Source organism: Hordeum vulgare, chromosome 5H, assembly GCF_904849725.1.
Source record: "Hordeum vulgare subsp. vulgare chromosome 5H, MorexV3_pseudomolecules_assembly, whole genome shotgun sequence".
NCBI lineage: Eukaryota > Viridiplantae > Streptophyta > Magnoliopsida > Poales > Poaceae > Hordeum > Hordeum vulgare.
In genome coordinates, this window is record NC_058522.1 from 465,079,586 (window position 1) to 465,151,674 (window position 72,089).

Sequence of the window (72,089 nt, forward strand, 5' to 3'; positions counted from 1 at the left end):
GGCTCTCAATCATGAAGAACATGGTGCTTTTATGAAGCACAAGTGTGAAAAAGATAGTAGCATTATCCCTTCTCTCTTTTTCTCTCTCTTTTTTTGTTTGGGCTCTTTGGGCTCTTTTCATTTTTTTGGTGGGCATCTTTGGCCTCTCTTTTTTCCTCACATGGGACAATGCTCTAATAATGATGATCATCACACTTTTATTTACTCACAGCTCAATACTTAGAGCAATGATGACTCTATATGAAATGCTTTCGGCAGTACGGTCATGCAATGGCTATATGAGAGTGATGGCACAAGTCATGAGACGGAACAGTGGGAGTTGCATGGCAATATATCTCGGAATGGCTATGAAAATGCCATAGTAGGTAGGTATGGTAGCTATTTTGAGGAAGGCATATGGTGGGTTTGTGCACCGGCAAAAATTGCACGGTACTAGAGAGGCTAGCAATGGTGGAAGGTGAAAGTGCATCTATACCATGGACTCACATTAGTCATGAAGAACTCACATACTTGTTGCGAAAGTTTTTATTAGTAATCGAAACAAAGTGATGAACGCATACTCCTAGGGGAAGGGTTGGTAGGTGTTAACCATCGCGCGATCCCGACCGCAGCACAAAGGATGACAATCAATAGATCAATTATGCTCCGACTTCCTAACATAGTGGTTCACCATACGTGCATGTTACGGGAATCACTAACCTCAACTCAAGTATTTCTAGATTCACAACACCCTATACTAACATAACTCTTAATATTACCAAATGCACGTCTCAAAACTAATTGAGAGGAATCAAACTTCTCTTTCTACTCAATGCACATGAAGATGGAGGTTTTTGTATCCTCTTTGGGTACCTATCACCTTTGGGACTACTTTCATAGCACAAGCCAACTACCAAGTTACACACCGCCGTGCTCTAAAAGATCTAAGTGAAGCACATAGAGCAAAATTATCTAGCTCAAAAGATATAAGGGAAGCACAATGAGCATTCTAGCAAATTCATGATGATTGCATGTCTCTCTCAAAAGGTGTGCAGCAAGGATGATTGTGACACAAAAAAAGACTCCTACGATACAAGACGCTCCAAGCAAAACACATATCATGTGGTGAATAAAAATATGGCTCCAAGTAATGTTACCGATGGATTGAAGACGAAAGAGGGGATGCCTTCCCGGGGCATCCCCAAGCTTAGGCTTTTTGGTGTCCTTGAATTTGGCTTGGGATGCCTTGGGCATCCCCAAGCTTGAGCTCTTTCCACTCTTTATCCATTTGTCCATGAGAACATCACCCAAAACTTGAAAACTTCACAACACAAAACTTAAACAGAAACTCGTGATATCATTAGCACAAGAAAACAAACTACCACCTCTTTAGGTACTGTAGTAATCTTGATTTCTATTTATATTGGTGTTATATTATTGTATTCTCACTTTTCCATGGCTAGTACCCCCGATACTATCCATAGTTTCATCAAAGCAAGCAATCAACTCAATAAAAACAGAATCTGTCAAAAACAGACCAGTCTGTAGAAATCTCTATACTTCGTATACTTCTGGTACCTGGGCAAAAGTCATATCAACCAGCAGCAAGAAGAATCAACTCAAAATCTCTTTCTGAATAAAAATGAAAAATAATCTCGTGAGTGAAAAGTTTATGTCTTCTTCCAGCAGGATCAAACAACCATCACCAAGACTAGTCATAAAGGTTTTGCTTGGCTCAAACAATAAAAGAAACAAAAAAGACAAAATCATAACAGAATTATGATGGTGTGGACGCAACAAAACAGAAATAAAAAGATAAATTCATAGGGTTTCCTCCCAACAAGCGCTATTGTTTAACGCCCTTAGCTAGGCATTGATAATTCAATGATGCTCACACAAAAGACAAGAATTGAAGCACAACGAGAGCATCATAAAGCATGTGAAAATCACATCTAAGTCTAACATACTTCCTATGCATAGGCATTTTATAGGAAAATAGATTGTCAAGACAACCAATAGTTACCATATGCAATTAAGAAGAAAGAGACAATATCAATCTCAACATAACGAGAGGTGATTTGGTAACATGAAAGTTTCTACCACAATATTTTCCTCTCTCATAGCAATTACATGTGGTATCATAATCAAATCCAACAATATAGCTATCACAAAGGATATTCTTTTCAGGATCCACATGCATGCAAAGTTGACGCTCTTCAAAAATACTGGGATTGTCATCAACTAAAGTCATGACTTCTCCAATCCCACTTTCAATATTATTGCAAATATCATAATCATCATGAGGCTTAAACAAATTTTTTCACCCCAATCACGATCATTGCAACAAGTAGTGGACATAGCAAAACTCGCATCCCCAAGCTTAGGGTTTTGCATATTTTTAGCATGATTGTCATTAATAGAATTTATAATGAAATCATTGCAATCATGCTTTTCATTCAAGGAGCCCTCGTGAATCACTTCATAAATTTCTTTATCACGATTTTCAGATTCACGCATCTCAAGAAAAACTCCATAGAGAAAGTCTAGTGCACTCAACTCACTAGCAATTGGATCAACATAATTGGATCTCTTAAAGAGATTAGAAAGTGGATGAGGATCCATATCACTAGGTTTTTAGCAAGCGAAGATGCAAGCATATTGAAGGCACATAGCACACAAGCAAAGGAAAGGCGAACGAAAAAGGCAAAAAAAAATTGTAATTTTTTGTTTTTCAGAAGTGGGAGAGAGGAAAACGAGAGGCAAAAAAAGTAAATGCAAGAGATGAGTTTGTGACACTTACTTGGATGAGTTCTTGACTTGATCCTCCCCGGCAACGGAGCCAGAAATTCTTCTGCTACGGCAACAAACAACAGCGCCAGAAATTGGCACGTTGACGAAGACTTGGCTTGCGCTGGTTTTTCCCTTGAAGAGGAAAGGGTGAAGCAGCACACGAGCAGTAAGTATTTCCCTCAGTTTGAGAACCAAGGTATCAATCCAGTAGGAGAATCGCGTCATGTCCAGAGTACCTACGCAAACACAAAAGAGCTTGCACCCAACGCTATAAAGGGGTTGTCAATCCCTTCAAGATTGATTGCAAACTGAGATCTGAAGGCGGAAAGTGTAACGAAGTAAAACTGTAAGGCTGAAAATATAATGTGAAGTAGACCCGGGGGCCATAGTGTTCACTAGAGGCTTCTCTCAAAATAGCAAAAATTACGATGGGTGAACAAAGTACTGTCGAGCAATTGATAGAACCGCGCAAAGTCATGACGTTATCTAAGGCAATGATCATACATATAGGCATCACGTCCGAGACAAGTAGACCTATACTTTCTGCATCTACTACTATTACTCCACACATCGACCGCTATCCAGCATGCATCACTACAGGAATCCCGGACGGCAAAGAGAATACCACAGACGGCAAAGAATCTCACGGCCGGCAAAATTTCTGCGTCAGCCTACGACGGCATACGACCTTCTTTGCCGTCTGTCCCCCCAAAGCGGACGGCAATGCTCTTTGTCGTCAGCTTTCCATAGGAGCAGTCGGCAAAGTGCTCGAGACGGCAGCCGACAGGCGTTGCCTCCGTTAGGGGTTAACGGAGGCTTTGCCATTTGCCTCCCCCTTATTCTTTGTCGTCTGCCTCCCCCTTATTCTTTGACGTCTGCCTCCCCTTATTCTTTGTCGTCTGCCTCCTCCTCCTCCCCCCCTCCACTCTTTGCCGTCTGCCTCCTCCTCCCCCCTCCTCTGTGCCCTCTTCTTTGTCGTCTTCCCACCCTGGAGGCAGACGGTAAAGAGCCTATATAGACACCCCAGGATGCACAGTTGGGTGCCATGTGGCACCTTTGCCATCAGCTAGCGGATGGCACAGGTCTTTGCCATCAGCTGGCAGACAGCAAAAAGCCCATATAGTACCTGTTTTTTTTATATATTATTTCACCGCATATAAATATATATATATATATATATATATATTTGACAGCACATTTATATAATTCACCACACATATATGATATATAGTTCACCACACATATACTTGCCAACACATATATATATAATTCACCACACATATATGATATACATATAAATCAATGTACATCCCCATATATCGAAAGAACCAACATACAAAGTATTGCACTGTTTATCCATATATACATATACATATAGTTCGACATTGTTCATCAACTCAAATGAAAACTAGACGATATACATATTAAGTTCATCCATCGACATTGTTCAACTCCATGAATGCCAGCTTCCATGCATGTAGCATATCCAATGTGCAAAAATGTGAATAAGAAAGTCGGAAGAAGAACAAAATATTATCTTTTTGAGCTAATTATGTCATTTTTAGCGGAAAACAAGCTAAGAATATAATATTCATGAGCTAACCAAGGTTCTTATGCCATTTTTTAGATTATTATGGCATTTTGGAGCTAAATGGGTTAATTATGTCATTGTTGGGGAAATTAAAGCAAGGATAATATGAAAGAGGAGAATAAAGAGGAGGAGGAGGAGAAGAAGAAGAAATCAAGAAGAAGGAGTAGAAGGAGGAGGAGAAGGACTAGAAGGTCCTTGGCGTTCTCCTCCTCCTCCTTCTCCTTCTTCTCCTTCTTCTCTTCTTCTTCTTCTTCTTCTTCTTTCTTTCTTTTCATTTTGCCTATTTCTTCTCCTCTTCTCCTCTTGTTAGAGCTAAATTACCTAACTATGTCTTTTTGGAGCTAAATGGGTTAATTATCCCATTTTAGAGTAAAACAAGCTAAGTATATAATATTCATGAGCTAACCAAGGTTCTTATGCCATTTTGAGCTTATTATGGTATTTTGGAGCTAAATGGGCTAATTATGTCATTGTTGGGGAAATTAAAGCAAGGATAATATGAAAGAGGAGAAGAAAGAGGAGGAGGAGAAGAATAAGAAATCAAGAAGAAGGAGGAGAAGGAGGAGAAGGAGGAGGAGGAGAAGGACTAGAAGGTCCTTGGCCTTCTCCTTCTCCTCCTCCTCCTCCTCCTTCTCCTTCTTCTTTTCTTCTTCTTCTTGTTGTTCTTCTTTCTTTTCATTTTTCCTATTTCTTCTCCTCTTCTCCTCTTGTTGGAGCTAAATTACCTAATTATGTCTTTTTGGAGCTAAATGGGCTAATTATCCCATTTTAGAGGAAAACAAGCTAAGTATATAATATTCATGAGCTAACCAAGGTTCTTATGCCATTTTGAGCTTATTATGGCATTTTGGAGCTAAATGAGCTAATTATGTCATTGTTGGGGAAATTAAAGCAAGGATAATATGAAAGAGGAGAAGAAAGAGGAGGAGGAGGATAAGAAGAATAAATAAAGAAGAAGGAGGAGAAGGAGGAGGAGGAGGAGGAGGAGAAGGACTAGAAGGTCCTTGGCCTTCTCCTCCTCCTCCTCCTCCTTCTCCTTCTTCTCTTCTTCTTCTTCTTCTTCTTTCTTTTCATTTTTCCTATTTCTTCTCCTCTTCTCCTTTTCTTGGAGCTAAATTACCTAATTACTTATTTTTGGAGCTAAATGGGCTAATTATCCCATTTTAGAGGAAAACAAGCTAAGTATATAATATTCATGAGCTAACCAAGGGTCTAATGCCATTTTGAGCTTATTATGGCATTTTGGAGCTAAATGGGCTAATTATGTCATTGTTGGGGAAATTAAACCAAGGATAATATGAAAGAGGATAAGAAAGAGGAGGAGGATGAAAAGAATAAGAAATCAAGAAGAAGGAGGAGAAGGAGGATAAGGATGAGGAGGAGAAGGAGGATAAGGATGAGGAGGAGAAGGACTAGAAGGTCCTTGGCCTTCTCCTCCTTCTCCTCCTCCTCCTCCTCCTTCTCCTTGTTCTCTTCTTCTTCTTCTTCATCTTTCTTTTCATTTTTCCTATTTCTTCTCCTCTTGTTGGAGCTAAATTACCTAATTATGTCTTTTTGGAGCTAAATGGGCTAATTATCCCATTTTAGAGGAAAACAAGCTAAGTATATAATATTCATGATCTAACCAAGGTTCTTATGCCATTTTGAGCTTATTACGGCATTTTGGAGCTAAATGGGCTAATTATGTCATTGTTGGGGAAATTAAATCAAGGATAATATGAAAGAGGAGAAGAAAGAGAAGGAGGAGGAGGAGAAGAAGAAGAAATCAAGAAGAAGGAGGAGCAGGAGGAGGAGGAGGACTAGAAGGTCCTTGGCCTTCTCCTCCTTCTCCTCCTCCTCCTCCTCCTCCTCCTTCTCCTTCTTCTCTTCTTCTTCTTATTATTTCTTTTCATTTTTCCTATTTCTTCTGCTCTTATTGGAGCTAAATTACCTAATTATGTCTTTTTGGAGCTAAATGGGCTAATTATCCCATTTTAGAGGAAAACAAGCTAAGTATATAATATTCATGAGCTAACCAAGGTTCTTATGCCATTTTGAAGTTATTATGGCATTTTGGAGCTAAATGGGCTAATTATGTCATTTTTGGGGAAATTAAAGCAAGGATAATATGAAAGAGGAGAAGAAAGAGGAGGAGGAGGATAAGAAGAAATCAAGAAGAAGGACGAGAAGGAGGAGAAGGAGGAGGAGGAGAAGGACTAGAAGGTCATTGGCCTTCTCCTCCTTCTCCTCCTCCTCCTCCTCCTCCTCCTCCTTCTCCTTCTTATCTTCTTCTTCTTCTTCTTTCTTTTCATTTTTCCTATTTCTTCTCCTCTTCTTGGAGCTAAATTACCTAATTATGTCTTTTTGGAGCTAAATGGGCTAATTATCTCATTTTAGAGCAAAACAAGCTAAGTATATAATATTCATGAGCTAACCAAGGTTCTTATGCTATTTTGAGGTTATTATGGCATTTTGGAGCTAAATAGGCTAATTATGTCTTTTTGGGGAAATTGAAGCAAGGATAATATGAAAGAGGAGAACAAATAGGAGGAGGTGGAGAAGAAGAAGAAATCAAGAAGAAGGAGGAGAAGGAGGAGGAGGAGGAGGAGGAGAAGGGCTAGAAGGTCCTTGGCCTTCTCCTCCTTCTCCTCCTCCTCCTTCTCCTTCTTCTCTTCTTCTTCTTCTTCTTTATTTTCATTTTTCCTATTTATTCTCCTCTTATTGGAACTAAATTATCTAACTATGTCTTTTTGGAGCTAAATGGGCTAATTATGTCATTTTAGAGGAAAACAAGCTAAGTATATAATATTCATGAGCTAACCAAGGTTCTTATGCCATTTTGGGGTTATTATGGCATTTTGGAGCTAAATGGGCTAATTATGTCTTTTTGGGGAAATTAAAGCAAGGATAATATGAAAGAGGAGAAGAAAGAGGAGGAGGAGGAGGAGAAGAATAAATCAAGAAGAAGGAGGAGAAGGAGGAGGAGGAGAAGGACTTGAAGGTCCTTGGCCTTCTCCTCCTTCTCCACCTCCTCCTCCTCCTCCTTCTCCTTCTTCTCTTCTTCTTCTTCTTTCTTTTCATTTTTCCTATTTCTTCTCCTCTTCTAGGAGCTAAATTAGCTAACTATGTCTTTTTGGAACTAAATGGGCTAATTATCTCATTTTAGAGGAAAACAAGGTAAGTATATAATATTCATGAGCTAACCAAGCTTCTTACGCCATTTTGAGGTTATTATGGCATTTTGGAGCTAAATGGGCTAATTATGTCTTTTTGGGGAAATTAATGCAAGGATAATATGAAAGAGGAGAAGAAAGAGGAGGAGGATAAGAAGAAGAAGAAATCAAGAAGAAGGAGGAGAAGGAGGAGAAGGAGGAGGAGGAGAAGGACTAGAAGGTCCTTGGCCTTCTCCTCCTTCTCCTCTTTCTCCTTCTTCTCTTCTTCTTCTTCTTCTTTCTTTTCAGTTTTCCTATTTATTCTCCTCTTCTCCTCTTCTCCTCTTCTTGGAGCTAAATTAGCTAACTATGTCTTTTTGGAGCTAAATGGGCTAATTATCTCATTTTAGAGGAAAACAAGCTAAGTATATAATATTCATGAGCTAACCAAGGTTCTTATGCCATTTTGAGCTTATTATGGCATTTTGGAGCTAAATGAGCTAATTATGTCATTGTTGGGGAAATTAAAGCAAGGATAATATGAAAGAGGAGAAGAAAGAGGAGGAGGAGGATAAGAAGAATAAATCAAGAAGAAGAAGGAGAAGGAGGAGAAGGAGGAGGAGGAGAAGGACTAGAAGGTCCTTGGCCTTCTCCTCCTCCTCCTCCTCCTTCTCCTTCTTCTCTTCTTCTTCTTCTTCTTCTTCTTTCTTTTCATTTTTCCTATTTCTTCTCCTCTTCTCCTTTTCTTGGAGCTAAATTACCTAATTACTTATTTTTGGAGCTAAATGGGCTAATTATCCCATTTTAGAGGAAAACAAGCTAAGTATATAATATTCATGAGCTAACCAAGGGTCTAATGCCATTTTGAGCTTATTATGGCATTTTGGAGCTAAATGGGCTAATTATGTTATTGTTGGGGAAATTAAACCAAGGATAATATGAAAGAGGATAAGAAAGAGGAGGAGGATGAAAAGAATAAGAAATCAAGAAGAAGGAGGAGAAGGAGGATAAGGATGAGGAGGACAAGGAGGATAAGGATGAGGAGGAGAAGGACTAGAAGGTCCTTGGCCTTCTCCTCCTTCTCCTCCTCCTCCCCCTCCTTCTCCTTGTTCTCTTCTTCTTCTTCTTCTTCTTCTTTCTTTTCATTTTTCCTATTTCTTCTCCTCTTGTTGGAGCTAAATTACCTAATTATGTCTTTTTGGAGCTAAATGGGCTAATTATCCCATTTTAGAGGAAAACAAGCTAAGTATATAATATTCATGATCTAACCAAGGTTCTTATGCCATTTTGAGCTTATTACGGCATTTTGGAGCTAAATGGGCTAATTATGTCATTGTTGGGGAAATTAAATCAAGGATAATATGAAAGAGGAGAAGAAAGAGAAGGAGGAGGAGGAGAAGAAGAAGAAATCAAGAAGAAGGAGGAGCAGGAGGAGGAGGAGGACTAGAAGGTCCTTGGCCTTCTCCTCCTTCTCCTCCTCCACCTCCTCCTCCTCCTTCTCCTTCTTCTCTTCTTCTTCTTCTTATTTCTTTTCATTTTTCCTATTTCTTCTGCTCTTATTGGAGCTAAATTACCTAATTATGTCTTTTTGGAGCTAAATGGGCTAATTATCCCATTTTAGAGGAAAACAAGCTAAGTATATAATACTCATGAGCTAACCAAGGTTCTTATGCCATTTTGAAGTTATTATGGCATTTTGGAGCTAAATGGGCTAATTATGTCATTGTTGGGGAAATTAAAGCAAGGATAATATGAAAGAGGAGAAGAAAGAGGAGGAGGAGGATAAGAAGAAATCAAGAAGAAGGAGGAGAAGGAGGAGAAGGAGGAGGAGGAGAAGGACTAGAAGGTCATTGGCCTTCTCCTCCTTCTCCTCCTCCTCCTCCTCCTCCTCCTCCTCCTTCTCCTTCTTATCTTCTTCTTCTTCTTCTTTCTTTTCATTTTTCCTATTTCTTCTCCTCTTCTTGGAGCTAAATTACCTAATTATGTCTTTTTGGAGCTAAATGGGCTAATTATCTCATTTTAGAGCAAAACAAGCTAAGTATATAATATTCATGAGCTAACCAAGGTTCTTATGCTATTTTGAGGTTATTATGGCATTTTGGAGCTAAATAGGCTAATTATGTCTTTTTGGGGAAATTTAAGCAAGGATAATATGAAAGAGGAGAACAAATAGGAGGAGCTGGAGAAGAAGAAGAAATCAAGAAGAAGGAGGAGAAGGAGGAGGAGGAGGAGGAGAAGGGCTAGAAGGTCCTTGGCCTTCTCCTCCTTCTCCTCCTCCTCCTTCTCCTTCTTCTCTTCTTCTTCTTCTTCTTTATTTTAATTTTTCCTATTTATTCTCCTCTTATTGGAACTAAATTATCTAACTATGTCTTTTTGGAGCTAAATGGGCTAATTATGTCATTTTAGAGGAAAACAAGCTAAGTATATAATATTCATGAGCTAACCAAGGTTCTTATGCCATTTTGAGGTTATTATGGCATTTTGGAGTTAAATGGGCTAATTATGTCTTTTTGGGGAAATTAAAGCAAGGATAATATGAAAGAGGAGAAGAAAGAGGAGGAGGAGGAGGAGAATAATAAATCAAGAAGAAGGAGGAGAAGGAGGAGGAGGAGAAGGACTTGAAGGTCCTTGGCCTTCTCCTCCTTTTCCACCTCCTCCTCCTCCTCCTTCTCCTTCTTCTCTTCTTCTTCTTCTTTCTTTTCATTTTTCCTATTTCTTCTCCTCTTCTAGGAGCTAAATTAGCTAACTATGTCTTTTTGGAACTAAATGGGCTAATTATCTCATTTTAGAGGAAAACAAGGTAAGTATATAATATTCATGAGCTAACCAAGGTTCTTACGCCATTTTGAGGTTATTATGGCATTTTGGAGCTAAATGGGCTAATTATGTCTTTTTGGGGAAATTAATGCAAGGATAATATGAAAGAGGAGAAGAAAGAGGAGGAGGATAAGAAGAAGAAGAAATCAAGAAGAAGGAGGAGAAGGAGGAGGAGGAGAAGGACTAGAAGGTCCTTGGCCTTCTCCTCCTTCTCCTCCTCCTCCTCCTTCTCCTTCTTCTCTTCTTCTTCTTCTTCTTTCTTTTCAGTTTTCCTATTTATTCTCCTCTTCTCCTCTTCTCCTCTTCTTGGAGCTAAATTAGCTAACTATGTCTTTTTGGAGCTAAATGGGCTAATTATCTCATTTTAGAGGAAAACAAGCTAAGTATATAATATTAATGAGCTAACCAAGGTTCTTATGCCATTTTGAGGTTATTATGGCATTTTGGAGCTAAATGGGCTAATTATGTATTTTTGGAGCTAAATGGGCTAACTATGTCATTGTTGGGGAAATTAAGGCAAGGAGAATATGAAAGAGGAGAAAAGAAACTTAACGTAGTGGTCATCAAGGAGGAGAAACACGTGGAGAAGGGTCGTTCGATGTCGCTCGGGATTTATTCTGCAGAATAAATATTTTGCACTGTCTTAGTTAGCATGATGACACTCAATTATTAATACTAGTTTATAATGAAACTCACCGTGCCAATCGAAGAGAAGACGGGTATCGGCGGAGGGACTTGACCGCTCTTCTTGCACAAACCCTGAAGAGTGGGTCATATTAGTTCGTAATGAAACAGACATTACACACATGATTTGGCTAATGTGAAAAAAAACTTACCACAAAAATCTCGTACAGGGCCCGTTGACCCGCCTCATTCCGGGACCTCTCCTCCTCAATCAATCGTGCCGTGGTCTGGTCCCTCTCATCAAGAGCAGCCTGACTTGCCATCTCTCTTTCTCAAGAGCAGCCTCAAGAGCAGCCTGGCTTGCCAATCTCTCTTTCTCAAGAGCAGCCTGGTTTGCCAATCTCTCTTTCTGAAGAGCAGCCTGAAACACCATTCCTCGTTACCACAGTAATGATCTATGGTGACACACATAATGAAATGGATGAAAGTGTTCTTAGTCCGTACAACTAACCTCGATGGCAAGTTTGACTGGCCGTGGACGACGCATAATCTCAGGACAGCTGCTCGACGGGCGCGCCTTGATCTCCGGAAGAGTGAGTGGACAACGTATTATCCCATCTCCAATGGCTATCGAGCCATGGGGCATTCCGCCACCAGATATCATCACCAGCTCTGGATCCAAAGGTTCCTGGCTAGGGTTAAAGTCATCCCCTTTCGTAGCCTTCCCCGCGTCCCTGTATGCCACGAGCTTCTGGTGGGATGATATGTTGGTGAAGTTATTGGGATCATCCAAGTCAGACTCATAGAATGTCTTCGCCTTCTTGTACGAGGCAGTATGGGCCATTCCATAAAGGTCGTACAAGTGTGGCATCTCCGTCTTATTGTGATGCGCCTAAAAGACAGGAACAAAATATTAGCATCAAGAATGAATTGCATGAATCATGAAGCAAATCACATACCCAGTTTTGTCCAAACTGAAGTAAGTTGGCACTGCCTTGATGTTGTGGCACACCAACCATTTGGCTACGCCGATCCTTTGCATTCTCGTGGACGGCTCGCCAGCTGCTTGTGCACCACTCATCAATCAACGCCTCCCAACAATCCATCTTATCCGCACAGCATCTCGGGGGCACCTGTAAGTTATTAGAAAGAATTTTCAGCGCTACGCCTATGAATGAAATCAAGAAAACTACGTAGAAGGACTTAAGAATAGGTAATTACCTTCATGTATTGCTCCTTCTTCAGAAACTTTCCGCGGCAATCCTTCTTCTGCTTCTTAATACCACGCGTGGCGTAGTAATCTCGAATAGCCTGCGGCTGAGCCTCGTGGCGCAAGTTCTGTAGTAACCGCCTACACTCGGCCTCGAGAACCCTGGCCAGCTCCTCCTCATATCCATCCTCACACCTATAGAAGGTCTGCAATCAAACGTGAAAACACCGATTAGTACAATAATTAGCTATATTGTTAATTTTACATTCTGTAAAAGGATAATTTACCCAAAAGCTCTTGATCACCATCTCGGCCCTCGTGTGGCACAAGACACCATCTATAATCTCCTTCGGCGGGGCCTGCGCAGCTTGGTAGTGCTCCCAGGAAAATCCTAGTGTAGGAACCTGACCCTCACGAGGCAACGTGACAAACCCCGAGAAATTTGTCCGGCAAAGCACACCAAGGACGGAGATCGGCCTGCGGACTCCAAGAGGGTGTACCCATCCCCTGCAATATGATAAGGTCAACGCATTAGATATTTGAACAAACTTGAAGGCAAAAGCTAAAAAAGAGTAAATGTACTTACCTATCTCCTTCAGGTTTAATCACCGGCCTGTTCTCGCGGGTAGCCGGCGCGACCGGAAGACGTGTACTACCACGCTTGTACACGGTGGCCCCGTCCATCTGCATATCGCCCTCACTATCCGTAAGCTCATCCCCGCCATCCCTGTCCCCTGAGCCACCCGGACCCTCGGTCCAATCTGGCAACTCGGTACGATCCGGCCAGGTCTCCCATCCGGGCCTCTCCACGTCGGGTGAAGCCTCCGGAACCATAGTCTCCTCCGGCTGCTCCTGGGCCGAATGCACCTCGACCCGAGGCTGCTCCTGGACCGGAGTCTCATGGGACGAATGCCCGTCAACAACAGGCTCCTGGAATGGAGTCCCCTAGCCTCCTCCGCAAACGGGTCGACTATAGCAGCCCTATGCTTGGGTGAATGAGCTGGTGGTGGTGGCGAGGACGGCTCAACAGTCCTCCTGGATCTTCCGCGGCCACCACCTCTCCCTGTACCCTTCCCCTTCTTCCCTACCCGACCAGCACCTCTCCCAGTGGGCAATGCCGCCGACGAAGAAGAACCCACGGGTGGTGTCGACAGACTGTCTGCCAATGCTCTACGGAGAGATAGGGGTGGAAGGGAAGTACCACCCCTCGTGCGGGGCGCCTCGGAAGAACCCGTCGAGCGATCTGGACCAGCGCCCACCATCTTTCCACACCTGGTGACCTGCCATGATAAAGATTAAAAGAAATTAGTACAACATAAAAAAATTGAATAACTGACATGAATAATAATATGTACATGAATAATAAAGATTAAAATATATATAATTTAAGTTGTGAATCTTACAAACTAATAATCATCATCAATAAATGCATCATCATCATCACTATCACACATTTCTTCATGAATGACGTGCTCGTCGGGTTCAACGGCGTGAAGTTGTGAAAGGCCTTCCTTTAATCGTTGAAGCATTGACAGGTCATCGACATCAGTAACCTCTACGAGTTCCTGGTCTTCTGGTTCAGGCTCAGGGCTGGAGTCGGATTCATTGTCACTGTCTACTTCCATATTCTTGGGTGAAGCATGGCGGTTCTTAAAACGTTTCTTGGAAAGACGTGTTTCTTGGAAGAATTCTCCATCATATGTGTCTGGGCTAATGTGAGGTTCATGAGCCTGTTCATTTGGGAGAGGTGGTCTGACATGTGGCGGCACTTCATAAACAACGTACCTACCTTCCAGATTCTTATCCGTTTGGCATGCCCACGGTAGATAGAAAACTTGAGTCGCCTGTTGAGCCGTAATATAGACATCGGGAACATCTAAATGGGTGTTTGGATTGATTTTGACTAGTCCTATATGTTCATGCGTCCTTCTAGTCTTTTTCGTCTGGAACCAATAACATTTGAAGACTATGACATTCCGTGGGTTTTCACCATAGAATTGAAGTTCATAAATTGCTTCAAATCTTCCATAATACTCGATAACACCTTCGCCGATAGCAGAGACACCACAATTTGTAGATTTTCGGTCGGGCATAGATAGCTATTTGCCAAAGGTATGAACGAGATACCCGTTGATGTTGTATTTCTCAAATGAACGGACCTTATAGTCAAAACCATTAGCGACTTGTCTCAATTCGGCATCTATAGACTCTGAATTAGCCTTCAAGTTTAATACGAAACGGTTGTTCCATTAGACGCAAGTTAAACCAAGAATGAAATGGTCCATTATTGATAATTACCGTTTGTTTGAACCAAGAGATGAAACCGGGATAGCCGCCTCTTGTCTTCGACAGAAGCTCATACTCTTCGACGGAATCATTTTCGATCACCGCTCCATCCGAGAATTTGGCGACGTAACGGCTGTTTGAAATATCCGGGAATAAGAGCAGTTCAAATTTAATTAGAAGTTACGGGAAAATGTGCCGAGAACTCACTCGATGTACGGCCGCACTTCTGTTAGGTTGTTGAAGATATACAATGAAATGTTCCGCCATTCTTCCACATCCAACGTTATTGGTTTCGAAGCACCGGCTGGTGCGAGCTTCCCTTTGAATAGGCTGAGGTTGGACCCACCTTTTTTAGGGTCTGCATCATTGTGCCGAGGCTTCGGATTATGCAAATGATGATTTTTTGCTTTGTAGTGTGCTGTCACAAAGTTTGCCACCTCCTCAGTAATGAGTGCCTCAGCCATCGATGCTTCAATTCTACTCTTATTTGCACATTTAGCTCGAAGGGTCTTCTGCATCCTCTCAGTTGCATAGCACCAACGATCTTGCATGGGCCCACCCAATCTGGCCTCGGTCGATAGATGTAAAATCAAATGCTGCATTGGATTAAAGAAGCCCGGTGGAAAGATCTTCTCTAACTTGCACAACAACTCCGGTGCAAACTCCTACATGTCTTCTACCACGCCAGGCGACAATTCTTTCGCACAAAGAACATGGAAGAAATAGCTCAGCTCCGCCAGTACTAGCCATTCATCCTTAGGAATAAACCCACGTAACATCACCGGCATTACCCGCTCTAGCCATATGTGCCAATCATGACTCTTGAGACCAAAGATTTTTAATTTTTCAAGACTCGCTCCCCTCTTTAGATTCGCTGCATACCCATCGGGGAACATCAAGTGCATTTTGACACACAAGATAATTTCCCTCATAGCTGGCCTTCCAAGATTGAACCAGGCCTTTGGCTTCGACCACTTCTGCTTTCCTTTGCCTTCTCGCATATTTTGTAACGGTCTATGACATAGTGTCTCTTGATCGACTCTAGCCTTAATATTATCCTTTGTCTTCCCATCTATGTCGAACAATGTACCAAAAATAGCCTCTCTGATATTCTTTTCAGTGTGCATCATGTCGATATTGTGTGGAAGAAGGAGGTCTTTGAAGTAAGGCAGATCCCAGAAGCATGGCTTGTGAGTCCAGGCGTGTTTTGAATTATACCCCTTGAAATACCCTGGATGCTCTAGATCAGGCTCGAGGGCGTTTAACTGATCCAGGATCTGTTGGCCTGTGAACGCAGGTGGTGCCAAGTTTTTGACAACTTTACCTTTGGTAAAGTTCTTCTTGTCTTTTGTGAACTGATGGTCAGGATCCAGGAACTGTCTATGCATATCAAAGCAAGAATACTTCCGACCCTCCTGCAACCAATGAAACTGAAGAGCTGCCTTGCATTGGGGGCACGGGAACCTTCCATGCACACACCATCCAGAGAATAGCGCATACGCTGGCAAGTCATGCATAGAGTACATGTACCACACATGCATTTTGAAGTTTTCTTTTCTAGCGGCATCGTATGTCTTGACCCCATTATCCCAAGCTTCTTCCAATTCATCCTTAAGTGGTTGTAGGTACACATTCATATTCTTCCCCGGATAATTGGGCCCTGGAATTATCAACGTCAGAAATATGTTCTTTCTTTGCATAATCTTCCCGGGGGGAGATTGAGTGGAATGACAAATACATGCCAACAACTGTATTGGGTTGCTGATGGGGTTATAGTCCCAGGGTAGGGTCATAGGTCTGCCCTATAGGTCCTACCCAAGGACTACCCTTCATAGGGGACAAGGCCCTTAGACACTTCCGACTGAACTAAGGACGCCCCCATTATCCAGTCGGCGACGGTCCACTCGGAGCATATCTAACGTGCCGACTGGAATCCACTTTGTACATCATAACCTCCCAGGAGGGCAACGGTCATACGTTTTCATACACCATAACTAGCATTTAAGGCTTACGTTACCAGTAACGCCAGCATTTACTCGCCACTACTCCACCCCTGTCCACCGGACCATTATGAAGGGCAGCGCACTCTATATAAGCCGCCCTTCACCACTGGTACAGGGGTTGGCACTTGTTGTAATCCCTTAATACACTCGACACAAAGCTCCCAAGAGCACTGAGACGTAGGGCTTTTACCTCCACCGTAGAGGGGCCTGAACTCATACATCCTCGCCGTAGCTAAGGCTCTACCCATATACTTTCGTACCCCATACTTCTACTGTCAGACTTATACCCACGACAGTTGGCGCCCACCGTGGGGAGGCGTCTAAGAGACTTCCGGCGAGTTTGCGATTTCATCTTTTCGTCATGTCATCCGGCGGAGATCTATGCATGGGTCATGAGATCCTCTTCGGTGCACTCTCCTTCATCTTCGATGATTCGGCATGGCTTCAGGATGCGCCCCTCGACATCGAGACGCTTCCGAGTCGCGGGGCTACGCACTTCCGTGCCAGTTCCTGCGGCGTTCTTCTTCTCCAGCCATCGACCCCGGTGTCGATCTTTGCCCCCGTCACGCGCTGCAACAAGCGATCCGGTCGTTCGCGGCTCCAGCGTTGGGTGCGACACGCCCTAGCGCGACAAAACATGTCCTCTCAAGTGGCGGTGCTCGAATCGGTTATGGTCCCGCGGTCATCCGAGTGCTTGGAGTCAGTTCCGACTGAACTACCTTCCGAGTATCAAGGTCACGGGCCTGCAGCCGAAGTACTCATGGCCGATTCCCACGAAAGCCCCTCCGGGACTGGTCGGAACAAGAGTGAGACCGGAGAATCATCCGACGCTCGTCATCAGCACCCTCGTTCTTCCAGTCGACGCGCTCACCAGAGCAACGCCGAGGTGTTCCGCACACCCATCCTCAACTTGGCTGCAGACACCAGGATCGCTGATTCTCTCCAGCCGACTGAATCGGAGGCTGGTAGAGGAATCGAGCAGATCCGTGCCTTGTTACATACGGCGCAACATCAAAACTCAGCGGTCTCCCAGTCACACAACAAGATCCACAACAGTTCCGTTCAAGCGAACACACATCGGTCGGTTTTCAGCCCCGACTCTCACCAGCGTCGCAGAGGGGGCAGCCTCTGGAACGATCGTTCCACGGACCAGAGTCGGAATCCGCTTTCCATTCGGTCTCATCCCGAAGATCGTCGCCGTTCGCGTACTCCTCCGCGGAGTGGGCCTTACGGACCCCGGCATTACGATGATCATTGTTCGGGCGGTGACGCGCATGATCAAAGGCCTGATGCACGAGGGTATATCACTCAGAAGAAGGTTGATAGAAGCCGAGCCCACCGTGATGGTCACGATAGAGATCATCCGAGTGGAAGCAGGACCGTTGTTTCTGGTCCCGAGTGTTTCAATCGGGCCATTCGCTCGGCTGACATCCCTCCCAACTTCCGATTGGCGACGGGAATCAGCAAATTCACACGAGAGTCCAAACCAGAAACTTGGTTAGACGACTACAGAGTGGCGGTCCAGATCGGTGGCGGAGATGACCATGTCGCCATGAAACATCTCCCACTGATGCTCGACGGTTCGGCTCGAGCTTGGCTAAACTAGTTAGCTCCATCAAGCATTTAAAGTTGGGCAGATCTGTCCCGAGTCTTCATCAGGACCTTCGAGGGTACGTGCAAACGCCCTGCTGGTCTCACAGAGCTTCAGCACTGTGTCCAGAAGCAAAACGAGCCCTTGCGTGATTTCATCCAGCGCTGACAACCCTCTACCACATGGTGGAGAATGTTACAGAACACCAAGAAGCCTGCGCCTTCAAGGCAGGTGTTCGGTACAGAGATCTATACCTGAAGTTTGGTCAGACAGGCAACATCTCCATGAGCAAGATGATGGAGATAGCCGCGCGCTATGCGAATGGCGAAGAGGAGGTCCGCATACGTAGCGGCAAGCATAAGTCGGTCGCCGACGGAGATGGGAGCAGCAGTCGGAAGCAGAAACAGAAAGCCCAATCCACTCCGCAAGCAGAGGCGGCAGTCGTTACAAACGCTAAGTCCAAAGGCAAGGGGAAACCACCATACACCCCCAAGAAGAAACAGTCAGGAAGTTCCATCCTAGATGAACCGTGTCCAATCCACACGAAGACGGATGAAGAAGGCAATGTCATATTGCCGAAACATACCACTCGGCAGTGTCGCCTCCTGATCCAAGGATTCGGTGAAGGACAGCCAAGTGAGAAAGACACCGAGCAAGATGATGAGGACAAGGGGGATCCGTTCCCTCAAGTCCATGCAACGTTAATGATTTTTGCTGATGTAGAAAGCAAAAGTCGACTGAAGCTGGTCAACAGGGAGGTAAACATGGCAACCCCATCCACTCCCACGTTCCTCAAGTGGTCACAGACTGCAATCACTTTTGATCAGTCAGACCACCCAGCACACGTACCCACCCCAGGGAGGCAAGCTCTGGTCGTCGACCCGGTCGTGGAAGTAGTTAGGCTGCGCAAAGTCCTCATGGACGGCGGCAGCGGCTTGAATATCGTGTATGCCGATACTGTCAAGGGAATGGGCATTCCGATGTCCAGACTTAGCGAGAGTAGTATGCAATTCCATGGAGTCGTCCCGGGAAGAAAGGCCAAATCACTCGGCCAGATTGCGTTGGATGTTGTTTTCGGCTCTGACAAGAACGTCCGCAAAGAGAAGTTAACATTCGAGGTGGTAGACTTGCAGAGTGCATACCATGCCATTCTGGGCCGTCCGGCATACGTACGTTTCATGTGTTGGAAATATGCCCTAGAGGCAATAATAAATTAGTTATTATTAGATTTCTTAGTTCATGATAATCGTTTATTATCCATGCTATAATTGTATTGATTGGAAACACAATACTTGTGTGGATACATAGACAAAACACTGTCCCTAGTAAGCCTCTAGTTGACTAGCTCGTTGATCAAAGATGGTCAAGGTTTCCTGGCCATAGGCAAGTGTTGTCACTTGATAACGGGATCACATCATTAGGAGAATCATGTGATGGACTAGACCCAAACTAATAGACGTAGCATGTTGATCGTGTCATTTTGTTGCTACTGTTTTCTGCGTGTCAAGTATTTGTTCCTATGACCATGAGATCATATAACTCACGGACACCGGAGGAATGCTTTGTGTGTATCAAACGTCGCAACGTAACTGGGTGACTATAAAGATGCTCTACAGGTATCTCCAAAGGTGTTCGTTGAGTTAGTATGGATCGAGACTGGGATTTGTCACTCCGTGTGACGGAGAGGTATCTCGGGGCCCACTCGGTAATACAACATCACACACAAGCCTTGCAAGCAATGTGACTTAGTATAAGTTGCGGGATCTTGTATTACGGAACGAGTAAAGAGACTTGCCGGTAAACGAGATTGAAATAGGTATGCGGATACTAACGATCGAATCTCGGGCAAGTAACATACCGAAGGACAAAGGGAATGACATACGGGATTATATGAATCCTTGGCACTGAGGTTCAAACGATAAGATCTTCGTAGAATATGTAGGATCCAATATGGGCATCCAGGTCCCGCTATTGGATATTGACCGAGGAGTCTCTCGGGTCATGTCTACATAGTTCTCGAACCCGCAGGGTCTGCACACTTAAGGTTCGGCGTTGTTTTATGCGTATTTGAGTTATATGGTTGGTTACCGAATGTTGTTCGGAGTCCCGGATGAGATCACGGACGTCACGAGGGTTTCCGGAATGGTCCGGAAACGAAGATTGATATATAGGATGACCTCATTTGATTACCGGAAGGTTTTCGGAGTTACCGGGAATAAACCGGGAATGACGAATGGGTTCCGGGAGTTCACCGGGGGGGCCACCCACCCTGGGGAAGCCCATAGGTGTTTGGGGTGCCGCACCAGCCCTTAGTGGGCTGGTGAGACAGCCCAAGAGAGGCCTATGCGCATAGGAAAGAAAATCAAAGAGGAAAGAAAAAAAAGGAAGGAGGTGGGAAAGGGAAGAAGGACTCCACCTTCCAAACCAAGTGGATTTCGGTTTGGGAGGGGGAGACCTTCCCCCTTGGCTCGGCCGACTCCCTTGGGAGTCCTTGGACCCCAAGGCAAGTCTCTCCCTCCTCCTCCTATATATAGTGGGGTTTTAGGGCTGATTTGAGACGATTTTTTTCCACGGCAGCCCGACCACATACCTCCACGGTTTTTCCTCTAGATCGCGTTTCTGCGGAGCTCGGGCGGAGCCCTGCTGAGACAAGGTCATCACCAACCTCCGGAGCGCCGTCATGCTGCCGGAGAACTCTTCTACCTCTCCGTCTCTCTTGCTGGATCAAGAAGGCCGAGATCATCGTCGAGCTGTACGTGTGCTGAACGCGGAGGTGCCGTCCGTTCGGTACTAGATCGTGGGACTGATCGCGGGATTGTTCGCGGGGCGGATCGAGGGACGTGAGGACGTTCCACTACATCAACCGCGTTCACTAACGCTTCTGCTGTACGATCTACAAGGGTACGTAGATCACTTATCCCCTCTCGTAGATGGACATCACCATGATAGGTCTTCGTGCGCGTAGGAAAATTTTTGTTTCCCATGCGACGTTCTCCAACAGTGGCATCATGAGCTAGGTTCATGCGTAGATGTCTTCTCGAGTAGAACACAAAAGTTTTTGTGGGCGGTGATGTGCGTTTTGCTGCCCTCCTTAGTCTTTTCTTGATTCCGCGGTATTGTTGGATCGAAGCAGCTCGGACCGACATTACTCGTACGCTTACGAGAGACTGGTTTCATCGCTACGAGTAACTCCGTTGCTCAAAGATGACTGGCGGGTGTCAGTTTCTCCAACTTTAGTTGAATCGGAATTGACCGAGGAGGTCCTTGGATGAGGTTAAATAGCAATTCATATATCTCCGTTGTGGTGTTTGCGTAAGTAAGATGCGATCCTACTAGATACCCATGGTCACCACGTAAAACATGCAACAACAAAATTAGAGGACGTCTAACTTGTTTTTGCAGCGTATGCTTGTGATGTGATATGGACAATGATGTGATGTGATATATTGGATGTATGAGATGATCATGTTGTAATAGTTAATATCGACTTGCACGTCGATGGTACGGCAACCGGCAGGAGCCATAGGGTTGTCTTTATAACTAACGTTTGTGCTTGCAGATGCGTTTACTATTTTGCTAGGACGTAGCTTTAGTAGTAATAGCATGAGTAGCACGACAACCCCGATGGCGACACGTTGATGGAGATAATGATGATGGAGATCATGGTGTGACGCCGGTGACAAGAAGATCGTGCCGGTGCTTTGGTGATGGAGATCAAGAAGCACGTGATGATGGCCATATCATGTCACTTATGAATTGCATGTGATGTTAATCCTTTTTGCACCTTATCTTGCTTAGAACGACGGTAGCATTATGAGGTGATCTCTCACTAAAATTTCAAGACGAAATTGTGTTCTCCCCGACTGTGCACCGTTGCTACAGTTCGTCGTTTCGAGACACCAACTGATGATCGGGTGTGATAGACTCAACGTTCACATACAACGGGTGCAAAACAGTTGCGCACGCGAAACACTCGGGTTAAGCTTGATGAGCCTAGCATGTGCAGACATGGCCTCAGAACACATGAGACCGAAAGGTCGAGCATGAATCATATAGTTGATATGATTAGCATAGAGATGCTTACCAGTGAAACTATTCTCGACTCACGTGATGATCGGACTTGAGATAGTGGATTTGGATCATGTACCACTCAAATGACTAGAGAGATGTACTTTTTGAGTGGGAGTTCTTAAGTAATATGATTAATTGAACTAATTATCATGAACATAGTCTAATGGTCTTTGCGAATTACGATGTAGCTTGCGCTATAGCTCTACTGTTTTTATATGTTCCTAGAGAAAATTTAGTTGAAAATTGATAGTAGCAAACTTTGCAGACTAAGTCTGTAAAACCGAGGATTGTCCTCGTTGCTGCGCAGAAGGCTTATGTCCTTAATGCACCACTCGGTGTGCTGCACCTCGAGCGTCATCTGTGGATGCTGTGAACATCCGACATATACGTTTCTGATGACTACACGATAGTTCAGTGCAAAATACTTAATGGCTTAGAAGCAAGGCACCGAAAACGTTCTGAAACATCGCGGAACATAAGTGATGTTCTAAAGAGATGAAATTGTGATTTCATGCTTGTGCCCTTGTTAAGAGGTACAAGACCTCCGACAAGATTCTTTGTCCACAAAGTAAAGGAGAAAGGCTCAATCGTTGAGCGTGTGCTCAGATTGTCTGAGTACGACAATCACTTGAATCAAGTGGGAGTTAATCTTCCAGATGAGATAGTGATGGTTCTCCAAAGTCACTGCCACCAAGCTGTGAGAGCTTCGTGATGAACTATAACATATCAAGGATAGATACAATGATCCTTGAGCGATTCGCGATGTTTGACACTGTGAAAGTAGAAATCAAGAAGGAGCATCAATAGTTGATGGTTAGTAAAACCACTAAGTTTCAAGAAAGGCGAGGGCTAGAAGGGATACTTCGTGAAACGGCAAAACAGTTGCTGCGCTAATGAAGAGACCCAAGATTAAACCCAAACCCGAGACTAAGTGCTTCTGTAATGAGGGGAACAGTCACTAAGGCGGAGCAACTCTAGATACTTGGTAGATAAGTGGGCTGGCAAAAGTCGAAAGAAGTATATTTGATATACATGATGTTGATGTGTACTTTACTAGTACTCCTAGTAGCATAAGGGTATTGGATACCGGTTCGGTTGCTAAGTGATTAGTAACACGAAATGAAAGCTACGACACAAATGGAGACTAGCTAAAGGCGAGGTGACGATAAGTGTTGGAAGTGTTTCCAAGGTTGATATGATCAAACGTCGCACGCTCCCTCTACCATCGGGATTGGTGTTAAACCTAAATAATCATTATTTGGTGCTTGCGTTAAGTATGAACATGATTGGATCGTGTTTATTGCAATACGATTATTCATTTAAAGAGAATAATGGTTACTCTATTTGCTTGAATAATCACCTTCAATGGTTTATTGAATCTCGATCGTAGTGTTACACATGTTCATGATATTGGTGCCAAAAGATATGAGTTAATGATGATAGTACCACTTACTTGTGGCACTGCCGCTTGAGTCATGTTAGTATAAATTGCATGAAGAGGCTCCATGCTGATGGATCTTTGTACTCACCTGATTTCGAATCACTAGTGACATGCAAATCATACCACATGAGCAAGGCCTTCTTTTCATTGAGATGAAACAAGATAGTAACTTGTTGGAAGTGATACATTTTGATGTATGCAGTCCAATGGGTGCGGAGGCACGCAGTGGATATCATTATGTTCTTACTTCAATGATGATTTGAGTAGATACTAGAGTATTTACTTAATGAATCACAAGTCTGAAATATTAAAAAGTTCAATTCTGTTTCGGAGTGAAGTTCGTCGTGACAAGAGGATAAACTGTCTACGATATGATCATAGAAATGAATATCTGAGTTACGAGTTTTGGTACGCAGTTAAGACAATGTGGAAATTGTTTCGCAGTTCATGCCACCTAGAACATCATAGTGTGATGATGTGTCTGAACATCATAGTCACGCACTATTTGGTACGGTGCACACTAAGATGTCTCTTATCGAATTACCACTATCGTTTATGGGTTATGCATTAGAGACAACCGCATTCACTTTAAATAGGGCACCACGTATTTCCGTTGAGATGACACAGTATAGACTGAGGTTTAGAGAAATCTAAACTGTCGTTTCTTGAAAGTTTGGGGCTTCGACACTTATGTGAAAAAGTTTCAGTCTGATAAGCTCGAACCCAAAGCGGATAAATGCATCTTCATAGGATATCCAAAACAGTTGGGTACATCTCCTATCTCAGATCCGAAAGCAAAGTGTTTGTTTCTAGAAACGGATCCTTTCTCGAGGAAAGGTTTCTCTCGAAAGAATTGAGTGGGAGGGTAGTAGAACTTGATGAGGTTATTGAACCATCACTTCAACCAGTGTGTAGCAGGGCGCAGGAAGTTGTTCCTGTGGTGCCTACACCAATTGAAGTGGAAGCTGATGATGGTGATCATCGAGCATCGGATCAAGTTACTACAAGTCTCGTAGGTTGACAAGGTCGCGTACTACTACAGAGTGGTACGGTAACCCTATCTTGGAGGTCATGTTGTTGAGCAACAGTGAACCTACGAGTTATGAAGAAAGCGATGGTGGGCCCGGATTCCGACAAATGGTTGGAAGCCATGAAATCCGAGAGAGGATCCATGTATGAAAACAAAGTGTAGACTTTGGAAGAACTACTTGATGGTCAGAGGACTATTGAGTAAAGATGGATCTTTAAAGGAAGACAGACGATGATGGTGATAAATCACTATTAAGAAAAGCTCGACTTGTTGCAAAGATGTTTTCGACAAGATCAAACAGTTGACTATGACGAGACTTTCTCACTCGTAGCGATGTTAAAGGTCTGTTAGAATTATGTTAGTTGTTGATGCATTATTTATGAAATATTGCACGTAGGATGTCAAAACATTGTTTTCTCGACGGTTTCCTTGAGCAAACATTGTATGTGATACAACCAGAAGGTTTTGTCGATCCTAAAGATACTAGCAAGTATGCAAGCTCCAGTGATCCTTCAATGGACTGGTGCAAGCATCTCGGAGTTGGAATATACACTTTGATGAGATGATCAAAGATTTTGGGTTTGTATAAGGTTTATGAGAAACTTGTATTTCCAAAGAAGTGAGTGGGAGCACTATAGAATTTCTGATAAGTATATGTGGTTGACATATTGTGGATCAGAAGTAATGTAGAATTTCTGTAAAGCATACAAGGTTGTTTGAAAGGAGTTTTTAAAGGAATACCTGGATTGAGCTACTTGAACGTTGAGCATCAAAGATCTATGGAGATAGATCGAAAGCGCTTAATGGAAGTTTCAACAAGATGCATGCCTTGACAAGTTTTTGAAGGAGTTCAAAATAGATCAGCAAAAAGGAGTTCTTGGTTGCATTGTGAGGTGTGAATTTGAGTAAGACTCAAAACCCGACCCCGGCAGAATAAAGGGAATAGACGAAGGTCGTCTTCTATGCCTTAGCCGTAGAATCTAAAGTATGCCATGCTGTGTACCGCACCTGATGTGTGCCTTGACTCAAAGTATGTTGAGAGGTACAGAGAGTGATCCATGATTGAATCACTAGCAGCGGTCAAAATTTATCCTTAGTAACTAATGGACTAAGGAATTTTTCTCAATTATGGAGGTGGTTAAAGAGTTCGTCATAAAGGGTTACGTCGATGCAAGCTTTGACACTAATCCGAATAACTATGAGTAGTGAAAAGGATTCGTATAGTAGAGTAGATATTTGGAGCCTTTCCGAATAGCACGTAGTAGCAGCATCTATAAGATGACATAAAGATTTGTAAAGAACACACGGATCTGAAAGTTTCAGAACCGTTGACTAAAACCTCTCTCATGAGCAAGACGTGATCAGACCCCATAACTATATGGGTGTTGGATTCGTTGGAATCACATGGTGATGTGAACTAGATTATTGACTCTAGTGCAAGTGGGAGACTGTTGGAAATATGCCCTAGAGGCAATAATAAATTAGTTATTATTATATTTCTTAGTTCATGATAATCGTTTATTATCCATGCTATAATTGTATTGATTGGAAACACAATACTTGTGTGGATACATAGACAAAACACTGTCCCTAGTAAGCCTCTAGTTGACTAGCTCGTTGATCAAAGATGGTCAAGGTTTCCTGGCCATAGGCAAGTGTTGTCACTTGATAACGGGATCACATCATTAGGAGAATCATGTGATGGACTAGACCCAAACTAATAGACGTAGCATGTTGATCGTGTCATTTTGTTGCTACTGTTTTCTGCGTGTCAAGTATTTGTTCCTATGACCATGAGATCATATAACTCACGGACACCGGAGGAATGCTTTGTGTGTATCAAACGTCGCAACGTAACTGGGTGACTATAAAGATGCTCTACAGGTATCTCCAAAGGTGTTCGTTGAGTTAGTATGGATCGAGACTGGGATTTGTCACTCCGTGTGACGGAGAGGTATCTCGGGGCCCACTCGGTAATACAACATCACACACAAGCCTTGCAAGCAATGTGACTTAGTATAAGTTGCGGGATCTTGTATTACGGAACGAGTAAAGAGACTTGCCGGTAAACGAGATTGAAATAGGTATGCGGATACTAACGATCGAATCTCGGGCAAGTAACATACCGAAGGACAAAGGGAATGACATACGGGATTATATGAATCCTTGGCACTGAGGTTCAAACGATAAGATCTTCGTAGAATATGTAGGATCCAATATGGGCATCCAGGTCCCGCTATTGGATATTGACCGAGGAGTCTCTCGGGTCATGTCTACATAGTTCTCGAACCCGCATGGTCTGCACACTTAAGGTTCGGCGTTGTTTTATGCGTATTTGAGTTATATGGTTGGTTACCGAATGTTGTTTGGAGTCCCGGATGAGATCACGGACGTCACGAGGGTTTCCGGAATGGTCCGGAAACGAAGATTGATATATAGGACGACCTCATTTGATTACCGGAAGGTTTTCGGAGTTACCGGGAATGTACCGGGAATGACGAATGGGTTCCGGGAGTTCACCGGGGGGCCCACCCACCCCGGGGAAGCCCATAGGTGTTTGGGGTGCCGCACCAGCCCTTAGTGGGCTGGTGAGACAGCCCAAGAGAGGCCTATGCGCATAGGAAAGAAAATCAAAGAGGAAAAAAAAAGGAAGGAGGTGGGAAAGGGAAGAAGGACTCCACCTTCCAAACCAAGTGGATTTCGGTTTGGGAGGGGGAGACCTTCCTCCTTGGCTCGGCCGACTCCCTTGGGAGTCCTTGGACCCCAAGGAAAGTCTCCCCCCTCCTCCTCCTATATATAGTGGGGTTTTAGGGCTGATTTGAGACAATTTGTTTCCACGGCAGCCCGACCACATACCTCCACGGTTTTTCCTCTAGATCGCGTTTCTGCGGAGCTCGGGCGGAGCCCTGCTGAGACAAGGTCATCACCAACCTCCGGAGCGCCGTCACGCTGCCGGAGAACTCTTCTACCTCTCCGTCTCTCTTGCTGGATCAAGAAGGCCGAGATCATCGTCGAGCTGTACGTGTGCTGAACGCGGAGGTGCCGTCCGTTCGGTACTAGATCGTGGGACTGATCGCGGGATTGTTCGCGGGGCGGATCGAGGGACATGAGGACGTTCCACTACATCAACCGCGTTCACTAACGCTTCTGTTGTACGATCTACAAGGGTACGTAGATCACTTATCCCCTCTCGTAGATGGACATCACCATGATAGGTCTTCGTGCGCGTAGGAAATTTTTTGTTTCCCATGCGACGTTCTCCAACATCATGGCAATCGGCAGTGGGCCGACGAGTGTCTGCGGCAGGGGTCGAGAATTGCAGACCATCAGATGGATGTACTCGAGTTGGATGAGTACAAGAAGATTGCCGACCCCGCCGACCTGATGCGCTCAAAGAAGCCAGCTTCCGAGTCCGCATTCTAGTCGGCGGGAGACACGAAGAAAGTAAGCATCCACCCGACGGATGCCACCGCCGCCCCAACAAACATCTCCACCACCCTTGATCCAAAATAGGAAGCCGAGCTCATCCAATTCCTCTGTGAGAACTGGGACATTTTTACATGGAAGCCTGCTGACATGCAAGTGTACCCAGGGAGTTGGCTGAGCACTGAATGCATGTGGATCCTGCTGCTCGGCCCGTCCGAGAACGCCTGCGTCGGTCCGCCGCGCACAAGAGAAAAGCAATCGGAGAGGAGGTAGCTAAACTGCTGGCAGCCAACTTCATTCGCGAGGTACACCACTCTGAGTGGCTCGCTAATGTTGTCATGGTGCCCAAGAAGGACAGGTCTCTCCGTATGTGCATCGATTTCAAGCACCTTAATAAGGTCTGTCCGAAAGACCACTTCATGCTCCCCCGCATTGATCAAATCGTTGATTCGACTGCGGGTTGCGAGTGCTTATCCTTCCTTGATGCCTATTCGGGCTATCATCAGATCCGTCTGTATGGTCCAGATGAATTAAAAACATCTTTCATCACCCCATTTGGGTGCTTCTGTTACCTCACTATGCCATTCGGTTTGAAAAATGCAGGAGCAACTTTTATGCGAATGATCCAAAAATGCCTCCTAGACCAGATTGGTCGAAATGTGGAGGCATATATGGACGATATCGTAGTCAAGTCACACAAAGGTTCCGACCTGCTGACTGACTTGGCAGAAACATTTGCCAACCTACGTAGGTACGATATCAAGCTCAACCCAGCCAAGTGTTCATTCGGCGTTCCCGGCGGGAAGTTACTCGGTTTCTTCGTTTCCGAATGAGGGATCGATGTCAACCCCGAAAAGATCGGGACCATTGTTCGAATGGAGCGGCCGGTAAGAGTACATGACGTACAAAAGCTCACAGGTTGCCTAGCGGCTTTGAGAAGGTTTATCGCTCGACTCAGCGAGAAGGCGTTACCTCTGTACCGACTCATGAAGAAGTCGGATACCTTCGAGTGGACAGACGAAGCCCAAACCGCATTCGATGACCTCAAAGCCCTGCTTTCCACCCAGCTGGTTCTTACTACCCCGCTCAGTAAAGAACCCCTTCTTCTATACATCGCGGCTACAAACCAAGTCGTCAGCACCATTCTGACAGTCGAACGCGAAGAAGAAGGCAAAGGGTACAAGGTTCAGCGGCCAGTATATTATGTTTCCGAAGTCCTGACTCCTTCCAAGCAGAGGGATCCCCATTATCAGAAGCTTATTTATGGGATCTACATGACTGCAAAGAAGGTGGCTCATTATTTCCAAGACCACTCGGTATCTGTCATATCTGATGCTCCGTTGTCGGAAATTCTCCAGAATCGGGACGCATCATGCCGAGTGGCAAAGTGGGCAATGGAGATGCTATACTGCGACATCAAGTTTGAAGCCAAGAAAGCTATAAAGTCTCAAGCTCTTGCTGACTTCATAGCAGAATGGGTAGAACAACAGCAACCGACTCACATCTACTCGGCTCATTGGACCATGTTCTTCGATGGGTCCAAGATATTGAATGGCTCCGGCTCCGGCATAGTGGTCATATCCCCGAAAGGTGATAAACTCAAGTATGTCTTACAGATCCATTTTGATTCTTCCAACAACGAAGCAGAGTACGAAGCTCTCCTTTACGGGTTGCGCATGGCCATCACACTCGGCGTCCGTCGCCTGATGGTCTATGGCGACTCAGATCTAGTGGTTAATCAAGTAATGAAGGAATGGGATGTAAGGAACCCCACCATGACTGCATACTGCAACGCAATAAGAAATCTCGAAAAGAAGTTCGAAGGTCTGGAACTTCACCATGTTCCCCGACTAAAATACCAAGCAACAGATGAATTGGCAAAACTTGGATCCACACGGATACTTGTCTCGAGTGATGTCTGCCTCGAGCACCTACACCTCCCCTCGGTAAAAGAAGATTCTTTTACAAAGGAACCTGTGCAACCGAAGAGCTCAACAGATTAGACTGAAGTCGAGGTTCCCGCTGTGGTTGACCTGGTCATGGAGATTCTAGCTGTGATTCCCGAATGGACCGTGCCATTCATTGCGTACATCCTGAGGCAAGAGTTACCGGAAGACGAGGTCCAAGCTAGGCAGATCGTTCGTAGGTCGAAGTCCTTCACCGTCGTTGATGACCAGTTATACAGAGAAAGTGTTTCAGGCGTCCTTCAGCGGTGTATCTCTCCTGAGGAGGGTCAGTTAATTTTGGAAGAAATTCACTCGGGAACCTGCGGCCATCATGCCTCCTCAAGGGCAATCGTCGCCAAAGCATTCAGAGCTGGTTTCTTCTGGTTGCAGGCGAATGAAATGCCAAAAGATATAGTCGACCATTGCGAAGGTTGTCAGTTCTATTCAAACAAGTCCCACAAGCCAACGTCCGCGCTGAAGACAATTCCCCTTTCTTGGCCATTCGCCGTGTGGGGATTACATACAGTCGGACCATTCAGAACAGGCCAAGGAGGATTCACCCATCTGCTGGTAGCAGTCGACAAGTTTACCAAGTGGATTGAAGCCAAGCCAATCAAGAAGCTTGACGCCCCTACGGCCATCAAATTTATCACAGACATCATCGCCAAATACGGGGTTCCACATAGCATAATCACCGACAACGGCACAAACTTTGACTCGGACGAGTTCAAAGGTTTCTGCGCAGGCCAAGGTATCCGAGTGGGTTTTGCATCCGTTGTGCACCCCCAAACAAATGGACAAGCGGAGCAAGCAAATGGACTCATTCTTCAAGGGTTCAAGCCTCGACTCCTGCGGGAAGTTGGACATGCTGCCGGCGTATGGGTCACCAAGCTGCCTTCGGTGCTGTGGGGACTCCGAACAACTCCGAATAAATCGACAGGACGATCCCCGTTTTTCCTCGTTTATGGAGCAGAGGCAGTCCTTCCGAGTGACTTCCTTCACAACTCTCCACGAGTCGAACTCTTCTCCGAAGCCGAAGCAGAGCAAGCCAGGCAAGACGGAGTAGACCTTTTAGAAGAGGAGCCCGAGATGGCATTGATCCGTTCAGCAATTTATCAGCAAGATCTGCAGCGATTTCATGCGCGGCACGTCAGGAGCCGCACATTCCAAGCAGGCGACCTGGTGCTCCGAGTGGATCAACAGAGACCACACAAGTTGGCTCCCGCCTGGGAAGGACCGTTCATCATTTCTAAGGTGCTGAACAACAGAGCTTATCGACTCTACAACCTCGACAGGGAGACGGACGAGCCGCGAGCATGGAATGGAGATCTACTGAAGCGCTTCTATACATAACTGCCGACAGAGACAATGTAAAGAACAAATGTCATCGAAGTAATACAAAGCGGATTAATTTCTTGCCGATTCAAAATTCTTCCGCGTTTGCAGACTCCGGTCTAAAAAACTAACTCCGAGTGTGCATCAAAAGTCACACTCGGAGACTTAGCTGCGACCCAGAGTCGCCTAAGTAAACAACTTACTCCGAGTGCGCACTAAAAGTCACACTCAGGGACTTAACTGCGATCCAGAGTCGCCTAAGTAAACAACTTGCTCCGAGTGTGCACCAAAAGTCACACTCGGGGACTTAGCTGCGACACAGAGTCGCCTAAGTAAGCAACTCGCTCCGAGTGTGCACCAAAATTCACACTCGGGGACTTAGCTGCGACCCAGAGTCGCCTAAGTAAAAAACTAACTCCAAGTGTGCACCAAAAGTCACACTCGGAAACTTAGCTGCAACCCAGAGTCGCCTAAGTAAACAACTCGCTCCGAGTGTGCACCAAAAGTCACACTCGGGGACTTATCTGTGACCCAGAGTCTCCTAAGTAAACAACTTGCTCCGAGTGTGTACCAAAAGTCACACTCGGGGACTTAGCTAAGACCCAGAGTCGCCTAAGTAAACAACTTGCTCCAAGTGTGCACCAAAATTCACACTCGGGGACTTAGCTGCAACCCAGAGTCGCCTAAGTTAACAACTCGCCCCGAGTGTGCACCAAAAGTCACACTCGGGGACTTAGCTGCGACCTAGAGTCGCCTAAGTAAACAACTTGCTCTGAATGTGCACCAAAAGTCACACTCGGGGACTTAGCTGCGGCCCAGAGTCGCCTAAGTAAAAAACTAACTCCGAGTGTGCAACAAAAGTCACACTCGAAGACTTAGCTGCGACCCAGAGTCGCCTAAGTAAACAACTTGCTCCGAGTGTGCACTAAAAGTCACACTCGGGGACTTAGCTGCGACCCAGAGTCGCCTAAGTAAACAACTTGCTCCGAGTGTGCACCAAAAGTCACACTCGGGGACTTAGCTGCGAACCAGAGTCGCCTAAGTAAGCAACTCGCTCCGAGTGTGGACCAAAAGTCACACTCGGGGACTTAGCTGCGACCCAGAGTTGCCTAAGTAAAAAACTAACTACGAGTGTGCACCAAAAGTCACACTCGGAGACTTAGCTGCAACCCAGAGTCGCCTAAGTAAACAACTCGCTTCGAGTGTGCACCAAAAGTCACACTCGGGGACTTATCTGCGACCCAGATTCGCCTAAGTAAACAACTTGCTCCGAGTGTGTACCAAAAGTCACACTCGGGGACTTAGCTGCGACCCAGAGTCGCCTGAGTAAACAACTTGCTCCGAGTGTGCACCAAAAGTCACACTCGGGGACTTAGCTGCAACCCAGAGTCGCCTAAGTAAACAACTCGCCCCGAGTGTGCACCAAAAGTCACACTCGGGGACTTAGCTGCGACCCAGAGTCGCCTAAGTAAACAACTTGCTCTGAGTGTGCACCAAAAGTCACAATCGGGGACTTAGCTGCGACCCAGAGTCGCCTAAGTGAAAAACTAACTCCGAGTGTGCAACAAAAATCACACTCGAAGACTTAGCTGCGACCCAGAGTCGCCTAAGTAAACAACTTGCTCCGAGTGTGCACTAAAAGTCACACTCGGGGACTTGGCTGCGACCCAGAGTCGCCTAAGTAAACAACTTGCTCTGAGTGTGCACCAAAAGTCACACTCGGGGACTTAGCTGCGACCTAGAGTTGCCTAAGTAAACAACTCGCTCCGAGTGTGCACCAAAAGTCACACTCGGGGACTTAGCTACGACCCAGAGTTGCCTAAGTAAACAACTTGCTCCGAGTGTGCACCAAAAGTCACACTCGGGGACTTAGCTGCGACCCAGAGTCGCCTAAGTAAACAACTCGCTCCGAGTGTGCACCAAAAGTCACACTCGGGGACTTAGCTGCGACCCAGAGTCGCCTAAGTAAACAACTTGCTCCGAGTGTGCACCAAAAGTCACACTCGGGGACTTAGCTGCGAACCAGAGTCGCCTAAGTAAGCAACTCGCTCCGAGTGTGCACCAAAAGTCACACTCGGGGACTTAGCTGCGACCCAGAGTTGCCTAAGTAAAAAACTAACTACGAGTGTGCACCAAAAGTCACACTCGGAGACTTAGCTGCAACCCAGAGTCGCCTAAGTAAACAACTCGCTTCGAGTGTGCACCAAAAGTCACACTCGGGGACTTATCTGCGACCCAGATTCGCCTAAGTAAACAACTTGCTCCGAGTGTGTACCAAAAGTCACACTCTGGGACTTAGCTGCGACCCAGAGTCGCCTGAGTAAACAACTTGCTCCGAGTGTGCACCAAAAGTCACACTCGGGGACTTAGCTGCAACCCAGAGTCGCCTAAGTAAACAACTCGCCCCGAGTGTGCACCAAAAGTCACACTCGGGGACTTAGCTGCGACCCAGAGTCGCCTAAGTAAACAACTTGCTCTGAGTGTGCACCAAAAGTCACACTCGGGGACTTAGCTGCGACCCAGAGTCGCCTAAGTGAAAAACTAACTCCGAGTGTGCAACAAAAATCACACTCGAAGACTTAGCTGCGACCCAGAGTCGCCTAAGTAAACAACTTGCTCCGAGTGTGCACTAAAAGTCACACTCGGGGACTTAGCTGTGACCCAGAGTCGCCTAAGTAAACAACTTGCTCTGAGTGTGCACCAAAAGTCACACTCGGGGACTTAGCTGCGACCTAGAGTTGCCTAAGTAAACAACTCGCTCCGAGTGCGCACCAAAAGTCACACTCGGGGACTTAGCTACGACCCAGAGTTGCCTAAGTAAACAACTTGCTCCGAGTGTGCACCAAAAGTCACACTCGGGGACTTAGCTGCGACCCAGAGTCGCCTAAGTAAACAACTCGCTCCGAGTGTGCACCAAAAGTCACACTCGGGGACTTAGCTGCAACCCAGAGTCGCCTAAGTAAACAACTCGCTCCGAGTGTGCACCCAAAGTCACACTCGGGGACTTAGCTGCGACCCAGAGTCGCCTAAGTAAACAACTTGCTCTGAGTGTGCACCAAAAGTCACACTCGGGGACTTAGCTGTGACCCAGAGTCACCTAAGTAGACAACTTGCTCTGAGTGTGCACCAAAAGTCACACTCGGGGACTTAGCTGGGACCTAGAGTCGCCTAAGTAAACAACTTGCTCCGAGTGTGCACCAAAAGTCAAACTCGGGGACTTAGCTGCGACCCAGAGTCGCCTAAGTAAACAACTTGCTCCGAGTGTGCACCAAAAGTCACACTCGGGGACTTAGCTGCGACCCAGAGTCGCCTAAGTAAACAACTTGCTCCGAGTGTGCATTTAAAGTCACATTCGGGGACTTAGCTGCGACCCAGTGTCGCCTAAGGAAACAACTTGCTCCGAGTGTGCATTTCAAGTCACACTCGAGGACTTAGCTGCGAACCAGAGTTGCCTAAGTAAAGAGCTTCCTCCGAGTGGGAACGCAAGTTACACTCGGAGGCTTAGCTGAGTCGCCTAAACAAAAACCACGAGCCAAAATCGTGTCAAAAAAACTGAGCGAAAGAAGAGCAAAAGATCCGGTTCGAATTCAAATTGAGTTCAACGATCAGTCGGCTCGGTGTGAATCAAGTTTATCCACAGTGAGCCACGAATGTACCGGCCAACAGTAGTGGCCAAAGTATAATACAAACTCCACTCGGCATACCGAGGTAAATGCGCGTTCAGCATAATGTCAATCAAGCATCGCCGGGGATGGCAGGCTCCACGAAGGTGTCGAGGTCGATTCCATCTGCAATCCGAGTGGCCGTGTCGAGGAAGGTCTCCATGAAGTCTTAAAATCGAAGCTTCCTGGTGTTGGCGACCTGCAACATCTTCAGCTTGTCTTCACGGGCTTCCTTACAATGCACTCGGATCAGAGACAGCGCCACGTCTGCGCCACACCGAGCGGCAGACTTCTTCCATGCCTGCACCCTGCTTGGAACATCCTCCAGTTGAGTCATCAACCCCTCTATCTCATTCCGGGAGTCATCTTCAGGCCACAACTCTTTGTCAATTCGGACGACAACTTCTCTCACGTGACCAACGAAAGGACCCACCTTGTTAAGGCGGGAATTCAGTCAGAACATGTCCCGGTTAGCTTCATCACCGAGTGGAACATTCGGTTGCCAAGCGTCGGTTCAATTTTGGCGGTCTCGGCTTCAACGTCCCGACAGAAATCTGCAAAGAAAAGACAGGGAGAAAATAAGCGTGGAGTGAACTCCAAAGTCAAAGAGCACTCAGCAAGCAACTTACCACCAAGCAGTGTGACCATCTTCTTCGCCCAGTCGCCGACGTATTTCTCCTGCGCTTTGCACCGAGCGTTCATTGACTTCAGCTGGCCCACCCATTCAGATCTCTCCTTCTTCATATTTTCTAACTCGGCTAACAGTGCCTTGTTAGTCTCCCGAGATTCCTCTAAAGATATTTCTCGTTCAGCGAGAGCCTTCTTCCTGCCAGCCATATCATTCGCAGCTACCTCCAAGTCGGCAGCAAGTTGAGTCTTCTCAGCCATCAGAGCAGTATAGGCCGATCCCACTTCACAAGTCTTCTGTCAAAGATACACAAAAGGAGGATCAGCCAGATTCAACAAGGAAAAAGTCTCGACAGATATGACAAAACAATCAAAACTCAAGATTCTTCAGACCCCTGCCAATGCAAGCAATCGACAGCGGTCTCGGGGACTACACCCAGTGGGTTCACTGAGAGTGACCCCACTGGTATGAAGCTCGAACAGGTCGGTCCCATTGAGCTCCATAGCAAACCAACAACACTATGAGACTACTATTACTCGACTCGAGTAACACTACTCTCGGGGACTACACCCAGTGGGTGCACTCGGCGTGCCCCCACTGGTACCATTCGGGCAGATCAGCTCTGACCTATAGAGATTATGGAAAATACATATAAAGACAACTACCGGTGCAAACACTCAGCAGAAGTCTCGGGGACTACACCCACTGGGTTCACTCGGAGTGAACCCACTGGAAAATTAACCTACTGTATCCGAGTATCTCGCCAAAACCCCCAGTGGGCACCAAGAGGAATGTAAACACTTACTAGCGCACTTACTCGGATATCATCCCGAAGCTCCAAGCTCTTCTTGTACAGGGACGCAACGGAGTCATATGCTCCCTTGGCTTCGCCCACCATCAGCTCCACTTGTACCATGGCGTCCTTGGTGGCTCCTACTTGATCTTCCGGGAGGCGTCGGGCATCATAGTGAACAGTCGATGGACCCGGCGTGGCAGAAGGCGCCCTAGGCATCCCGAGCTGTGCTCTAGTCGGTTCCGCCGTGAAGGCCACCGTCTCAGTCGGCGGCACGCTCATGGCGGGGCTGGTAGCAGGTTGGATAACCCCAGGGACAGGCGCCAAAGCTGTTTCCGACCCCCTTTGGTCGTCGTCGTCCAGATGGATCACCTCCGAAGGAAGCCTGACTGAACAAAATAAAAATACAGAAAAAGATCAAGATCAAAGACAGCACTCGCGAAACGGTAATACAGCTCTCGGAGTCGTGACAACGTACCTTGCTGGGACGTGGCGGCGACATCAGTGTCCATGGGATCGTCACCCTGACGCGGCAGAGAGGTGGCGGAGGTAGCAGCTCTATTGAGTGAAATCCATTCGACGGGTAAACATGAATTCCCAAAAAGAAGAGTCCAATCGGATACTGAAGGAAGATGGAAGAGCAAAGATACTTACGCTAAGGCGACTGGAGCAGTGATCCCCATCCGGGGCAAAGCTTTCTGAGGTTTAGACCCGCTGGGTTTAGCCACCTTGGACGGCTGATCCACGGGCTCGGCAGCAGAACCCCTGGTTCTCTTCACACTCCGAGCACTCCGGGCCACGGGAGGAGCCGGCGGAACAGCGGGATCATGACGGTGCTTGGTTCGGCGTTCTGGTTGTGAGGGTGACGAGCTCTGCTCTTCACTCTCCTCCTCCTCCTCTTTTGTTTCCTCCTCCGTCTCCCTACTGTCAGAGACGTACACGGCACTACCCGCGCTACCCTCCATCTGCCTTCTTCTTCCTCGACCGGATCCCCACTTGAGACTGCAAAATGCCAATTCGTCCACTCCTGCAGAAAACACAGTCAGCAACGTCAGTCGGCGAGACAAGAAAAGCAATAAAACAGAGAAGGTTAAAAGCACTCGACAAGATGTACTCACCTCATTCGGAGGATGATTTTGGGCACGGAAGGCCTTCACCCGCCGAGCTCCCACGGGGTTATCACATGTGCCCGTGATGCTGCGGACCCACGCACCCACGGTCTCCTCGCTCACGTCTTCAGGATGGGATCGAGTGGTATCCGAAGGCCCCGTGTAATGCCACATTGCGTGGTCTCGGGCCTGGAGCGGCTGGATGCGTCGACCCAGAAAAGTCTCCAACAGGTCCATGCCGGTGACACCGTTCCGGACGACGGTTATCAGCGCGTCGATCAAAGGCTGGATCTGTGCTTTTTCTCCCTTAGAGAGTGCTAGCTTCCTGGGAGGGCCCGGACGGTCTAAACTAAAGGGTGGTAACCCACTCGGAGCATTCGGGCAGGAAATGTCCTAGCAATAGAACCAGGACGATTGCCAGTTCCTAACCGACTCGGATAGCTGAAGGGAGGGATAACTACTTTTCGTTTTCTTCTGAAATCCTAAACCCCGCAGAGCTGGAGGATGTGTGTCTTATCATCAGACTGGCTAAGTTTCTTAACCATTTGAGATCTAGCAGAGAAAACATATTTGAAGAGCCCCAAGTGGGGAGGACATCCTATGAAACACTCGCAGAGGGTGATGAATGCCGAAAGATGAGCTATCGCATTCGGCGGAAAGTGATGGAGCTGCGCCCCGAAGTAGTTCATAATACCTCGGAAGAAAGGATGGGGAGGCAGGGAGAAACCTCTCGCCACGTGGCTGAGCAGCAGGACGTGCTCCCCCTCCCTTGGCGCCGGCTCCATCTCGCCTTCCGGCAGCCTCCAAGACTTATCGACGACCATGCCGTGCTCCACCAGCTCCAGCACGTCGGTCTTCCTCACCGTGGAGGGGAGGAAGTCCCCCTGGATCCAGCCCGCCGGCATCGCCTGCTTCCGCCGCTGAGTGGAGGCTGCCCCTTCTTCTTCTTCTTCGCCTCAAGCTTGCTGGTCTGCCCCTTCGTCATGGCGAGGGCGACGGATCCGCGGAGGAGGAGGGGAAGGAGGTGGCTAGAGGTGTGCAGGGAGTTGCGGGGAGGCGAGATCAATCGGAAGAAGACGAGCAGCACAACAGGAAGGTCCCATGAAGGCTTTAAAAGGCCTTCAACTGAGTCACCTACAGGTGGGCCCAAGATCTTATCCTCCCAACCGGCTGCTGCAAGATTAGTGGAGAAGATCGCGGCGCGGTAATCGAGGAGGTGAAATCTACTCAATGGCGATGACGTCATCCCCGCTGAGCGCGCGACAACCGAAATTTGAGAATCCCGGAAAATCCGGCGTTGTCAGTATGACCGGTCTCGTCGAAAGATTCCGCGGAAGCAATCGGTCCCTCACGGTTCATTTCCCTTGCATATTCACTCGGATCACTAGCCGCAAAGATAAAATGGATTGAGGCAGACAACGCTAAGATCACCTCAATACCAGTCGGCTCCAAACTCCGGACATCACTTCATCGTTCCAGCCCCGATCACTTCATCCTATAGGTCCTACCCAAGGACTACCCTTCATAGGGGACAAGGCCCTTAGACAGTTCCAACTAAACTAAGGACGCCCCCATCATCCAGTCGGCGACGGTCCACTCGGAGCATATCTAACGTGCCGACTGGAATCCACAATGTACATCGTAACCTCCCAGGAGGGCAACGGTCATATGTTTTCATACACCATAACTAGCATTTAAGGCTTACGTTACCAGTAACGCCAGCATTTACTCGCCACTACTCAACCCCTGTCCACCGGACCATTATGAAGGGCAGCGCACTCTATATAAGCCGCCCTTCACCACTGGTACATGGGTTGGCACTTGTTGTAATCCCTTAATACACTCGACACAAAGCTCCCAAGAGCACTAAGACGTAGGGCTCTTACCTCCACCGTAGAGGGGCCTGAACTCATACATCCTCGCCGTAGCTAAGGCTCTGCCCATATACTTTCGTACCCCGTACTTCTACTGTCAAACTTATACCCACGACAGTTGCCGTCATGCCGAAGGGATTAAAACCATCCGTGGCGGCGCAGACTCGAGGATTCCTTGGATCTTCCGCTTTATCCTGATGCAATCCATCGAAATGTTTCCACGCTTCCCCATCCAATGTGTGTACCATAATCTTATTCCCATCCGCATCTAGTTCGGTTCTTTTGCCCAATTTGTGCCATGTCATCTGTCTGGCTGTCTCTTCAACCATGAAAAGACGTTGGAGTCTTGGTACGATTGGCATATACCGAAGAACACTAACTCCGATTTTGGTCTGCCTCTTCTCACCCATACCGTTGTCTACCACAAGATACCTACAAGACTCGCAATTGGGACAATAGTCCAAGTGTGCATACTCCTTTCTAAATAAGACACATCGTTTCTCACATGCATCTATCTTCTCATAGGGCATCTTAAGTACACGAAGTATTTTGTCCGACTGGTACAGGTTTGCAGGCATGACATGGCCTTTGGGTAGGAAACGTCCAAATAGTGTCATCATCGCGTCGTAGCATTCTCTTCCCAAGTTGAATTGAGCCTTCAGAGCCATTACTTGTGCAATTGCATCCAGCTGACAGAGCTCAGTGTGCTCATGGAGAGGACATTTTGAAGACTCCAACATTTCATAAAAGGCCTTTGCAGATTCCTCCATCTCATCTTCCGAATCCCGAGCATCATCAAAGTCTTGCACCATGTCTTCGATCCCGGTACCATGCTCGTCCGTGCGACGATGGACCACCTCAGCTCTTGTGCGTTGTATAGACTCACCATGAAATGTCCACACCGTATAATTAGGCTTAAAACCCCTCCTCTGCAGGTGTTTAATCATTACAGCCTCTGTCGTCTTTTTATAGTTGTGCATCCAGGATAGGGGCAATAGTTTCTTTCCTGGCCATTTGCGAATGCGGCTTTCACAAATTCCTTTGTTTTTACAAACCAGTCTTTCGTCATCTCTTTCTGACTATGGTGACCGGTATACATCCACGCACGATCACTCATCTTGCATAGCTACTAAAGACAGAAGAAATATAAGTATATATAATTTACCATTTATATTCATCGGTTAATCAGGTTCGCCATTTTTATTACGTCGAGGCAACCTACACGCTAATAGGTAAAGATAGGTCCTAATCCCACCCGAGTATGTGTAGATTGGGTTCGTTTTCCCATGCTCTGCTCCGAATCCAACGCAAAATTCCAGCAACACCTCCTAGCTGTTCGCCTGATACACGTCTCCGTAATAAACAGAGAGGATGTGCATCCGGAGAACAACAGGGAGGCACTGACGAAATTCCGCATCGGATCCAGAGCACAGCATACGGGAAAACGAACCCAATCTACACATACTCGGGCTGTCCATGGATAATGTTGGACAATTCGAAAGGATGGCGGTTATAAATATGCAGAGACATGCATATTTATAGATGTCGCCCTTTCGAACGGAAGACGCATACTGTTCATGCATACTGATAAATTAATTGAATTACCTAAATCTAGAAAGTTTCATCTGGAAACCGAGCCACAGTAAATGAAGGGGCGAGGAGGAGATGAAATTTGTACTGACCCACGAATGCAGGGGCGGAGCTCGTACAACGCACGGGCAGGTCTTCGCACACCAGACCTCACAGCGACGAGACAACTATCACATGTAAATCAACCCGATCAACACAAATATTCTAATTATGTCTAATTATGTCATTTTTTAGGAAAACAAGCTAAGAATATAATATTCATGAGCTAACCAAGGGTTATAGCTTATTATGTCATTTTGGAGGATAATTAGCTAAACAAGCTAAAAAATAAGAAGGAGGGGAGAAGAAGGAGAAGAAGGAAAAGAAGGAGGGCTCCTTCTCCTCCTCCTCCTCCTTCTCCTTCTTCTTCCCTTCTTCTTCTTTCCATTTTTCCTCTTTCTTCTCCTCTTCTCCTCTTCTTCTTCTTCTTCTCCTCCTCCTCCTCCTCCTCTTCTCCTCTTCTTCTTCCTCTTCCTCTTATTTCTATTTCTATTTTTCTTTATCCTCTTCTTCTACTTCTTCTTCTTTTTTCTCTTCTTCTCCTTCTTATTTTTTTCTTATTCTATTCTTCTCTTCTTCTTTACTTCTTCTTCTTCTTATTTTTTTCTTCTCTTCTTCTTCTTCTTCTCCTTCTTATTTTTTTCTTCTCCTCTTCTTCTTCTTCTTCTTCTTCTTCCTTCTTTTCATTTTTCCTCTTTCTTCTCCTCTTCTCCTCCTCTTCTTCTTCTCGTCCTCCTCCTCCTCCTCTTCTCTTCTTCTCCTCCTCCACCTAACTAACCAAGCTAACTAACTAACCTAACTAATTTAACAACCTAACTAACTAGCCTAACTAACCTAATAAACTAAAAAACTAACCTAACTAATTTAACATAAACAAAAATAAGGAAAAACAAAATAAAAATGGGGGACTCACCGGCGGGGGCGGCTGGGGCGTCGGGGCAGCGAGGAGGACGGGTGCGACGGGGCAGTGGGGCAGCGGGGGGCAGTGGTGGCGGCGGTGGGGGCAGTGGTGGCGGCGGCGGGGGGCAGTGGTGGCGGTGGTGGGGGCAGTGGTGGCGGCGGTGGGGGCAGTGCGGCGGTGGGCGTCGGGGTGAGAGAGAGAGAGAGAGGCCAGGGTGGGGCGGTACGGCCGTTAGTAGACGTTAGGGCTTTGCCGTCTGCTGGCGGACGGCAAAGAGTCTAGACTCTTTGCCGTCTGCCTCTGGCCTCTTTGTCGTCCGCTAGCAGACGGCAAAGAAGGGACTCCAGTTTGAACTAACGTCCCCGCGGTCACGTGGGGCCCCCTACAGCTTTGTCGTCTGTTGTGCGGCCCTTTGCCGTCTGTGGCTGACGGCAAAGAAGTGGCTGATGGCACAGACCTTCTATGCCATCAGCCAATCTTTGTCGTCTTCTTTGTGGCAGCTGACAGCAAAGACACTCTTTGCCATCAGCTAGCAGACGGCAAAGACTTGGCAGATGAAAAAAAACTGATTTCCAGTAGTGCATCTAGTGTATTGAGTTCATGACGAACAGAGTAACGCCTTAAGAAAGATGACATGATGTAGAGGGATAAACTCAAACCAATGATGAAAATCCCATCTTTTTACCCTTGATGGCAACAACACGATGCGTGCCTCGCTACCCCTTCTGTCACTGGGTGAGGTCACCGCACGGTATGAACCCAAAACCAAGCACTTCTCCCCATTGCAAGAATCATAGATCAAGTTGGCCAAAAAAACCACAACTCTAAGAGAATTAAAAGGATATGAAATCATGAATATAAGAGATCAGAAGAAACTCAAATAAGATTCATAGATAATCTGATCATAAATCCACAATTAATCGGATCTCGACAAACACACCGCAAAAGAAGATTACATCGGATAGATCTCCATGAAGATCATGGAGAAATTTGTATTGAAGATCCAAGAGAGAGAAGAAGCCATCTAGATACTAGCTATGGACCTGAAGGTCTATGGTGAACTACTCACGCATCATCGGAGAGGTCATGGTGTTGATGAAGAAGCCCTCCGTATCCGAATCCCCCCTCCGGCAGGGCACCAGAACGTGCCCCAGATGGGATATTGCGGAGACAGAAGCTTGCGGCGGCGGAAAAGTATTTTCATGGCTCTCTTGATTTTTTCTGGGATTTAAGGAATATATAGGCGAAGGAGCTAGGGCAGAGGAGGCCCACGGAGCCCACAAGCCTGGGAGGCGCGGGCCCCCTTGGTCGCGCCATGAGGGCTTGTGTGTTCCCAGGTGACCCTCTGCCTTGGTTCTCAAGTCTCCCGGTCGTCTTCTGTTTCGGAAAAAATATTTTTGGAAGTTTTATTCCGTTTGGACTCCATTTAAAATCCTCCTCTGAAAAGGGTCAAAATCACGGAAAAAACATGAACTGGCACTTGGCACTAAGTTAATAGGTTAGTCCCAAAAAAGATATAAAAGGCATACAAAACATCCAAAGTTTGACAAGATAATAGCATGAAACCATCAAAAAATATAGATACGTCGGCGACGTATCAATGTTCACTATGGGCAAGATTGAAAAACAATCCGATGTACATAGTGTTGCTTGATTTTTCAGTTCTATCAATTTAAGAATTTGTTGTCTTATTTGGTCATGTCAAATGCATTTTCTTTTCAACCTAGACCAAGTACCCCCATGCAACATGAGCACAAGTACAAAAGTACATCCACTAATATTAGAATATGTTCAAAACTGAATAAAAATGACTGCCAGATCAATGAGCGCAAAATTATACTCCCTCTGTAAACTAATATAATACTGTTTAGATTACTAAACTAGTGTTCTAAATGTTCTTATATTAGTTTACGGAGGGAGTAGAAATTAGTGGCGCACAAAGTGGGCTTTCACTTCTAGTGTAAGTACTAGTTGAGAGCATCAACACAATAAAGTGCAAAGAAAGGGTGACTCCTCGCACTATCCACGTGCCCGTTTTACTCTCCGTGAGAGACAAAAGTGGGAAAAATCGCCTCATGGGTGCACAGGGAGAGAGACAGAGAATTCATGTACTCCCTCCATAAACTAATATAAGAGCATTTAGAACACTATTTTAGTAATCTAAACACTCTTATATTAGTTTACAGAGGGAGTAGATATTACCTCCCCAAATAGAGATAGCTTCACCGTCACTCCCACACGCAACCTCGCCTCTCCTCCGCATCTCACCCCACGCCGCCGCTCTCCTTGCCCTTTGCTTCCATTTCTGCCTCGCCTCTATTGCTCCTCACTACCAAACCATGGATCCCCGTGTTTGGGGCCTCACCAACGCGTGACTTAGGGGGAGTGCCGGCGGCGTTGGATCCGACCATCTCGGCCTACGACGATTTCATCACCGAGGCCTTCGAACGCCTCAATGCGACAACCGATAACATCGACAGGGAGTGCTCAAGGCCACCAAAGTCCTTGGTAAGGCCTTCACCATCACCAAGGACTTCCTCGTCTACACCAAGAAACACCCCAAATGACGCTTTCCCCCTACGTCGATCTGCTATATATGATCGCACTCGATTCTTAGATCTTCAGGTGTTTCCTTCGATTTGTACACAAAAATGGTTAATCGAGCCGAGATTTTGGCGCCATGAATGGTGGCTTCTTTCTATTGGCATGGCAGCTCGCAAAACAGGAGATTTAGGCTGCCAGAGGCTATGGCGGCACCACTCGGAGAGGTTGGGGGAGGAGGAGGCAGTCCCTAGGAAGGAGTGACATGGCACCTGACCGAGAGGATGCTTCACGTGCTCCCAAGATGTTGCCAGGATGGTGGTTTTAAGCATTATCTTGTTTTAGGCATTATCTCCAACGTATCTATAATTTTTGATGGTTTCATGCTATTATCTTGTCAAACTTTGGATGTTTTGTATGCCTTTTATATCTTTTTTGGGACTAACCTATTAACTCAGTGCCAAGTGCTAGTTCCTGTTTTTTCCGTGTTTTTGACCCTTTTCAGAGGAGGATTTTAAACGGAGTCCAAACGGAATGAAACTTCCAAAAAGTTTTTTTCCGAAACAGAAGACGATCGGGAGACTTGAGAACGAAGGCAGAGGGTCACCAAGGACCCCACAAGCCCCCTAGCCGCGGCCAGGGAGGTCGCGCCTCCCAAGATTGTGGGCTCCCTGGGCCTCCTCTGCCCTAGGTCTTTCGCCTATATATTCCCTAAAATCCCAGAAAAAATCAGGGGAGCCACGAAAACACATTTCCGCCGCCGCAAGTTTCTGTCTCCGCAAGATCCCATCTGGGGCACGTTCTGGTGCCCTGCCGGAGGGGGGATTTGGATACGGAGGGCTTCTTCATCAACACCATGACCTCTCCGATGATGTGTGAGTAGTTCACCATAGACCTACGGGTCCATAGCTAGTAGCTAGATGGCTTCTTCTCTCTCTTGGATCTTCAATACAAAGTTCTCCATGATCTTCATGGAGATCTATGAGATGTAATCTTCTTTGCGGTGTGTTTGTCGAGATCCGATGAATTGTGGATTTATGATCAGATTATCTATGAATCTTATTTGAGTTTCTTCTGATCTCTTATATGCATGATTTCATATCATCGTAATTCTTTTCGATTTGTGGGTTTTGTTTGGCCCTCTTGATCTATGATTCTTGCAATGGGAGAAGTTCCTGGTTTTGGGTTCATACCGTGCGGTGACCTCACCCAGTGACAGAAGGGGTAGCGAGGCACGCGTCGTGTTGTTGCCATCAAGGGTAAAAAGATGGGGTTTTCATCATTGGTTTGAGTTTATGCATCTACATCATGTCATCTTTCTTAAGGCGTTACTCTGTTCGTCATAAACTCAATACACTAGATGCATGCTGGATACCGGTCGATGTGTGGAGTAATAGTAGTAGATGCAGAAAGTATCGGTCTACTTGTCTCAGACGTGATGCCTATATGTATGATCATTGCCTTAGATATCATCATGACTTTGCGCGGTTCTATCAATTGCTCGACAGTAATTTGTTCACCCACCGTGATATTTTCTATTTTGAGAGAAGCCTCTAGTGAACACTATGGCCCTCGGGTCTAGTTCACACCATATTTTCAGCCTTACACTTTTACTTCGTTGCACTTTCCGCCTTCAGATCTTACTTTGCAATCAATCTTGAAGGCATTGACAACCCCTTTATAGCGTTGGGAGCAAGTTCTTTTGTGTTTGCGCAGGTACTCTGGACTTGACGAGATTCTCCTATTGGATTGATACCTTGGTTCTCAAACTGAGGGAAATGCTTACTGCTCCTGTGCTGCATCACCCTTTCCTCTTCAAGGGAAAAACCAACGCGAGCAAGTCTCCGTCAACGTGTCAATTTCTCGCGCTGTTGTTTGAGAAGTAGCAGAAGGATTTCTCGCGCCGTTGCCGGGGAGGATCAAGTCAAGAACTCATCCAAGTAAGTGTTGCAAACTTATCTCTTGCATTTACTTTTTTGCCTCTCGTTTTCCTCTCCTCCACTTCTGAAAAACAAAAAATTACGAAAATATTTGCCCTTTTCTTCGTTTGGCCTTTTTCGTTTGCCTTTTCCGTTCGCCCTCTTCTCTCGCTTGCTCTCTCTTCGCTTGTGTGTTTGCTTGTTTGCTGAAGTCACCATGTCTGAAAACACCAAACTTTGTGACTTCTCAAATACTAATAATAATGATTTCATTAGTACTCCGATTGCTCCCGCCACTAGTGCGGAATCATACGAAATCAATGCTGCTTTGCTGAATCTTGTTATGAAAGAGCAATTCTTCGGCCTTCCTAGTGAAGATGTCGCTTCCCATCTTAATACCTTCATTGACCTTTGTGCTATGCAAAAGAAGAAAGATGTGGATAATGATGTGATTAAATTGAAGCTTTTTCTTTTCTCATTGCGAGATCGAGCAAAAACTTGGTTTTCGTCTTTGCCCAAAAATAGTATTGATTCTTGGAACAAGTGCAAAGATGCTTATATATCCAAGTATTTTTCCGCTCGCTAAGATTATCTCTCTCCATAATGATATCATGAATTTTAAGCAACTCGATCATGAACATGTTGCACAATCTTGGGAGAGGATGAAATTGATGATTAGAATTTGTCCCGCTCATGGCTTGACTCTTTGGATGATTATACAAATCTTTTACGCTGGCTTGAATTTCGCTTCTAGAAATATCTTAGACTCTGTCTCAGGTGGAACTGTAAGTGCATCTAGTGCCCCTTAGTGATTTTGATGGTTTGAAGACTTATAGGTTAAGTATCTAATGTGTTTATGAGTGTACACAGGATCTATAAGTTACTGAGGAGTTTGAGATATTTGATGAATATCGACCCCTAAAAATGCATATCTTCGGTTGAAGAAATTCGTCTGAAGCCGAAGAAATGAATCGCGAAGAATCTGCGATAAAATTGATTTTCCTCATGAAGATATTGAAATTGAGGAATTCGGTGTGTCCTGAAGAAAATCATTTTGAAGACTTTGAAGCATGAAGATTTACTCTTTCTGTTTTATTGTCTTCACACTTGAGTAATAGTAACACCGTACTGTTAAAGGGGGTCAAAGTTACACTTTGGAATGAATTTCCTCATGATGCTCAAGCCAAGCCTAATCCTACCAAAAGCCTCAAGTGAGGAATACGAGTGACATGAGGACTCTCACAGTTGAGGGTTCCGACCGTTTCGATACCACGCCAAGTCATTGGTCTTATCCACACCAACGGTCATATTATTTAAGGGCATTAGTGTCAAATCATGTCGGGATGCTCCCAGGCTATAAATAGCCGCCCCCCACAACCATTAGCTGGTTGGCTGCTCCGTTAGGAACTAACACTTGTCATACGAGCAACCCAATTCCTCAGAGTCTTCGAGAGTAATTCATCAGTGAGGAAATACCCCATACACTGAAACCACAAACCTAGAACCAAGTGATTGAACATCACTTAAGAAGTTTTTCCTGTGTGGGACTGAAGCCTTTTACCTTTGATGACTGTGCATCCTCCAGACGGTTAGGCGTCATGGTCTAGAGCAATCCAGCAGTCAATTGTGGATCGCCGGGTGACCAAGTTTGTGAGGGTTTGGAAGTCTGCCCTGAAGATTTACCATGAGTGTTGGGCGAGGACTGTGTGTTCTTAGCCCAAGGAGAACACGGTAGGGACTGTGTGTCCCGGAACTGTGTGTCCTTTGGTTTCAATACCAAGCCGCTCCAAACCAGATGTACGATTGTCACAGCAGTTGGAAGTGGGTCATCAACTACTGTCTTCGCTGTGAAACGGGTTCTAATTCCTCAACTCCTTACTTTCCCCAGATTATGTGTTGATGACTTTCACTGCTACTGTTTGAAGAATTTGCTGAAGACTTTCTCTGAAATTCCTCAACCCCAAATTCTTCACGCTAGTTAATCCTCATTTGTTTTCTGCGTGCCTGCTCACTTTGCAATCTGTTTTCACATTCCTCACTCTGAAAAATTGTTGTTGTGAAACATTGCACTTCTGATCCTTTACTGCTTCCGCTGTAACTTAGTCATCAGTGAGGAATTTCCTCAAAAGGAATTTCCTCAGTGATAAAATTCTAAAAATCTCCTATTCACCCCCGCTCTAGTCGATATAACGCACTTTCAATTGGTATCAGAGCAAGGTACTCCCTTGTTCTGTGTGATTTTGGTTTAACCACCTGGAGTTTTAGTTATGTCGACTACAGGCATGTTTAAGGTGACTGCAGCATGTCCTACCTTCGAAGGAAAGAACTTTCCCTTCTGGAAGAACAAGATGCAAATGCATCTACAAGCTATTGATAATGATCTCTGGTATATTGTGGAACATGCCGTCCCCTTCATCTCTGCTAGTGTCTCTGTTGCTGATGTGAAGAAATTCAAGCAACTCGATTCTCAAGCGAAGAATATCATCTGTGACCATATGAGCCCAGGCCAGTTTGGAAGAGTGAGTGCTTTGGGTTGTGCAACACTGATCTGGGAGAGACTGTGCAAAGTAAATGAAGGAGTATCAACCGAGCATGACTCTCGTGTTGATATTCTTCGCAATCTCTTCAATCGCTTCAAGAGGCATGACAATGAAAGCTGCCAAGATACCTTTGATCGCCTCACTGACATATCAAATGAACTGCAAGCACTGGGAGCTCGATACATTACTGATCACGAAGTTGTGAAGAAACTGCTGAGATCTTTGGATTCTTCATTTGATACATTAGTTCTGATGATTCAAGAAAGACCAGACTACAAGATGCTTGACCCAGCTGATATACTCGAAAGACTCAATACATATGAATTCCAGCTAGAAGAAAAGAAAGATCTATATGGACCAAGCTATTCCAGACCACGTGCACTGAAGGCTAGAGCAATTTCCTCATCTGAAGAAGAAGATTCGGATGATAGCATTGGTGATCCTGACGAATTTGGACAGGAGCTTGCAATGCTCGTGAGGAAATTCCAGAGGTTTACACGACGCGGCCAGTTCGGTAAATCTTCAAGAAGAGGCATGAGGAAATCAGAATCTTCATCTGAGGACTACAAGAAAAGAACCTGCCACAAATGCAAGAAATCAGGTCATTACATTGTTGACTGTCCCCGTTGGGGAAAGGAATCAAAGAAGAATAAATACAAGGATGACAGTTCTGATGACTCGAAGAAGAAGAAGAAATCTTCAAAATACTCATCTTCAAAGCCCTCGTCACACAAGAAGACTAGTTTCACAAAGCCTCGGGCACTTATTGGCAAGGAAATGGATTCCGAGGCAGAATCAGAGGAATGTGATGAAGAAGGGGGTTCTGATGAAGACTCAGAATCCGGACAGGCTAGTCTTGCACTGGCAACCACTTTCGTCAGCAAGTCAATCTTCAACCTTGAAGAAGACGATAACACCATCCACACTGATGACTATGCTGATGACTTCGCTCCAACCTATTGCTTCATGGCAAAAGGTTCAAAGGTACCGAATGATGCTTCCTCCTCTAATTCAAGTGACTGTGCACCTAATGATTATAAAAACCCACTTATAGTAAACTTGCTATCATTGCCACTAAACAACAATCTGCTCTGGAAAAGCTTTAGAAACTGGTAGATAGAAGTGATGATCTGTTGAATGATGAAATGAACCTTACCCAAATCCTCACTGAAGATGTGAAAAGTCTTCAGTCTAGATTTGATAATCTTCAAGATCGTTATGATACACTCCTCGCTGATCATGAGAAACTTTCCTATGAATTTCTTCAAAGGAAGCTTGATCTAGAGAAGCTGAGGATGTCTCATGATGAACTTCGTATGGAAAATGATTCATTACTAGCTCAACAGATCAGCGCTGCTCAAGTTGAATTCATTCCTCCATGTCTTAAATGCATTGAACGTGAAACTGCTAATTCTTCAGCAGAATCATCAAATGCTTCTATTACTACAAATTCTTCAACTGCACCTGTAGTGTCTATTTCCTCACTTGAGGAAAACACAGATGTTACTGATGAAAATGCAGGGTTGAAGGAATTGTATGTGACAGGCATATACAAAAGTCTCAAAGGACATCAAACCCTTTGTGATGTGCTCAAAAAGAAGATCTTGAACAGGAACCTGAGGAAAGAAGGAATTGCCTTTGAGAGGAAATTAAATGCTGATGGGTCCCTATTGGAAACCTGAGCAGTATCCCAAAACCTCATGGGTTGCTGCTACTGGGCCTCCTTTTTATCCATCCAATCTAACTGGCTTTTCATGTGAATTATCCTATTCCTCAGATGACTCATTTGACTCGAACTATAAATTGTTCAAAAATCAGTCTGGTGAAGCATTTGCTCGATATGTTGGAACTAACTACAGGAATGGTCCTCCCTTGAGGAAAATCTGGGTTCCCAAAAGCTGTCTTGAAAATCTTCAGGTGAATGTCCTCATGACACCACCGATGAAGAATCTGAACCCCAGATCAATTTCCTCAGGAGGACCAAAGTCTTCAAGAGGATCAAAATCCTCAACTAGTCAAAATTATGCTCGTACCCGTGCTAATGCGTCTAACATGCAGGGAAACTACAAGGAATATGAATATGAGCATTACTCTTCAAATCATTATGTTCATAAATCCTCAAACCAGTTCTCTGCATATTCATATGAGTACTTTAACCCCCCTACTGTCAAGAGAAGTGCATTAGCTTCAATGCCACCTTTCTCATATGGTGCTCGCAGAATGATGAATGCTTTACCACCCCTTCAGATGTGGGTGGTGAAGAAATCGAACTAATCACTTCTGCAGGTCACGTCTCGAGATGAAAATCGTCATCTAAAGAATTTGCTGGAGACCTGAGGAAATGCTTGATAGGACGCAAGCTAATATTGATGAAATAGAAATATTTCACACGTCCTTATAATTCTGTTGTGATGAAATTCTTATCCAATGAAATTGATATCATATTCTTCAAATCTGGAGCATATGAGATGGTAAGTTGTACTAATTCATCTGCAGGATGATAAACCCAGGAATACTGAGTGGGTTCTTGATAGTGGATGCACACATCACATGACTGGTGATAAAAGCTTGCTGATGAATATGCCACTAACTCCATCACCTCTGAAGCAAATCACATATGCTGACAAAGGTAAAAGCAAGGTATTGGGACTTGGCAAAGTGGCTATTTCCAAGGATAGGCATATGGACAAAGTGATGCTTGTTGAATCCCTTGGTTTTAACCTCATGTCAGTCTCGATGCTTTGTGATCCTGATATTATTGTTATCTTTGGTAGATATAGATGTGTAGTCATCATGGAATCTGACAGATCCAAAGTCTTTGAAGGTGTAAGAAGAGGGGATTTGTACATTGTTGATTTCCTACAAGTCCTCAACCAGCCACTTGTTTACTAGCAAAAACCTCAGAAGGATGGCTGTGGCACCAAAGACTAGGTCATGCAGGCATGAGGAATTTGCACACGCTCGCGAAGAAGAAGCATGTCATCGGCATCGAATCAGTCAAATTCCTCAAGGATCATCTCTGCGGTGCATGTGAATCTGGGAAAATGACCAGATCCAAGCATCCCTCGAAGACTATCATGACCACTACACGTCCATTTGAATTGCTTCATATGGATCTATTTGGACCTACTCACTATGCCACACTAACCAATGCAGCATCTTTATATGGCTTCGTAATAGTTGATGATTATTCCAGATATACATGGGTGCATATCATAGTATATAAAACTGAAGTGCAGGAAATCTTCAAACGATTTTCTTGAAAGGCCTCGACGAACTTTGGCATCAAGATCAAACATATCAGGAGTGATAATGGAACAGAGTTCAAAAACACTGGTCTTGATGATTATCTTGATGAACTTGGTATTACTCACGAATTATCTGCTCCTTATACTCCTCAACAAAATGGTGTCGTCGAAAGGAAGAACAAGACTCTGGTTGAAATGGCAAGAACTATGCTTGAAGAATATCAGACTCCTTGTCGCTTTTGTCCTGAAGCAATCAACACTGCATGCCATATCATCAACAGGGTATATCTTCACAAATTCCTCAAGAAAACCTCATATGAACTCCTCACTGATAAGAAACCCAATGTAAGTTATTTCAAAGTCTTCGGTGCAAAATGGTGGATTAGAGATCCTCACCATAGCTCAAAATTTGCACCTAAGGCACATGAGGGTTTTATGCTCGGTTATGGAAAGGACTCGCACACCTACTGAGTCTTCAACAACTATCACAACAAAGTTGTTGAGACGGTAGATGTGTGGTTCGATGAAACTAACGGCTCGCAAAGAGAGCAATTGCCTTCTGATCCAGATAAGTTGTCTCCTGAGGAAGCAATAAAGCTCAAACCTACTGAAGACATTGTTCCCACTGAGGAAGTTGATGAAGAAATGATCCCCATCAGTAATGAAAATCAAGAAGATGCTCCTGAGGAAATTGCACCAGAACCACTTCCTCAGCCCAGACGAAATCCTCAACCAGCTCATCCGAGGATTGCAAATGAAGTAGAACTTGACAAAATCCTCAACGACATCAATGCACCAGGTCCTCTCAGTCGCTCAAAAGCTTCACACTTAGTTAGCTTTTGTGGGCATTTTTCTTTTGTATCTATCACAGAACCCTCAAAAGTTACTGATGCTTTCCTGGAACCGGAGTGGATCCAAGCTATGCAAGACGAACTTCTTCAATTCAAGATGAATGACGTATGGGAGCTCGTCAAACGACCAGATCCTCGCAAGCACAACATCATCGGTACCAAGTGGATTTTCCGAAACAAGCAAGATGAGGATGGTCAAGTGGTGAGGAACAAGGCACGACTTGTAGCCCAAGGCTACACCCAGGTTGAAGGAATAGATTTCGATGAAACTTTTGCACCTGTAGCTAGACTTGAAGCTATTCGAATACTACTTGCTTATGCTAATCATCATAACATCATCTTATATCAAATGGATGTGAAAAGTGCATTCCTCAATGGAAAGCTTGAGGAAGAAGTATATGTTGCTCAACCCCCAGGTTTTGAGGATCCAAAGAATCCAGACAAAGTCTTCAGACTCAAAAAGGCTCTCTATGGTCTCAAGCAAGCCCCTCAGGCATGGTATGATACATTGAAGGAATTCCTCATGAAGAAAGGCTTCAAACCTCGTTCACTCAATCCAACTCTTTTCACTAAATCCTATGATAATGAGCTATTTGTGTGCCAAATATATGTCGATGATATCATATTTGGCTGTACTGACAAACGATACAGTGATGAATTTGCTTACATGATGAGTGAAGAATATCAAATGTCTATGATGGGGGAGCTGAAATTCTTCTTAGGTCTTCAAATTCGTCAACAACGCAATGGAATCTTCATATCACAGGAGAAATACCTCAAGGATGTTCTGAGGAAATTCAACATGCATGAATGCAAAGGTGCCAAGACTCGAATGCCTACCAACGGCCATCTCGGCACTGATGAAAATAGTAAAGAATTTGATCAGCACGTATATCGCTCTATGATTGGCTCTTTATTGTATCTATGTGCATCTAGGCCAGATATAATGCTTAGTGTTTGCATGTGTGCACGTTTTCAAGCAAAACCGAAGGAATCACACCATAAGGCTGTGAAGCATATTCTTCGATACTTAGCTCACACACCAACAGTAGGATTATGGTATCCCAAGGGCTCCAATCTTCATCTGGTAGGATATTCTGATTCTGACTATGTTGGTGATCGTGTGGATCGCAAGTCAACTTCTGGTACATGTCATTTCCTCGGAAGATCACTAGTTTGCTCGTCCTCAAAGAAGCAGAATTGCGTATCACTCTCCACTGCCGAACCTGAGTACATTGTTGCTGGTTCATGTTGTACTCAATTACTATGGATGAAGCAAACCCTCAAGGACTACGACATCAACATGAAGAATGTGCCTCTCTACTGTGACAATGAGAGTGCAATCAAGATTGCATACAATCCAGTACAGCACTCGAAGACTAAGCACATCCAGATTCGTCATCATTTTCTTCGGGACCATGTCCTCAAGGGCAACATCCTGATCGACCATGTGAAGACTGATGATCAACTGGCAGATATCTTCACTAAGCCCTTGGATGAGAAAATATTTTGCAAGTTGCGGTGTGAGCTAAATATCTTAGAATCTTCAAATGTTTTGTAAAAACATGCACACATCCTAACACTTATGCAAAATTGATGACTTAGATGTGCAACACATGATGAATCGATTTTCTTCAACTAATGAAGAATATCACTCTGAATGTGAAGAAATTGATTCGCAGGGCCCTACGACAATTGTACGCGGCTTCTGTAATCAACATTCTTATATGGTGGGTCATGCCACCGCCCAACGTGCAAATTCCTCAAGTTTATTTTCTTCAATGTTCCATTTCCTCAAAATGTGTTTTTCTTCAAAACAGTTGTTCTTCATTATGACGATTTATCACAAAATCCTCAAGTTGCTCAAATCTTCAAAAACACTTGATGACTTTCATTTGACTAGATAGACTGTGATTTCAAGTCCTCAACAGCATTCACTTATAGCTATTTCTTCAAGTTGATATTTCATCTAAGTGAATGTGATCGGACCCTACTTTCCCTCTATGCTATTCTCATCCTGTCTATTCGATTCTTCGTATGCGTTCTACTTGAAACTTTGTTCAAAATCCTCACTGCGTCCTTGTGAGCTGATGATTATGTAACAAAATCCTCAACTCTTCAAAAATGTTTATTTAATGAACAGTAACTGAACCCCACTTCCCACGTTCGGATAACCACGATCTCCACTATCTCCACCGCCTTGTTTGGGAACTACACGTGTCTTGCGAAGACGTAGAGGCAGGGGCTGTTTGGTCCGAATTCTTCGCGCCAACAGTAATTGTCTGGCTATAAATATGTCCTTATCCCCCTCGGCAAACACTTCTTCGCCCCATCGCTCTCCTCCTACAGCAAAAAGCACCGAACCCTAGCGCCCCCGCTGGAAGTCTCGTCGCCGGTGAAGAAGAGCTTCACTGCCTCGACTTCTCCATCGCCGGAACCACGCCGGAGTCAGACCATCTTCGTCCGCCGTCGCCGTAGACGTCCTCTGCCACCGGGTTAGGGCGCGTTGGACACGCAACCGAAGAGCTTCTCTCCACAACTTTTATGTGTTCTTCGTGCGCGCCTTCAAGGGTAAATAAAAGCCCCATTTTTACAGCAAGTTAGATCTACTATTTTACATCTCCGATGTGAAATATGTTTTTCCTCTAGAATCGATATGCACTTGATTCCTCAAACACTGCCTATCACCACACCATTGATGAACTTCACTAAGCATCTAATATTTTCACGAGATTCCTCAATTGTGCGAATTTTCGGATCTATACAACTGTGGAACCCAAGAACAGTATGCTTAGGAAAATTCCTCAACCACTGGTTAAATTCCTCAACTCTCAAACTTTTTCATTTTCTTCAAATCTGAGAACGCATATGACCTCTCCAAATTCCTCGCAACTATACTATGTTCACAGGTACACACATGTCAGCTGATGAATCTCTCGATTCTCATCACATTAACTCATTTGCAGCGTTTCTTGAAGAAAATCTTCAAGTCTCATCAGAATCCTCAAGAGTTCAATCTCATCAGCAAAATCCTCAGCTGAAGAAAATGGAGGATGACAAAAAGCAGAAGGGAGGGAAGAAACTTGAGCGGAACACAACTTTGGATATCCCTGAGGATATTTACTTGGACTATTGCACACCTGATGAAAATGAAACAATGGCCTAGAGAAAGATTAGGCTTTAGAAGATAGAACGCCGATGGGCTAAGGAATGGAAGGAATACAGATTTGAAACTGCCAAGTATGCGAAGAAATTCGCCCTGAAGCCTCCTGGCAAACGGGCCCCACTTGAGGCTCATCAAGTAGCACACCCCTCAAGCCTCAAGACCATTGATGACTATCCTGATGAAAAGGACAAGCATTTGGCTAAGCTTAAGAAGCAGGCAGATGCTGCGGTGAGGAAATTCAATGAATCCTCAGCTGCTGCTTCAACTGCTGCTACTTCCTCTGCCGCCGAGACCTCTGGTTCAGCAATTCCTCAACCACAGTCTGTGCCGTCAAAACCAAGGGCTACAAAGTCTCAAGATAAACCAACTCAGGCATCAGTTACAAAACCCTCAGCGCAAAAATCCTCAGCACCACCACCAAAGCCTCAAGAGAAACTAGCACTGAAGCCGGTCATGAAGCCAATGCCCGCTACCTCCAGCTCCTCACTCCCAGCTACAACCAGCTCGGAGACAAAGTCTTCACCACCTCCTGTGAAGACTCAGGTGTCTGCTGGAAGAGCTACACAGCCAAGCCCGGGCAAAATCATGATAGTCTCGTCTGCATCAGAGGGTAGTGATGAATATGATGATCAAACCCTGCAAGCAATAATCAGAAACAAGCAGGAGAGGGTAGCTCAAGCGTCTGGTAGCACTATTCCTGTGGCCATGGACCCCAAAGTCCTCCTAGACTACATAAACATCTAGTATGAGGACCCAAACACTCCGCTTGATGATTTGAAACTTCCCCCTGGCATCAGCCACATGGTGGCCACATTCATCAATGAAGCCAAGTGGAAAGAACAGCAAGCCAAGCAGGCCAAGGTTGCGAAGCTTAAAAAGGAGAAATTCCTCAAGCAGAATCTCCTCAACTTGACGCCTGATGCACTGGTGTCAACACAGGCTGAGTTGAATACTTTGACTGATAAGTACTCCAATCTATCTGATCGTCAGAGTCTCAAGAGCAGCTTCATCAAATTTGCCACTAAAGTTGTTGATGACTACAACAAGAATGTTGCCCCTCCAGCACCAACTCCTCAGCCCTTGATTGAAGAGCCAACTGATGAATCTCCTCAAGCTGAGGAAATACCCCAAGAAAGTCGTGAGGATGTACCGGCTATTGAAGAAATCACCATGGAAAATCCAGCTGATGAACCTGCTGCAGCTGGTGAGACTGCCCCTGACCCAGCTGCTTCATCAAAGCAAGCTGATGACTCTGCTCCAGCTGGTTCCTCAAAGCCAGCTGATGAATCTGTCGAGAAAACCCCTTCACCAAAAGCTTCAAAGGTAAAGAAGATGACTCCGTCTGCATCAGACGTGAAGAAAAACAGGGCTGCTGAGAAGGAAGCCAAAAAGAGAAAGGCCTCCTCAGCAGAAGAAGAAACAGAGGCCAAGCGCCTCAAAGCGCTTGAAGATAATGCTCCATTGGACCCTGTGCCCCTCAACGTTGCTCCGTCTTATGAAATGGTCATCCTTGCTGACCAAGAGAAAGGGACAGATGAGGAAATGAAGGATGTCGCATCTGAGGAACACACTGATGAAGAAATTTGTATTGACAACAGTCCTTAGCCCTCCATTCCTCAGGAAGTAACTGCACAAGGATCAGCTGCACCAGCTGATGAAACTGCCTCTGTCACCAAGCCAGCTGAGGAAGAGCAAAGTGAAATTCCTCAAGCTGGTGAAATTCAAAGTCCTGAGAAAAATCCTCAAGATGAGGAACAGGCTGACCCAACTCCTCCATCTGAGCAAGATCTTCACACTGAGGCCCAGAATGAACCTATTCCTTCTCCGGAGCAGAACCCTCAACAAGATGCTCTAGTTGATGAAATTCCCCAACCTGAAGCCCAGCCTGAAGCCCATGCTGATGAAATTCCTCACCCTGAGGACAATGCTGAGGAAAATGCACCTGATCAAGACAATGCCTTCGTCGTGCTCAACCCCGAGACTGCAATTGTTGTCTCCCCTCCTGTTCCTCAACAAAATCTTCAGCCAATGCAGTGCTAGCATTCTCCAAGCGTCCAAAGTTTCAAAAGGAAAACTTCTTTGAAGAACGCATGTATTTCATTGGAGAGAATCCCTATGATAAGCCTCAAATGAGACATCTGAAGTTTTGGACGAGGACTCAGCTGAATTACTATGCCTCTATGCTGTGTGGAAGAAACAAGATATTCCAGCACAGGCATATTCCTCACGTTGAACTTGAAGCAATACCGTGCCTAGCTCCAGCCCTCAATGTCCTGCATGAAGCTGGCCTGCTACCAATGTGCTCAGACATCTCTGATTGGAACAGTGAGCTCATTCTTTAGTTTTATGCCACTCTTCACATATCTGGCGATCCTGAAGACATTAACATTTGGGTGTTTTACTGGATGACAGAAAACACTCACTACAAGGCTCCTACTACTGAGCTCCTCCGTGAACTGCCCGTATCAATTCCCTCAGAGGAGGCTGTGAAGCTTTACGGTGAGCATGAGCTGCCCAACAGGATGATGGAAGTCCTCATGAAGCCTTTGGCTGAAGGGCAATCACCGCGAAAAACCTTCCTCGTCCACGAGCTCAAATAAACACCAAGGTCTGTCTACAGAATCCTCTGCAGTGTGCTCGCGCCGATCAAAGGCCATGATGATGAAGGAGATGTCGTAGGCGTCATGAAGAATATCCTCTTCAACATCATCCATGGTATTCCTATCAACATACATGATTTCTTCTTGAGGACTTTGGCCGACAATGCTATGTGTCCATTTGATCACAAGATATATGCCCCATGGATCATGAGATTCATCAGGACAAGGACAGGCATCAACTTCCACGTTGATTTCAACAACCATGTTGGTTATATGCCTCCTATCAGGGTCAACAAGAAGACTTTCGAGCCAGTTGAAGGAAAAGGCAAGTCAGTGATTGATCAAGGCCGTAGGCCCCTTGATGGCCAGTTCAGAGAGCCAGAAGCTTATTCTTCATGGGATTATACTGAGACTCGCCCAGGAAGCCATGTTCCTCCTCGCGTGATGAATACAAGAGATCTTCTTCTCAGTCTTCACCAGAAGGTGGATCGCAATCACAAGTTGGTCAAACGCCAGTTTGGCGCCATTGTGAAAACCCTCACTGAAACACAGAACTCTGTGAAGCTTAACCATCACTATCTGCATGAGGTTTTTGATTGCACCTGGGCTACACTTGCTCATCTGAAGACTCAGACAGAGCTTGAAGAAATGGACTTTGAGCGAGACTTTGACTGGTCGTGGCCTCCCAAGAAGAAGTTCAGGCCCATTCCAGTTCCAGACCTTGAAGACAGTTCCTTTTCTTCATTCCGCACTGCTGAATCTGATGAAGAACAACTCGACACTGCCACTGGTCCAAGGAAGAAGACTACTCCCAAGAAGCATCACGCCTCTTCATCAACCGCCAAGAAGTGAAGTCTTCACGGGCGTTAGTCCTCAGTTTGTTCCTTTTTGTCACTTGATGACAAAGGGGGAGAAACTTGAGAGTTAGTCTTCAAGCGGGATATTTTGGGGCTTATGAACTATATTTAAGTTACAAACTCTTGGCTCTTCTGAAGTTTTTATGTAATGAGTTGTAACTTAAGCCCGATGGTACTCTGACGCTTTTGAACGTTTTTCTTCGCATGCTTATTCCTCAATTTTAATGCACGCATGCTGGAATTCGTCAGATACCATTTGTCATCATGCATCTTCATATTCTTCATACTATATGTTACATGTATGCATGATTTACAAGACTCAGGGGGAGATCTCCATGATATAAATCATCAATGTGCATTTGCTGTGAAAAGCAAAATCCTCAAGATAGGCACATCTTCAGGGGGAGTCTCTCTGAATCTTGATTTCAAATTCCTCAAATGAGTATTTACACTTCATATTTTTATCCATGTTGAAGACTTAACCTAATTGTCATCAACCACCAAAAAGGGGGAGATTGTAAGTGCATCTAGTGCCCCTTAGTGATTTTGGTGGTTTGAAGACTTATAGGTTAAGTATCTAATGTGTTTATGAGTGTACACAGGATCTATAAGTCATTGAGGAGTTTGAGATATTTGATGAATATCGACCCCTAAAAATGTATATCTTCGGTTGAAGAAATTGGTCTGAAGCAGAAGAAATGAATCGCAAAGAATCTGCGATGAAATTGATTTTCCTCATGAAGATATTAAAATTGAGGAATTCGGTGTGTCCTGAAGAAAATCATCTTGAAGACTTTGAAGCATGAAGATTTACTCTTTCTATTTTATTTTCTTCACACTTGAGTAATAGGAACACCGTACTGTTAAAGGGGGTCGAAGTTACACTTTGGAATGAATTTCCTCATGATGCTCAACCCAAGCCTAATCCTACCAAAAGCCTCAAGAGAGGAATACGAGTGACATGAGGACTCTCACAGTTGAGGGTTCCGACCGTTTCGATAGCCACACCAAGTCATTGGTCTTATCCACACCAACGGTCATATTATTTAAGGGCATTAGTGTCAAATCATGTCGGGATGCTCCCAGGCTATAAATAGCCGCCCCCCACAACCATTAGCTGGTTGGCTGCTCCATTAGGAACTGACACTTATCATACGAGCAACCCAATTCCTCACAGTCTTTGCGAGTAATTCATCAGTGAGGAAATACCCCATACACCGAAACCACAAACCTAGAACCAAGTGATTGAGCATCACTAAAGAAGTTGTTCCTGTGTGGGACTGAAGCCTTTTACCTTTGAGGACTGTGCATCCTCCAGACGGTTAGGCGTCATGGTCTAGAGCAATCCAGCAGTCAATTGTGGATCGTCGGGTGACCAAGTTTGTGAGGGTTTGGAAGTCTGCCCTGAAGACTTACCACGAGTGTTGGGCGAGGACTGTGTTTTCTTAGCCCAAGGAGCACACGGTAGGGACTGTGTGTCCCGGGACTGTGTGTCCTTCGGTTTCAATACCAAGCCGCTCCAAACCAGATGTACGACTGTCACAGCAGTTGGAACTGGGTCATCAACTACTGTCTTCACTATGAAACGAGTTCTAATTCCTCAACTCCTTACTTTCCTGAGATTATGTGTTGATGACTTTCACTGCTACTGTTTGAACAATTTGCTGAAGACATTCTCTGAAATTCCTCAACCCCAAATTCTTCACGCTAGTTAATCCTCATTTGTTTTCTGCGAGCCTGCTCACTGTGCAATCTGTTTTCACATTCCTCACTCTGAAAAACTGCTGTTGTGAAACTTTGCACTTGTGATTGTTTACTGCTTCCGCTGTAAGTTAGTCATCAGTGAGGAATTTCCTCAAAAGGAATTTCCTCAATGATAAAATTCTAAAATATCCTATTAACCCCCCCCCCCTCTAGTCGATATAACACACTTTCAGGAACGTTCATGGAAATCACGTTAGGAGAAGCTACAAAACTCATAGACAATATCATGACGAACTACTCTCAGTGGCACACTGCAAGGTCACCTACTAGTAAGAAGGTACACGCTATAGAAGAAATTAACTCACTGAGTGCTAAGATGGATGAGTTAATGAATTTGGTTGCTAGTAGAAGTGCTCCTTTAGATCCTAATGATATGCCCTTGTCTTCCTTGATTGAGAGTAGCAACGCTAGCTTGGACGTTAATTTTGTTGGTAGGAATTATTTTGGCAACAACAATGCTTTTAGAGGAAACTATGTTCCTAGGCCTTTTCCTAGTAACTCCTCTAATAACTTTGGCAACTCCTACAACAATACTCATGGAAATTACAATACATTACCCTCTGATCTAGAGAGTAATAACAAAGAGTTTATCAACTCGCAAAAGATTTTGAAAGCGTCCATAGAGGAAAAACTACTCAAAATTGACGATTTGGCTAGGAGCGTTGATAGAATGTCTAGTGATATTGATGATTTGAAAGTTAGATGTACTCCTCCCAAGATCAAGATGGATGAAACTTTGAAAGTTATGCGTGTTTCCATGAGTGAGACCAAAGAAAGAACCGCCCAAATTCGTGCTAGACATGAATGGCTTAAAAAGGCGTGTTCTCGTGATGAGAATCACGAAGATCTTAAAGTCCTTGGTGTGACTCAAATTGAATCTTTGTTTTCTTGTGTCAAACCTAATGATGATGGGGCTGGATATGAATCCACTTTGGTTGAAAAATGCCCCAATGATTCGGAGTCCACATATCTTGATGCTAAAAGCATTGAAAGTGGAGTAGAAGATATTAAAACCTTGAGTAGTAATGAAATTACTACTTTGGATTTCAAGGAATTCAATTATGATAGTTTCTCCTTGATTGAATGCATTTCCTTGATGCAATCCATGCTAAACTCTCCACACGCTTATAGCCAAAACAAGGCCTTTACCGATCATATCGTCGAAGCTATGATAAAATCTCTTCAAGAGAAACTTGAATTGGAAGTTTCTATCCCTAGAAAGCTTCATGATGAGTGGGAACCTACTATCAAAATCAAAATCAAAAACTATGAATGCAATGCTTTGTGTGATTTGGGTGCTAGTGTTTCCGCGATTCCAAAGTCTTTATGTGATGTTCTGGGTTTTAATGATATTGAGGAGTGTTCTCTTAATTTGCATCTTGCGGATTCTACTGTCAAGAAACCCATGGGAAGGATCAATGATGTTCTTATTATTGCAAATAGGAACTATGTACCCGTGGATTTCATTGTGCTTGACATTGATTGCAATCCTACATGCCCTATCATTCTTGGTAGACCTTTCCTAAGGACTATCGGTGCTATCATCGATATGAAGGAAGGGGATATTAGATTTCAATTTCCTTTAAAGAAGGGCATGGAACACTTTCCTAGAAAGAAAATAAAGTTGCCTTATGAATCCATGATGAGGGCTACTTATGGTTTGAGCACCAAAGACGATAATACGTGATTCTATCGCTTTATGCCTAGCTAAGGGCGTTAAACAATAGCGCTTGTTGGGAGGCAACCCAATGAATTTATCTTTTTCTTTCATTTTTGTTGCGTCCACACTATCATAATTCTGTTATGATTGTGTCTTTTGTGTTTCTTTTTGTGTTCGAGCCAAGCAAAACCTTTATGCCTAGTCTTGGTGATGGTTGTTCGGTCCTGCTGGAAAAAGACAGAAACTTTTTGCTCATGAGATTATTTTTCATTTTTATTCATAAAGAGCTTTTGAGTTGATTCTTTTTTCTCCTGGTTGATATCATTTTGCCTAGGCAGTCATAATTTGTTAGAATTTTTGAGGTACCAGAAGTATACGAAGTATATAGATTGCTACAGACTGGTCTGTTTTTGAGAGATTCTGTTTTTGTTGAGTTGGTTGCTTTTTTCATGAAACTATGGATAGTATCGGGGGGTACTAGCCATGGAAAAGTGAGAATACAATAATCTAACACCAATATAAATAGAAATCAAGATTGCTACAGTACCTAAGGAGGTGGTAGTTTGTTTTCTTGTGCTAATGATATCACGAGTTTCTGTTTAAGTTTTGTGTTGTGAAGTTTTCAAGTTTTGGGTGATGTTCTCATGGAAAAATGGATAAAGAGTGGAAATAGCTCAATCTTGGGGATTCCCAAGGCATCCCAAGCCAAATTCAAGGACACCAAAAAGCCTAAGCTTGGGGATTCCCCGGGAAGGCATCCCCTCTTTCGTCTTCAATCCATCGGTAACATTACTTGGAGCTATATTTTTATTCACCACATGATATGTGTTTTGCTTGGAGCGTCTTGTATCGTAGGAGTCTTTTTTCTTTTTGTTGTGTCAGAATCATCCTTGCTGCACACCTTTTGAGAGAGACCTGCACTCATCGTGATTTTGCTAGAATGCTCATCATGCTTCACTTATATCTTTTGAGCTAGATAATTTTAATCTATGTGCTTCACATAGATCTTTTAGAGCACGGCGGTGCGTGACTTGGTAGTTGGCTTGTGCTATGAAAGTGGTCCCAAAGATGATAGGTACCCAAATAGGATACAAAAACCTCCATCTTCATGTGCATTGAGTAGAAAGAGAAGTTTTGATTCCTCTCAATTAGTTTTGAGACGTGGATTTGGTAATATAAAGAGTTATGTTAGTAGGGTTTTGTGAATCTAGAAATATTTGTGTTGAAGTTAGTGATTCCCGTAACATGCACGTACGGTGAACCGCTATGTTAGGAAGTCGGAGCATAATTGATCTATTGATTGTCATCCTTTGTGTTGCGGTCGGGATCGCACGATTGTGAACACCTACCAACCCTTCCCCTAGGAGTATGTGTTTAGCATTTTGTTTCGATTACTACTAAAAACTTTCGCAACAAGTATGTGAGTTGTTCATGACTAATGTGAGCCCATGGTATAGATGCACTTTCACCTTCCACCATTTCTAGCCTCTCTAGCGCCGCGCAACTTTCGCCGGTGCACAAACCCACCATATGTCTTCCTCAAAACAGCCACCATACCTACCTACTATGGTATTTTCATAGCCATTCCGAGATATATTGCCATGCAACTCCCATCGTACCGTCTCATGACTTGTGCCGTCACTCTCATATTGCCATTGCATGATCGTAAGATAGCTAGCGAGATGTTTCAACGTCATACGCCAAGCTAGATCGTTGCACATCCCGGTACACTGCCGAAGGCATTTCCTATAGAGTCATCATCGTTCTAAGCTTTGAGCAGTGAGTAAATAAAAGTGTGATGATCGTCATTATTAGAGCACTGTCCCATGTGAGGAAATAAAAAAAAGAGGCCAAAGAGCCCAAATAAAAAAAAGGAGGCCAAAGAGCCCAAATAAAAAAAAGAGAAAAAAGAGAGAAGGGACAATACTACTATCTTTTTCCACACTTGTGCTTCATAATAGCACCATGTTCTTCATGATTGAGAACCTCTCGTTTCGTCACCACCATATGCTAGTGGGAATATTTATTATATAACTTGGCTTGTGTATTCCAATGATGGGCTTCCTCAAAAGTGCCCTAGGTATTCGTGAGCAAGTAAGTTGGATGCACACCCACTAGTTCTCCTTTTGAGCTTTCACATACTTATAGCTCTCGTGCATCCTTTGTATAGCAATCCCTACTCATTCACATTGATATCTATTAATGGGAATCTCCATAGCCCTTTGATACACCGAGTCAATGTGACTATCTCCTCCTTTTTGTCTAACACCCACCACCACACTCTATTCCACCTATAGTGTTATATCCATGGCTCACGCTCATGTATTGCGTGGTAGTTGAAAAAGGTTTGAGAAAGTAAGAGTGCGAAAACAATTACTTGGCCAATACCAGGGTTGTGCATGATTTACATTAGGTGTGTGGGGACGATGGAGCATAGCCAGACTATATGATTTTGTAGGGACAACTTTCTTTGGCCTTGTTATTTCGAAAGTTCATGATTACCTTGCTAGTTTGCTTGAAGTATTATTGTTTTCATGTCAATAGAAAACTATTATTTTGAATCTTACGGATCTGAACATTCGTGTCACATTAAAGAAGTTACAAAGGACAACTATGCTAGGTAGCATTCCACATCAAAAATTCAGTCTTTATCACTTCCCTACTCGAGGACGAGCACGAGTTAAGCTTGGGGATGCTTGATACGTCTCCAACGTATCTATAATTATTGATGGTTTCATGCTATTATCTTCTCAAACTTTGGATGTTTTGTATGCCTTTTATATCTTTTTTGGGACTAACTTATCAACTGAGTGCCAAGTGCCAGTTCCTGTTTTTTCCGTGTTTTTGACCCTTTTCAGAGGAGGATTTTAAACGGAGTCCAAACGGAATGAAACTTACAAAAAGATTTTTTCCGAAACATAAGACGATTAGGAGACTTGAGAACCAAGGTAGAGGGTCACCACGGACCCCACAAGCCCCCTAGCCGCGGCCAGGGGGCCCGCGCCTCCCAGGCTTGTGGGCTCTGATACGTCTCCAATGTATCTATAATTTTTGATGGTTTCATGCTATTATCTTGTCAAACTTTGGATGTTTTGCATGCCTTTTATATATTTTTAGGGACTAACTTATTAACTCAGTGCCAAGTGTCAGTTCCTGTTTTTCCATGTTTTTGACCCCTTTCAAAGGAGATTTTGAAACGGACTCCAAACGGAAGAAAATCCCCAAATAGATTTTTTTTGGAACGGAAGAAGATCGGGGAGCTTGGGAGGCAAGGCAGGGGAGCCCCAGGGACCCACAAGCCTCCACCCCGCGACCTGGGGGGTCGCACCATCCAGGCTTGTGGGCCCCCTGGACGCCCTTTGCCTATGTCTTTTCCCTATATATTCCCATAAATTCCAGAAAAAATCAGGAGATCATCGCAATCACTTTTTCGCCGCCGCAAGCTTCTGTCTTCGCAAGATCCCATCTGGGGCACGTCCTGGTGCCCTGCCAGAGGGGGGATTCGGACACGGAGGGCTTATTCATCAACACCATGACCTCTCCGATGATGCGTGAGAAGTTCACCATAGACCTACGGGTCCATAGCTAGTAACTAGTTGGCTTCTTCTCTCTCTTGGATCTTCAATACAAAGTTCTCCTTGATCTTCATGGAGATCTATCCGATGTAATCTTCTTTTGCGGTGTGTTTTTCGAGATCCGATAAATTGTGGATTTATGATCAAATTATCTATGAATCTTATTTGAGTTTCTTCTGATCTCTCTTATGCATGATTTCATATCCTTGTAATTCTCTTCGAGTTGTGGGTTTTGTCTGGCCAACTAGATCTATGATTCTTGCAATGGGAGAAGTGCTTGGTTTTGGGTTCATACCGTGCGGTGACCTCACCCAGTGAAAGAAGGGGTAGCGAGGCACGCGTCGTGTTGTTGCCATCAAGGGTAAAAAGATGGGGTTTTCATCATTGGTTTGAGATTATCCCTCTACATCATGTCATCTTGCTTAAAGCTTTACTCTGTTCGTCATGAACTCAATACACTAGATGCATGCTGGATAGCGGTCGATGTGTGGAGTAATAGTAGTAGATGCAGAAAGTATCGGTCTACTTGTCTCGGACGTGATGCATATATGTATGATCATTGCCATAGATATCGTCATGACTTTGCGCGGTTATATCAATTGCTCGACAGTAATTTGTTCACCCACCGTGATACTTGCTATTTTGAGAGAAGCCTCTAGTGAACACTGATGTCAGCTATGCTAATGCACAAAAGTCCTTCCAAAGGTGCCAGAAATAGGTGTGTCGACGGCACTAGGAATCCTTCAGCTACGGCTACGCCTTAAAGGACTTCCTAGCCAAGTATGCAAAGGATTTCCCCCGTGGCCTTGGAGCCTTGCGTTGGTGTTCCCTTGAAGCAGAAAGGGTGATGTAGCACAGCGACGGTAAGTATTTCCCTCAGTTTGAGAACCAAGGTATCAATCCGGTGGGGGAGTATCACAAGATCATGCACAAACAAAAAAGCTTGCTCCCAACGCTATGAAGGGGTTGTCAATCCCTTATAAATTGTTTGCCAAGTGAGAACTGAAAGCAACAATGTAACAAAACAAAGTAAAAGCGGAGGTGTAAACGATGGATGTGAATAGACCCAGGGGCCGTAGTGTTTACTAGTGGCTTCTCTCATGAAAGTAGGTAGACGGTGGGTGAAAAATTACTGTCGAGCAATTGATAGAACCGCGCAAAGTCGTGACGATATCTATGCAATGATTATATCTATAAGCATCACGTCCAAAACAAGTAGACCGATACTTTCTGCATCTACTACTATTACTCCACACGTCGACCGCTGTCCAGCATGCATCTAATGTATTAAGTCCATAAGAACAGAGTGATGCCTTAAGCAAGATGACATGATGTAGAGGGATAATCTCAAACCAATGATAAAAACCCCATCTTTTTACCCTTGATGGCAACTACTTGATGTGTGCCTTCCTGCCCCTACTGTCACTGGGAAAGGTCACCACATGGTAGAACCCAAAACCAAGCACTTCTCTCATTGCAAGAATCATAGATCTAGTTGGCCAAACAAAACCCAAGACTCGGAGAGACTTACAAGGATATCAAATCATGCATATAAGAAATCAGCAAAGACTCAAATATATATCATAGATAATCTGATCACAAATCCACAATTCATCGGATCTCGACAAACACACTGCCAAAGAAGATTACATCGGATAGATCTCCATGAAGATCATGGAGAACTTTGTATTCAAGATCCAAGAGAGAGAAGAAGCCATCTAGCTACTAACTACGGACCCGTAGGTCTGAAGTAAACTACTCACGAGTCATTGGAGGGGCGATGATGATGATGAAGAAGCCCTCCAACTCCAAAGTCCCCTCCGGCAGGGCGCCGGGAAGGGTCTCCAGATGAGATCTCGCGGAAACAGAAGCTTGCGGCGGCGGAAAAGTATTTTTGAGGCTCCCCTGATTTTTGGCAGAATATTTAGGAATATATAGGCCAAGGATCTAGGTCAGGGGGCGGCTAGGGAGGCCACAAGCCTGCCCACCGCCGCCTCCCCCCTGGTGGCGGAGTGGGGGCTTGTGGGCTCCCTGGAGCCCACCTGGCTTGGCCCAAAGGCCCCCTGATCTTCTTCCGTTCGGGAAAAAATCATTTTGGGGTTTTTCTTCCGTTTGGACTCCGTTCCAAAATCAGATCTGAAGAGAGTCAAAACCACGGAAATAACAGGAACTGGCACTTGGCATTGAATTAATAAGTTAGTCCCAAAAAAGATATAAAAGGTACATAAAACAACCAAATAAGACAAAATAACAGCGTGAAACCATCAAAAATTATAGATACGTTTGAGACGTATCAAGCATCCCCAAGCTTAACTCCTGCTCGTCCTCGAGTAGGGAAGTGATAAAGAATGATTTTTTGATGATTTCATGCTACCTAGCATAGGTGTCCTTTGTAATTACTCTTATGTAACGTGAATGTTCAGATCCATTAGATTCAAAACAATAGTTTGCTATTGACGTGGAAACAATAATAATTCAAGCAAACTAGCAAGGTAATCATGAACTTTCAAAATAACAAGGCCAAAAGAAAGTTATCCCTACAAAAGCATATAGTCTGGCTATGCTCTATCATCATTGCACAACGAATTTAAATCATGCACAACCCTGGTATTGGCCAAGTAATTGTTTCACACCTTTACTTTCTCAAACCTTTTCAACTCTCACGTAATACATGAGCGTGAGCCATGGTTATAGCACTATAGATGGTGTGGAATGTGGTGGAGGTTGCAAGACAAAAAAGGAGAAGATAATCACATTAACTAGGCATATCAATGAGTTGTGGAGATGCTCATCAATAGATATCAATGTGAATGAGTAGGGATTGCCATACAAATGATGCACTAGAGCTATGAAAATGTGAAAGCTCTTAAAGAAAACTAGTGGGTGTGCATCCAACTTGCTTGCTCACGAAGACCTAAGGCAATTTTGAGGAAGCCTATCATTGGAATATACAAGCCAAGTTATATAATGAAAATTTCCCACTAGCTATATGGTGGTGACAAAACGAGAGACTCTCAATCATGAAGATCATGGTGCTTAATATGCACAAGTGTGGAAAAAGTGGTAGCATTGTCCCTTCCCTCTTTTTCTCTCATTTTTTTATTTTTTTATTATTTTTTTGGTGGGATCTTTGGCCTCTTTTTTTTGGTGGGCTTCTTTGGCCCCTTTTATTTCCTCACATGGGACAATGCTCCATTAATGATGATCATCACACTTTCAACTCAAAACTTAGAGCAACTATGACTCTATATGGAATGCCTTCGGTAGTGTACCGTGGCAATAATCTAGCATGGCATAGACATCAATGGAAACACAAAGATATAAGACAATGAGGTGAACCCTAATGGCGCTAACAACGAGAGCTATTAAGACAAGTAAGATATAGTCAACAATATAAGCAAACACAAAGTAAAGGTTAGAGATAACCACAAGTGGAACCGATGGAGACGAGGATGTGTTACCGAAGTTCCTTCCCTTTGACAGGAAGTACGTCTCCGTTGGAGCGGTGTGGAGGCACAATGCTCCCCAATAAGCCACAAAGGCCACCGTGTTCTCCTCACGCCCTCGCATGATGCAAGGTACCGTGATTCCACTATAGGTGCCCTTGAAGGCGGCGACCGAACCTTTACAAACAAGGTTAGGGCAAACTCCACACAAAGCTTGGAGGCTCCCAACTAGACCACGAAGCTTCACCATAATGGAATATGGCTTCGAGGTGACCTCAACCATCTAGGATGCTCAAACACCCAAGAGTAACAAGATCCGCAAGGGATTGGTGGGGGAATCAACTTTTCTCTTGGTGGAAGTGTGAATCTAGGCCTTCTCAACCAATCCCTAAAGAATCAACAAGTTTCATTGGCTAGGGAGAGAGATCGGGCACTTTTGAGCTTAGGGAGCAACAATGGAGCTTGGGGAGGTAAGAGATCAGGTTCCACAGCTAGAAGAACCCTTTATATAGTGGGGGGGGAATCTAACCGTTTTCCCACTCTCTGCCCGAGCTCTAGCGGTACTACCGCTGCCTGCAGCGGTACTACCGCTAGAACTCCAGCGGTACTACCGCTGACCAGGGGCGGTACTACCGCTGACTAGCGGTACTACCGCTGGTTGCAGCGGTACTACCGCTGGCCCCAGCGGTACTACCGCTGGGCCCCGGGTAGTGCAAAAGCACTACCACCGCCAAGAAAGTCTTCGCAAAAAGGTCCGTCCACGAACAACCGCTAGGCAGGCGGTACTAAGCTCCTGGAGCGGTACTACCGCTGACCAGGGGTGGTACTACCGCCAGCCAGCGGTACTACCGCTGGCTGCAGCGGTACTACCGCTAGCATTCCAGCGGTACTACCGTTGGGGACCATTTTGCAAGGAGGAAAGAAACACAGTGGCGGGGGCCGCTCCAAAGATGAAGGTAAGGGAAAATATGTGAAGTGTGCGCGTGCAAAGATAGATTCCACCCAAACCTTTCCACTACGATTCCCCTCTTAATAGTACGGCTTTCCTATGACTCAAATAAAGAGAATCGTAGAGAGCGTCGTGCTTCCGTTCCATGAATGGGGAGGCGAGTCGTCTTGTGCCGTTGACGTGTGTTATCTGAAACCTTAACACACACACGGTTAGTCCTTTACGGTACTGTCATCAATCACCAAAATTACTTAGGCATAATCTATGCCCCAACAATCTCCCCCTTTTTGGTGGATTTATGACAATACCGGATTTGCACAGAGAATAATATGAGAACAAAAAGATAGAGATATATGACAATACGGGGCATATGACTCACAGCATATGATGGAAATAAATCTCACATAAGTTCATGTCTCACCAACGATAGCAAACTAGAAGCAAACCAAGTTCGAAGCAAACCACGAAAGAAAGCAAAGCAAAGAAAAGTTCAACTCTAAAAACAAGTAAATCCAGCTCCTAGACTCTCTCCCCCTTTGGCACAAGACACCAAAAAGGGGAACACCTAACACCACAGGTAGTTACTCCTCATCCTCAGCATCGCCAGACTCGTCGGTACCCTCCTGATCGTCCTGCTCCTCCTCTTCCTCCTCAACGCCAGACCACTGGTAACCTTGAGCCTGCATCCAAGTAACCTCTGGAATGATGTCGTCCTCTAATCCGCTGGAGATGTCAACATCAAGAGTCCTTAGGACACTCTTGTGTCTCTGGCGGTTCTCCTTCTGAGCCACGTGCGCCTGGTACTGGCCCTTGGCCTGCATACAGAATAGGGTCTTCATCTTATCCTGCAGTTTGATGGCCCAAGATGGCATGGCAGAAGAGCGAGACTGAGAGGCGGTTCCTCTGTCAGCAGCAGTCTCTGTGTCAGTATCCATTTGTTGAGAGGCAGTTGATGGGTTGGCCCATTTATCCTTGACGCGAAGCTTGACAGGGTCATGCACAATGTAGTCAGACTGAATGTAGAGATCCTCCTGTGGATAAGTATCTTGCCACTTCTGACGAATATAAGCGAACAGATAGGGCCCGTAGATGGGAACCTTACGCAT